General features: G+C 39.4%; 4 protein-coding genes across 10 annotated transcripts; 2 read left to right on the plus strand and 2 right to left on the minus strand.

The window, feature by feature from the left end:
* The first annotated feature begins 217 nt into the window (after positions 1-217).
* Positions 218-6,028, plus strand: LOC103999949 (probable adenylate kinase 7, mitochondrial). 3 transcript variants are annotated; one of them, XM_009421856.3, is made up of 4 exons: positions 224-668; positions 2,872-3,012; positions 3,440-3,691; positions 5,590-6,028. In XM_009421856.3, exons 1-4 carry the CDS (start codon positions 321-323, stop codon positions 5,737-5,739), a joined length of 891 nt encoding a protein of 296 aa, XP_009420131.2. In that variant the 5' UTR covers positions 224-320; the 3' UTR covers positions 5,740-6,028. The 3 variants fall into 3 exon arrangements, with proteins under 3 accessions (XP_064984101.1, XP_009420131.2, XP_064984100.1); XM_065128028.1 differs by lacking the exon at positions 224-668 and adding an exon at positions 705-1,262; XM_065128029.1 differs by lacking the exon at positions 2,872-3,012 and having other exon boundaries at positions 218-668.
* Positions 6,029-38,006: 31,978 nt separating this feature from the next.
* Positions 38,007-38,336, plus strand: LOC135626039 (protein ELF4-LIKE 3-like). The gene has a single exon (XM_065131229.1). The coding sequence runs from the start codon at positions 38,007-38,009 to the stop codon at positions 38,334-38,336; it is 330 nt and encodes a 109-aa protein (XP_064987301.1).
* A 976-nt stretch (positions 38,337-39,312) lies between these two features.
* Positions 39,313-42,242, minus strand: LOC135624431 (BTB/POZ and TAZ domain-containing protein 1-like). Of its 2 annotated transcripts, none has more exons than XM_065128035.1 (5): positions 40,802-42,242; positions 40,564-40,697; positions 40,141-40,456; positions 39,708-40,039; positions 39,313-39,604 (listed from the first exon to the last, which is right to left on the minus strand). In XM_065128035.1, the coding sequence occupies exons 1-5, from the start codon at positions 41,102-41,104 to the stop codon at positions 39,463-39,465; spliced, it is 1,227 nt and encodes a 408-aa protein (XP_064984107.1). In that variant the 5' UTR covers positions 41,105-42,242; the 3' UTR covers positions 39,313-39,462. The 2 variants fall into 2 exon arrangements, with proteins under 2 accessions (XP_064984107.1, XP_064984106.1); XM_065128034.1 differs by having other exon boundaries at positions 40,141-40,471.
* A 178-nt stretch (positions 42,243-42,420) lies between these two features.
* On the minus strand, positions 42,421-55,924 carry LOC135624430 (lysine-specific demethylase REF6-like). Of its 4 annotated transcripts, none has more exons than XM_065128031.1 (7): positions 54,058-55,924; positions 53,363-53,477; positions 53,197-53,264; positions 51,617-51,767; positions 49,129-49,841; positions 46,756-47,583; positions 42,421-43,976 (listed from the first exon to the last, which is right to left on the minus strand). In XM_065128031.1, the coding sequence occupies exons 1-7, from the start codon at positions 54,959-54,961 to the stop codon at positions 42,715-42,717; spliced, it is 4,041 nt and encodes a 1,346-aa protein (XP_064984103.1). In that variant the 5' UTR covers positions 54,962-55,924; the 3' UTR covers positions 42,421-42,714. The 4 variants fall into 4 exon arrangements, with proteins under 4 accessions (XP_064984103.1, XP_064984102.1, XP_064984105.1 ...); XM_065128030.1 differs by having other exon boundaries at positions 53,197-53,267; XM_065128033.1 differs by having other exon boundaries at positions 53,363-53,441; positions 54,058-55,923.
* Positions 55,925-72,089: the final 16,165 nt, after the last annotated feature.

Here is a 72,089-nt window from a genome sequence, read left to right on the forward strand (position 1 = left end):
GCATTTTTTTATTATTTTAAACACTCAGTTCAATCACAAGGCCTAGAAAATTATTGCAATTTGTTAGTCAAAATTATTCTTGATAAATAAACAAATTTATGTACATGGGCAGTGGCTTTCAAGTAATTGGCATTATTGTGATTAATTGTTAGGAGAAGGGCTTTTGTGCATTTCTATTGAGGAATAGAGTGCCCTAGCCACGTCTACAGGGGGAGAGAGAGAGAGAGAGAGAGAGAGAGAGACGGGGGAGGGGAGATTTAAACCCTGCCTCACGCTCGACGACATCGAAGAGGAGGAGAGCGAAGCCCCGGTCAGCCGCCATGTCCGGGATCCACCGCTTGGGCGCCCTCGCAGCACGATCCCTCGCCGGGCGGGCGTTCTCTCCGCCTCCTATGCATCGCCGGTCCTTCGGCGCCGCGGCGCTGGCGGAGGTGGAGTACTGGACGGAGTGGGAGGAGGAGGAGCATGGCAGGTACGCGGCCGCAGCGGCCACGGACGCTTGCGGGGAGAGGGAGCCGAGAAGGGTGCAGTGGGTGTTCATGGGGAGCCCCGGGGTGCAGAGGCATGTGTACGCCACGCGCGTGGCGGAGCTCCTCGACGTTCCCTACATCTCGATGGGCTCCCTCGTTCGCCAGGAGCTGAACCCCAACTCCTCCCTCTACAAGAAAGTATCTCTCTCTCTCTCTAATTCATTCTTGACGCCATCATTTTTTCCCCATCTTGGATCCAAATCTTAATTCCTTGCTCCTATTTTGGGTGCCGATCAATTTCCAATGTTGTGTAACCTTAGACAAATGTCGTTCTTGGATTTTTTTGTTTGATCTGTGGTCTCAATTTGGTGATTGTGTCGCCGGATTCGTCCCGGATTGGGAACATCTTTTCCGTGTAAGAGAGGGGGCTATTTGCGTAGTGGCGGCCATGATTTGTCCTATAGTATGGCTCGGCCTCGTAACCTTAGAGGGGTGATTTCGTCATTTAGCGGCAATTCCTGCCATTGTGCTACGTTAGGGTTTCTGAAACTTAACGTGACTAAGCATTCCCGTACTGACGGCGTCGAAGAGGAGGAGATCGAAGTCCGGGTCAGCCGCCATTGCCGGGATCCACCGCTTAGGCGCCCTCGCAGCACGATCCCTCGCCCGACGGGTGTTCGCGCCGCCGCCTATGCACCGCCGGTCCTTCGGCGCCACGGCGCTGGCGGAGGTGGAGTACTGGACGGAGTGGGAGGAGCGTCGCCGCGGCTGCAGTGGCCACAGATGCTTGTGGTAAGAGAAGCGAGGAGGGTGCAGTGGGTGTTCATGAGGAGTCCTTAGGTGCAGAGGCATGTGTATGCCATGCGTTTGGCGGAGCTCCTCGACGTCCCCTACATCTGATGGGATCCCTCGTCTGCCAGGAGCTGAACCCCAGTTCCTCCCTCTACAAGAAAATATCTCTCTCCCTCTCTCCGTCTTAATTCATTCTTCACGCCATCATTTTTGCCCCTTCTTGGATTCAGTTCTTGATTCCTTTCTCCAATTTTGGGTGCAGATCAATTTCCTATGTTGTGTAACTTTAGACAAATGTCGTTCTTGGAATTTTTGTTCGATCTGTGGCCTCAATTTGGTGATTGTGCCGTCGGATTCATTCCTGAATTGGAACATCTTTTCTGTGCGAGAGAGGGCTATTTGCGTCATGGATCATCTTACCGGTCCGTACTGGTGTACCGTACCGACCGACCGTTGGTATAGTATGTATCGAACTGTACTGATGTACCAACAAATGGTACAATGGGACATATTGGTAGATCGGCATATACCACTCATACCAGTTCCCTATTGGATTGGTATGTATCGTTCATATCAGATAGCACATTGTGGTACGATGAACCTTGATTTGCGTAGTGACGATCATGATTTGTTCTATTATATGGCTTGGCCTCATAACCTTAGAGGGGTGATTTCGTCATTTAGTGGCAATTCCTGTGTTAGGGTTTCTGGAACTTAGCATCACTAAGCATTTGTTTTGGCGGCATGAAATTTCTACTTTTTGTATCTGCTCATTGTTTCGTTGGAGATTAAATCTTTGAGGGACAATAATAGTAAAATTCATAATAACAATAATAGAAAAAAGCAAGGGCAAATTTTCAGAAAACGCTAATACTTTTTGAAAATTTTCACATAGCACCCCTACTTTGAAAAATTTTAAAACAGCGCCCTTGGTCATAAGAAAAGATCATTTTGCCCATTCTTTCATTGGACTCGCCTCCGCCATCCTGTAGCCCTCGCATGAGGGTCAGTTGTTGGTCGTAGCTCTCGTATAAGGGTTGGCCGCCCCCCTCCGTTGCGTGCGGGGTTGCCCCCCTCCACCTGCAGCCCTTGCACGATGGTTGGTTGCCTCCCTTCGCCGTGCGTGAGGGCTGGTCGCCCCCTCCACCTGTAGCTCTCATGCGAGGGTTGGCCGGCCCCCTCTGTTGCGCTCGAGGCTGCCTCCTTTGCTGCAGCCTTCACGCGAGGTCTGGCTGCCCCCCTACAACGTGTGTGGGGTCACCCCCCACCTGCTCTGGGCAAGCATCATTGTTGTAGGTTGTTGGGGTCCAGCAAGGGTGACAGCGGAAGTGGTGGCCGACGGGCTAGAGGTGGGGTGGAGGGGATGGCTGGTGAAAGGCTAGAATGGTCATTTTGAACAAAAGGGTGCTTTGTCGGAATTTTTTAAAGTTGGGCACTATCTGGGAAATTCTCAAAGTTTAGGGCTTTTTTCAGGAATTCGCTCAAAAAGCAAAGGAATTTGTTGTTATTGGATGTGAAATTTTGACCCGAATATTGAATTCGGTGTACTGTTAAAATTGGTTATCTTTGATTGTTTTGGGTGTTAATTATTTGTTTTGGTTCTTTGAAGATTGCGAATGTTGTGAACGAAGGGAGGTTGGTGCCAGAGGAAATCATATTTGGGTTGTTGTCGAAAAGGCTCGAGGAAGGATATCAGAGAGGTGAAATTGGATTCATTCTTGATGGAATCCCACGTACGAGGATCCAAGCTGTAAGCCCTGTGCTGTTCCTGGTCCTGCATTGCCTTTTTTTAGTTTTGGTTGACTTAAGTCTAATATTTCAAAGGTTTTAATCGAAACTGACCTTGTTTCTTTTATGGATAGATCAGCTGTGTGTTTTGTGTTCACATAGAAGGTGTTATGAAAGAAAGCAGAATTAGCCTACGCTTGTCTTGTATTTTTATCTCATCACATGTTTTCTTGCAAAGATTAAATATGTTATCATTGTCTAATGATGCCTAATTTCTTATTTCTGATCATTTTGTGTGTTTGGGATTTTCACAGGAGTGCTGTTAAACCGGTTGTTCTTGCCAGGAATGGCTGTTATATTTCTAGTGGAATCTAAGATCAAATATATGAATGCATATACGTTTTGAGAATGCATGCTCTTATTTCTATCTTCCTTTTTTTTATTCTCAGGAGATCCTTGATCAAATAGCAAATATAGATTTGGTAGTGAACTTACAATGCCGAGATGACTGCTTGGTGAAGAAACACTTTGGTGCTGATATTTGTTCACACTGTGGGAAGACATTTGATTCTAGCAATTCAGAGTCAACAAGCCTTAATCTCTGTTTGGCTACACGAACACGACATGCACAACTAAAATCATCTGCTGCAGTGGATATGAAGGATTCCTGCATGGAGAAATTCCGTGTCTATTCTGAGCAGGTATTTCTAAAATTTTATAAGAAGTGCGAATCTCTAGTAAGAGGCAGCATTGATCTTCTTGATATTTGGAAATTGGAAAGTTTTGAAATATCTAGGAACTTGTTGAGCATTATCACTTTGTTTTAATCTGATCTGAGTGTTTTTTCCCCTATTCTAACACTTGCTAACTAGTATGCTATTTTAGCTCTGGTTTGTGCTGGAATTTGGAATCCATTTTTCGTGATATAATCTATGGGCTATGCAAAGAATAAGTTTGGGAAACCAGCTGAGTTTCTCCTAGATACCTATTTTTCTGATTCAGTTAAATAAACCTAAAATTTTCCAAGAGATGGACGTAATGGTGCACCTTATCACTCCATTTGACTCCACTAATATATATATATATATATTTTCATATGTGGAGAGTCACCATCATACCTTTGATTATAGCCATGGCAAATTTTTTCTACTTCTGCATATCTTTCAAACTAAATATCTTTTGAGTCGTCAAATAAGAACAAGGGCAAGAAACCCATTTGTGTTGCAAACCCTCTTGCAAGGGAGATGTACTCACGAGTGTTTATATCATTTTGTCATCCTTTTATTAGAGGAATAGGGTACCCTAAGAACAAGGGCAAGAAACCCATTTGTGTTTCAAACCCTCTTGCGAGGGAGATGCACGCACTAGTGTTTATATCATTTTGTCATCCTTTTATTAGAGGAATAGGGTACCCTAATTTGATTGTCTTAGTTCTTCTAATGTATAACTTTAGTAGACGTGAGTTGCTAGTTAAATAATTCATGCGATGCTTACCCACCGCACAACATTTCTTTAATTGCTAGTGAGTCCATAAAATTATTAGACATTACTTTATTTTCCTGAAATATATGGGCCTCAAGTGACACGAAAATGATTTCTGATATTGGACCCACTTCTGTTCCTTGTTACAATCAAAACTAGTTCTGCTTTATGGAAGTTTTAAAAAATTACCAAAATGATTGGTACATGCAGAGATACATACCTTGAATGGATTGAAAAAATAGGCATCGCCATTATCAACTGAATAAATCTTTGAATGATAAATCAAGGGATGAGAAAATTTTTGTTTTATACATGAAGCTGAATTATATAGGAAAAACAATTCTTAAGGTTTTAGATGATTTCTTTGTGTTTCTTCTGTGGCCATTTCAGTTTTGATATTGTTGCATAAGTAATTTACAGAATTCTGATTCCTTTTTTGTCTGTATTTGCATTTTTATAAGTAATATCAGTTGAATTCTGATATTAACCACATGGTGGCATCAACCTTCATGGTATATTGTATCACTTGTGGACTTCTGATAGTCGTGGGTATAGCTCATCCAAAGTTACCAATTTGACTTTAGCCCTTAACTGGATCTTACCCAAGCTTGAGTTGAGGATGCTCAACCATGCTTTTCCTCCAGCAAATTGGACCAAGCTAAGGCGAAGGTTGCACTTTCTGTGCAATCGTGATATGAATCTTACTAACCATGGATTCAAATATCCATTAGTAAATGTGGACAGACCGGTATTATTATGTTTATTTTTAAAGGGTGATATCAGATGGTACAGGTCAGTATATATTAGTACTGGTATGGTAGATTATTGAATAGAACTGTTATTTCTACGTCAGCCAACTTGATCGGACTGATTCCACCTCTGCCTTCTAACCAGTTATAGTGAAAATTATGAATCCATTCCCAACTTAGCTCATATGGTGACCCATTCACAACTAAACATGCAAATTTGCTTCCATCATGTTGTGCATGTATCTGTTTATTAAATGTTGCAGCAAATGCTTTTTTGTGAACCAGTTTTTTGCATTCTTCTGACAAGATATGATATATGCAAATTTATATGTCCAGTAGACTCTTAACAACCATAATGTTTTCTACAGATCAAGCAGTTGGAGGAATACTATATGAAGCAGAAGAAGCTTTTGGATGTCCAAGTGACCGGTGGCCCAGGTGAAACCTGGCAGGGGCTTTTAGCGGCGCTACATCTCCAGCACATGGACACTGCTACTTCACAGAAGCTCACAGTGTAGGTTTTTTTTGGCCATTCTGGAATTCATTGGTACAAACGAAAAGATCTGAGCGATTCCCTCTGCCAGCCCAAACAAACTCTCTAGTTTTCCTTATTACCTACCATATACCTAATCAGTTTTGTAGATGCATGTTTGTAATGTGAGACCTCTTAAGAGGAATATGTAGTCTCCCTTTCGAGCAGTTGCTGCTGCTTATGTTTTGTTGATGGATGCGGAATCATCCAAATCGGTGTTATACTGCGGCTGTGACCAGATTATTTGAGAGCTAATAAGCTGTTCCTTTCTGTCCCGTGCCAGTTTTATGGATTCCACATTGCTCTTTATAGACTTAACGAGCAAAATGTGTTTTTGATCAAAAGAGGCCTGCAGGCTGATTTGAGATTGTGTCTACAATTTTGGTTTAAAATGGACCATTTATTTACCTCATTGGAAAATAAATAAAATAAAAAATATATATTTTTGTCTAGAAGTTCCAAGACTAAGTTTGGAACAATTCATTTTCTTTTGGATAAATCTGCCAAAATGTCTAAAGGAAGTTTCTTTTAGACTCATTTAGAAAAATGAAAGACGAATTGTCACAGAAAGCTTCCTTTTGAATTTTGTAACGCAGTATAAAAATATTATAATACAGTATTTTTTTGTATAAACTTACATTGCGTTACAGTGTTTTTAGTACCATCGGAAAAACATTATAATACAGTACAAAACATTATAACGCAGCACAAAACATAATATTTTTGTCTTCCAGTAGTATTAAAACACTATAACGTAGTATACAAAAACTGTAATACAATGTTCTTGGTATTATTAAAAATATTATAATGCAGTGCAAAAAATTTGGTTAGGAAGGGAAAGTAATAGGAAAAAAAATATGCTGTTTAAGACTTCGGAAAATTGAAGGCGTTTCTCGAGAAAAACCTTCAAAAAGAGTGTTTTTTTTTTAAATTCACCCAAAAATGAAAACCAAAAAACAAATCGTTGATGATTGGGTTACGTTTCCAAACATACAGGAGCAGTTTTCTACGAATTTTTTATTGCAACCAAATACGCAACACCACTCCAACTTCTCCATCACCACTGAAGTCTTCACTCACAACATGTATAGTTTAACTGATCATTCGAACAAATGAGGGCCAAAAAGGAAACAGAGAAAGAACTAAGAAATGTCAGGCATCCTTCAAAGCAGCATTGATAGAGAGGTCCTATAACGGCGAAGGAGATGACGTGACTTTACGGCGCACGGCAGCGAGAGACACGCCGACTCGGTTCAGCTTCAGCGGGCACTTGCGCGCCCCGCGGCGAGCGGTGCTGTGCGTGCAGGTCGACGGCCCCGACCGAGCAACGGGTCCTTTCGGCAAAGCCTGCAGCAGCTCCATCTTGTCGATCCTCTCGGGGGAGGCCACCGACTCATGAAACATCGTCGAGCGCCGGGCTGCGGCAAGCTGCAGCAGCAGCAGCAGAAGCAAAGATGTGCTCCGAAGAGAAGCAAACATGGTCGCAGACGAGAGAGAAAGAGAGATAGATGTATCTATAGCTAGATTCGGGCCCCTTTTCCTCCTCTTCCTCGTTTGGTTAATATATGTAGAATGGACGTGCAGGCCTAATCTTTGAAAGCGGCCGGCGGTCGAGGAAATGTGGTGGCAAAACCGGAAGACGAAGACGCAGGCGCAGCCGAAGTCAGCGGACGTACAACGTAGTATGACAACACACGATCGAGTGCTACGCAGAGAGAGAGATCCATATATAGCTCTTGTGAACAAGTGAGAAGGGCTCGCTCCTCAATTCTCATCACCCATCGCAGAGTTGTGCGCTCTCTCCTCACGTTGCGCCGTTTGACTATGGATTTTGCCGCTACTAGTACCACTACTACGGTCCGAAGTACGACTTTTGGTTCCGCCGTTGACTCTTCACGCTGTCACGCGGGCAGCTTCTCGTGTTATTATAGATTGTTAGGACCAATGGAGGAGCTATCACATTCACACGCTTTGATTAGGAATGGTCAGCGTTTCCTTGTCAAATGCATACCGATAAGGCTTTGTGAAAGGTTATAAAGTGCTACTGATGTGCTGTCAATCGATATATGATGGTAGGGGGATTGGATCGCCCAAAAAGCAAACCTGTGCTTGGATTTCTTTTGCCTTCTTTTTGTCATGTTGTTGACTTTTAGAGAGAATAATATAACTTCAAATTGCAGCCAAAGATGAATTCTCGGAGTCAAACGTAGCCGCAAATTTTTATTAAGCATAATTAAGTTAGATACGTAATGAGGACATAAACACAGTACTTGCATTTATTCAAGAACTAATACATCAGATTTGAGATCCACGGAGGACGCCAACTCAACAAAGACCAAATTAAAACTATAAAAATCTATATAAAATTAATCCATTGTGAGAACAGTTTCTAAGTAATATTTTATTGATTAGCATAAGTGAGACCCAAGTGTATCTCTGATTTGTAACCATTGTACAACATGACCCCTTGTTCCATGCTCAATTAATCCATTCTAAACCCTAAATCCAAAACTCAAGTGTATCCCTGATAACCATAAGCTAGATAGTAAAATTCAAAACCCATCCTAAACCCTAGATCCATGCTCAATGAACTATGCAGGAGCTATCATATCATCCAAAAATGTCATAAAATATCATGTATGATGGTAGCTTTCGATCAACATGCGCATTCTAACTTGTTAGAGCATAACAAAACAAACCAACGAGGCTTGTTATATCAGCATAAATCTCATGAAGACATTTTTCGAATCATTTCTGATTTTGAGAATATTATTTTAACAACAAAACAAGATAAGTTTTTGTATATGTCATCCTAAAAGCAAAACTATGTGTTCTATGTATTATAAAGAATATGATGCTTACTGTTTGCTCGTTCCTGATCAGCTGAAGACCATCTCGGTGCTCATCATTCTGTCAGTACCTAAAAGACATAGTTCGTCATGAGAAACATCGATATACCCATACGCATTTGAGCACTCTAAAGCAGCCTCAAAAACACTATGATGAATCTCATGGGAATTGATTTTGTAACCACCTTTGTGGTCTTGACCAGCAAAGCAAGCCTTTACTGCATCCAATACCTCTTCATAGTTCCACAAGAGTGCCTCAGGTGATGCTGCTTCGGGGTGCAAAGGAAGATGACAGTATATAATTATTACCTTATGTTCATTCTTGGTGGAAGATGACAGCATATAAAGCAACTGTTTCTTGCCAACAGCTGCATTGAACATTAAGAATCTTTTTTTTAAGGCTTATCATGCCATCTGAGCTGTTCTTATCGGCATATTAGGGTTCTTCACCTTCAAGATACGCTTAGCTACCAATCAATGTGGTTGGGTGACCCTGTGCATATTATGACTTTCTATACAGTGCTCATTGACTTGTCCAATATCCCCAAAGTTCATTAAGAATTGGAGATCCTTGTGATCGTTTCAGTTACTTACTGCTCTCTGTAAAACCAGGATGCTATGACGATGGTATCGGGGAACACCAAGAAATGAGTGACCATCAGGAATATTAGCATACTGGACATCTGATATAACCCCAAATGAGAATTGATGAAAAGGCTGACTACTTTAAGTGACTTTAGTACATATGACAAACTCAAAAATAGATATCATCCATAATAATGTTGGGTTCTAGGTTGACTACTTCTACTACATTCATCTCGATAGTAGTAATGAGGATATAGAAATGTAACATCCTACCTTAGTCATGCCTATAAGGTATGGATGAAACTAAGAGTAGGTTATCATAAGTCCTATTTTTGGGAGTTCTACTTAATGCATTAGTACGAGTTATTAGCTAAGTCCTGTTTTTGGGAGTTTCTATAATAAAAGAAATCCATGCATTGCAATTTGATCTTCTGCACTCTCAATCTGGCGTGAAAGCTTTATTTGCCCTAACTTCTTCAACGCTGTATACATTAGACGAGTATCTTTTTGTTCTTGTTTCATTGTAAAAAGCATAAGATGCAGGATCAGGAGCTAAATCTGAAGCAGGATTAGAATCAGTATCTGGTGAGGAAGTAGTGCCAAAGGAAGCCGTTAGAGCAGTCGAAAGATCACCAGCTGGAGAAGAAGATGGAGCAGGCGAGGAAGCGGGATCAGAAGCAATTTCAAGTAGAGTTCCTGTTCGAGCAGTAGGATCAAAAGCAGTTCAAGAATCCGTAGTTAGGTTAGGTAGAGCAGAGCCAGAGATCCAACTGTAGATGAAAAGAAAGGAAAGTGAGTAGTAATAGGTAGATCAGCATTAGCAGCATCAACAGTAGAGGTTGGCACTAAGAAAACAGGTTGATCTGGATCAGATGAAGCAGAAGCTGGAGAAGAAGCAGAAGAAAGAGAATCAATTGGATTAGAAGCACTAGAATCTGTAGTTCAAGAATCAACAGGAGCTCCATTAACGCAAGGCTTTAGTGCGTAAAGCGTTAGTGAGTTTGAGTCTTGCATAGAATCTGGTAACCAGAGTAAGAGAGAGATAGATGATTAAATTCAATTATGTCTTCGTAAGATCAGGATTAGAAGCTGTTCAAAAATTAATAGCTAGTTCAATTAAATCAACCACAAAAGATGTAGTTGATAGAGTGAAGTGTAGAAGCAAAGCACACATCAACTAGTTTGATACAATATTTATTTATACATATTGGAAGAGAGGATTTCCCTCACTGGAGCAGTAAGTTTTCCTTGTGTAGTTGGAAAAATCTCATATGCTATCATGCTCTCGTAAGATTGAGCTCCTGTGAAGAATGTTGATCTTGGACCAATGCAACGAAAATAGTTTACGAGCGAGAGGCTTCATAAGTGAGTCTGCTAGTTGATCAGCTATATGTATGTGAGAGACACGTAGTTGATGTCTGACAACTTGATCTCATATGAAGTGGAAGTCGATAGCAATGTGTTTCATACTTGAGTGGAATACTGGATTGACACATAAGTAGGTAGCTCCAACATTATCATAATATATTGCAGGAGTAAGGGTAGAGTTGATGTTGAGTTTCTTGAGGAGATTTATGACTCAATTAAGTTCAGCAGCAGCGATAGCGATGACACAGTATTCAGCTTCAGTTGTAGACCGTGTGATTATATTTTGTTTCTTAGAACTCCAACCGATTGGATTAGCTCCAAGGATGATATGGATGTCCTATCATCAAAGGTCCCTGCCCAATCAGCATCAACAAAGGCATGGAGATGAAGTGAGAGGTATTTGCGGAGAAAGAGGCCATGATTAATAGTCCCTTTAAGATACCACAAAATTTTTTTGACCATAGACCAATGCATAGTAGATGGCTGGTATATGAATTGGGATAATTTATTGATTGCAAATGAGATATATGGATGGGTAAGAGCCAAGTATTTGTCTGTATTGAGTAGAGTCCGTAGCAGGGCTTCCAACAAGTGATTCACTAGTAGAGAGGAGAGTTGTAATCTCTTTTGCATCTTGCATGTTTGACTTTGATAATATGTCTTGAATATACTTTTTTTTATAGGAGGAGACATGAAGATATAAATGTTGCTTTCACTCCAAAAAAGTAACACAAGAGTCATAGATCTTTGAGGAAGAATCGATCGGCCAATTGCTTTAGGAATGTTTGAATCGCCAAGGGATTATTGTCTGTGACAATAATATCATCAACATATACTAGAAAATATATTGTGTTTCTATTTTATTGTCATAGGACTAATGAGATATTAGATTTGGAATTGATAAAACTAGTTGTTGTCAGAAATGAGCCAAGTTCAGTATACTAGGTTCGTGGAGCTTGACGAAGTCTATAAATAGCTTTATATAGTTTGTAGATATGTCTTGAATACTAATGATGAACGAAGCCAAGGGGTTACTACATAAAAACATCTTCAGTTAAAGTCCCTTGTAGAAAGATATTGTTAATATCCAATTATCATAGGTGTGAGTCTTTTGAAATGAATAAACTTAGGATAAGCTGAATTATTGTGGAATTAATAACGGGACTAAAAGCCTATGTGAAGTCAACTCCAGGTCATTGATGAAACCCTTTGGCTACTAGACATGCTTTCTATCTAGCAACGGTTCTGTCTAGGTTCTGCTTAATTCGAAAGACCCATTTACACCTGATGATGTTTTGTGTAGGATGAAGGGTACAAGGGTCCATGTAGAGTTATAGAGGAGGGCATCGTATTCTTCACATATGGCTGTACGTCAATGTGAAAATTTTTGGGATTGAGTCATTGTGGTAGATTCACTAGTCTCAGGAGAGGATTTTGTGATAACATGCAGGTCGAGGATTTGACGTGGTTTGAAGATACTACTTTTGGAGTGTGTTGTTATTGGATGTCCAGGAGCTGTAGGTTGTGTTATTGATATAAGTGGTGGAGAGGCAATGACATGGGTCAGAGTAGGCTGAGGTACTTCAATGTCACTGGGTCTAGAAGAGAATAAAGAAAGTGATTGTGTTTTGAGGGCATTATTTCAGTAGTTGGGGAAGCTTATGAAGAAGGGAGAAGAGAAGCAATGGAGGGAGTGAGGAGCTGTTGAATTGGGAGAACAAGAGAGTGCAGATCCTTAGGAAAATGACTAGATGATATTGTGAGAGGCTCGTTTGAGGCGATCAATAGTATATTCCAGTGATGTATATTTGTTGGAGTAGCCTGCATGGCAGGAGACTCATGATTTTAAAATGGAAAGGTAGACTCTATAAAAATAATATGACGTGATATAAAGACTTTTTGAGTTTGGGATTCGTAGCATTGAAAAACATTATGCTCAAGAGAGTATCCTATGAAAATGTAAGGCTTAGATCTTGATATTATTTTGTGTGAGGCATAGGGACGTAGCCATGGATAACACAAATAGCCAAATACTTTGAGTTTTTGAAGGTTTAAGGATTTGTGAAATAATTTTTCAAATGGTGATTGGAGTGAGCATATGATTAATAAGGTAGACGATAGTTTGAAAAGCTATGTACCAAAAGGTTGCTGACATGGAGGCTTAACGTAGAAGTGTGAGACTAGTTTCAACTATATGTCAATGTTTGCGTTTAGTAGAGCCAACTAGTTGAGGAGTATGTGGGGGTGACTTAAGGTGTTATATATCACAAGTTGAGAGGTAAGATGTGAGAGTTTGATATTCACCTCCGCCATCAGAGTAAACTGTTATAATTATAGATTGAAAGAAGTTCTCGACCAACTTTTTAAGGTTGATGAAGATTATTGAAAATTTAAATTTATGATGGAGAGGGTATAACTATGTGTACTTGGTGAAATAGTCTACAAAAATGACATAAAATCTGAACTTATCAAAAGAAGTGATTGGGATAGGGCCCCAAATATCAGTATAAATAATTTTAAATAGTTTAGAATAGGATACAGAGGATATTCCAAAAGGGAGTCTATAATTTTTATTATTGAGACAATCATTACAATGAGTTATAATGCTACTATTTTTAAAAGTAGGAAAAGAATAACGAGAAAGTAATTTATGTTAGATAGAGGATGAGGGATGACCAAGATGATGATGGACCATGATGTCATACATCAATTGGAGCTGTAATTGAAGAGTAAATAGTGGGCTGAGTTATTTGTAGAACTAATGACCATTCATAAACAATGTCCTTACTCTGGCCTTGGACCAAGGATGCTCCCATGCTCAAATCCTTGACAAGAAAAGAGTTAGGAAATAATTCAATTGAGGTATTATTTTGTTTGCAGAATTGAGAAACAGAAATGAGATTTTGTTTAATGTGAGGTGCACATAGAATATCATCGAGTGTAAAAGTTATGGCATGTAAATTAAGCGTTGTGGAACCGGTATAAGTAATATGGATTCCTTTACTATCACTGATGATGATATCATCATTTTCGCCATAGTTATTATAGATGGACAAGTTCTGTAAATTAGAGGTGATGTGGTGAGATGCACTAGAGTCCATAATCCAATTATATTGACTAGTATTCGGAGTAGTCGTGAGATTTACTTGAGGCCAATGTGATTGAGCAGGAAGTCTGGGTCAAGATTAACAGACCTTTATAGAGTAGCTGACTTTATTATATAGCTGACAAACAATTCTTTGTTGGTTTGTGTGGTTAGGGCACTAAGACTGATGATGATTGAAGTAGCCACCTTAGTAGTTATGATTTAAATGTTGATGATATAGAGGAGGAATGGTTTGTTTAGAGCTTATAAGTTTAGGAGGTATCTTGGTCAAACCATTATTGACAGTCTTGTTATACTGGTTGCCCCTCCTCTTAGATTTTTGACTGACTTGAGCTGTGATGGATGGTCCGTCCTCGCACTTGAGATATATCTTAAAGTCAATCAACTTATCATAGAGTTCTTCAAATGACATCGGTGAGTCATATGCCTGTATTATTGTTGTCAGATCCTTATACTCATCCCCTAGGCCATTAAGAGTGTAGACAATGAATTCTTCATCACTGACGGAATGATCTATCAAGGCCAAGTTATGATGCTTTTATATTTTGTAGATAATCGATAATAATATTTCCCTCTTATTTTGTTGTCATGAGGTTGGATAGGAGACTAAGCATACGACTATGTGAATGATTTTCCAAGGTAGTTTGCAACTTACACTAGGCTTCGACAGCATTGTTACATGAAGATATGAGTAGGGCAAGGGATCCAGCGACTAAGGCTTGAATTGTTTGAAGGATGAGACGGTCTTGATGTAACCATTGTTTGTGGTCCGGATTTGGTACTTGATTGGGTGCTCCTAGGATGTTGAGAATCATTGGTGGACAACGGAGAGAGCCATCGACATAGCATAGTAGATCATAGCCAAATAAGAGATTAGAAAATTGAGCATGCCAGGATGCATAGTTATCACCTTTGGATAACTTGAAGGTGATCATAGTTGTAGCATTGATGAAGATAAGGCCTGTATGTGGGAAAATACTATGGTTTCCTACGGGGACAGTAGTTGGAGCGTCAAAGGTAGATGATAAGGATATGTTGAGGATATGCACCAATATGAGGGAGCAAAGTGGGAGTCTACAGTGATAAAAGTGGGTGTTTATAAGTGGGAGTCTACACCAATCTCTCATTGAACCTTATTTACAAGATCCAATAATTCAAGGACTTACTGGATATCCAATAAGATAGGAACTCTAGCAAATATCTCATATTCAAACCTCTACTTGTTGCAATACCTACATATGTATGTGACCTTCTAGGCCTAATATCGAGCTGACTACGAGTCATAACTATTAGAACTCTTTCTGACTTAGTGAATTATTATCTCTTATAATAATTCACTTGTCTCATCGATTACGAATATACTAGGCTACTACGCCATAGTCCCTAGATGATATAGAAAAATTTAATCCATTAGACCTCTCTATCCTCAGTTATTATGTATCTATAGTCCTACATACATTTAATATCTTAGAGAAAGTATACTAGGCATGGTGTTGTCAGGCCTATACAGTCCTACATCTATTTAATATCTATAGTCCTACTCGAGTCTCGCTTTAATCGGATTCTCTCGAAGAACTCTTTCTCTCTCGATCCGAATAACCTTGACTAGGGAGTTACCTGAGTAAGAACATAAAATATTCCTCTCATGACACCGAAAGTAGATAATTCTCTATCGACACTCAATTGCCCTCCTAAGGTTGACTACCACTCTCGATGATCGGTTATGTTAGATTTGAAACTTACAGACCTATAAGTCTAGTATTAAAGAATGGAATACTCATAAAGGTCATCCTTGGTGTCTCAAGTCTAAGGACCAAATATACAACTAGGACCATAGAATCGCTATCTAACAATGAGGTATCATCAATCATTCAGCATTTCGTGAGCGGGTCAATCAGTGTACTCATTCTTTAATGAGCACCTATACTATACCCCTATTGTCCCCATATGAGCAGCTATGAGACTAGTCACCTCCATCATATGGACAAGTATATAGCACACTCATCACGATCCAATCCTATTGCATAAATCCATAAACATCACAATATATGCAATAGGTAATATAAAGTGAGAAAATATTAATAAATAATAATAAGTAAAAAGATTGCAAAACGTGTTATACGTCCCATCACTCACGTGATTGGCTTGTAGGGCATCTATGATTGGCAATCTCCCACTTGACTTAAATCTAATCACTTATATGTTTGATCATCATCAGACCCATGTGATACTTAAAGATAATATAAGATAATAGCTTCGTTAGTGGATCTACGATGTTATCTTCAAATGAAACTCTTTCCACTACTACATCACCATGGGCCACAATCTCTCTAATTAAATGGAATCTCCTCAGAATGTGCTTCAACTTTTGATGAGACCTAAGTTCCTTTGCTTGAGCAACCGCCTTGTTATTATCGAAATATAAAGGAATCAGCTCCTCGCTGCCTGGTATGACTCCTAGATCTGTGATGAACTTCTTCATCCAAACTCCCTCATTTACTACTTATGTCATTGTAATGTACTTCGTTTCTATAGTCGAGTCAATAGCACTATCTTGCTTGGAACTCTTCCAGCATACTGCTCCTTCATTCTGAGTAAACACATACCTTGAGTTAGACTTGCTATCATTAATATCGGACTGAAAACTTGAGTCCGTATAGCCCTCAACACCGAGGCCACTTTCTTTATACACCAGTAAAAGATTTGTAGTCCTTCTTAAGTACTTAAGGATATACTTTACTACCTTCTAGTATTCCAAACATGGATCCGCTTAATATTTGCTCATAACACTTAGATCATGTGCTTTATCAAGCCTGGTACAAAGCATAACATGTATGATAGATCCTATCATTGAGGCATAGGGTATCCTATCCATGTCTGCCCTTTCTTCAGGATTCTTTGAGGATATACTCCTAGAAAGTAATATTTTGTCTCATCGGTATGAGACCTCTATTGGAATTTTTTTTATCAAACCTTTTGATAATGATGTCGATGTACTTGGACTAGGACAAGCCAAGCATTCTCTTAGATATATCTCTATGGATCCGAATCCCTAAGATATATGATACTTCCCCTAAGTCTTTCATTGAGAAATCTCTAGATAGCGAAGCCTTTACTATTGAGAGCATCCCTATATCATTCCCAATGATCATGATATCATCTATATACAATACTAAGAAGGTGATAGTACTCTCACTTACCTTCATATACATATAAGACTCATCTTCATTCTTAATGAAGTCATAAGATCTGACCACCCCATCAAATCTTATATTCCAACTTTAAGAAGCTTACTTTTGTCTATAGATGGACCTAAGCAATTTGCATATCTTATCTGGACTCTTATTGGACACGAATGCCTCAGGTTGTATCATATACACCTCCTCTTTGAGGTTGCCATTAAGGAACACGGTTTTCACATTAATTTGTTAAATCTCATAGTCATAGTATGCTGCAATAGCCAATAGAATTCAGATAGATTTTAACATGACTATAGGGGATAAGTTTCATCATAGTCAACACCTTCCCTTTGACGATACCACTTAGTCACTAGCCTTGCTTTGTATGTTTCTACCTTTCCAACTACTCTTATCTTCTTCTTAAAGATTCACTTGCAACCAATGAGTATGATACCCTTAGGTGCATCAACTAGGTTCCAAACTTTGTTGAAGTACATAGAATCTATTTCGGAATTCGTGGCTTTATACTACTTCCCGAAGTCTATACTCATAATTATTGAATTTTAGATTTTGATAGTCTCTTATCCATATAATATCACATAGAATGTATATTGAGTATGGTGCCGTCAGACCCATATGGTTTCTACTCGAGCCTCGCTCTAATCGGATTCTCCCGGAGAACTCTTTCTCTCTCAATCCGAATGACCGTAGCCAGGGATTTGTTTGAGTAAGAATACATGGGATATTCCTCTGATGACATCGAGAGTGGATGATCCTCTATCGATACTCAATAGTCTCCGTAAGGTTGGCTGCCACTCCCGATAACTAGCTGTGCTAGATCTAGAACTTCCAAACTATAAGTCCAATATCAAAGAATGGAGTACTCATAGAGGACATCCTTAGTGTCTCAAGTCTAAGGACCAGGTACACCATTGGGATAACGAAATCGTTATCTGACAATGAAGTATCATTAACCATATAGCATTCTATGAGTAGATCAATTATTGAACTTATTCTATAATGAGCACCTGCACTATATCCCTAGTGTCCCCACACATGCAGCTATGAGACCAACCACCTCCGTCATATGTACATATATGCAATACACCAGTCTATCTGATTATCTCGATATTCCTCTCGAGTAACTTATGATCGGGATTATTTAGGATGTGTTTAAAGGCGAATCTATCTCATTATCATGATCTCATCATAATCTGATTCTCATTGCACAGATCCATAGACATCACAATATATTCATGTAATATAAAGTGATAAAATATCAAATAATAATAAGAAGCAAAAAGATTGTATGTCAAGTTACATTTGCCATCACTCACGTGATTATAGGGCACCTATGGCTAGCATGGACTTTCTGCCATGAGATCGGGCATCGGACCAGAAGGATCGAGCATTGTGCTAAGAAGATCGAATGTTGTGGGAGGTCAATATGCCGATAGATTGAGCAATACGTCGAAGGAAAGGATGATGCTATTAGGATCGGAGCGGCACTAAGAGGGGGGGGGGGGGGGGGGGGTGAATTAGTGCAGCAGATTAAAACTTCGGTTTTGATAAATCTTTCGTACGATGAAAAGCAATATCAATGGAAACCGATTTTAGAAGCTTGATAACTTAGAAACGTATGGAAGCGTAGTAACTAAGTAGAGAAGTTTGCAGTATGTAAATGGCAAGAGTAGGATGCAAACCAGATAACGCAGCAGTTTTTAAAGTGGTTCGGTCAAAATGACCTACATCCACTTGCGAAGTCTTCTTCGAAGAGGGTTCCAACTTCCACTAGCAAATTTCTTGTAAGGGAAGGACTAATACCCCTCTTACAACCTTTACAAGTGGTTTACACTCTTACAATTCTTTTCAACAAGATGGGAAGAGGTGAACACTTAAGCAATATGAAAAACAAGGCTTGCAAAGACTATTCTAAGGCTCTTAACTCAAACTATTGCTTTTCAAAAGGTTGTCATCTTAGCTGAGATTTGAGGGGTATTTATAGGCCTCAAGAGGATTCAAATTTGGGCTCCAAAATTTGAATTCTCTTTGGTTCCCGATGCTGGCGGTGCCACCGTCTAGCCAAGCGGTGCCACCGCCCAGCTCTCGGGTGCTGGGCGTTGCCACTGCCCAGCCCAGGCGGTGCCACCGCTTGGCTCTCAGGTGCTAGGCGGTGCCACCGCCTACACTATTTCAGCTCATTGGTTGGGCTCCAAAATTGGCCCAAACCAGTTTGAACTAGAGCCCAATTGGCCCCTACTTGGTTTATAAGATTAACACATAATCCTAACCCTAAGTAACATGCTAACTATGAATTTAAAGACATTTTCTAAGCTATTACAAAGTCCGTAAGTCAAGACTTCTTCCGGCGAACTTCCGACGGTTTTCCGATAAACTCTCGGAAACCATTCTACGGACTCCCGGCAAGCTCCTAGACTTCACGATTTGATCTTGACGAGTTCTAAAGAGCTTCTTCGGCAAGCTCCGATCTTTCTCGGTGAGCTCCGCGAACTTCCAACGAACCTTCCGGCGAGCTTCCGAAAAACCCTTCGGCAAGCTCCCTACTCATTCTTGGCTAGTTCCGGCAACATTCCCGACGAACCTTCGGACTTCCGTCGAACTCTCGAACTCACAATGAATCCTTCATGCTTGACTCCGACACTTTGTTTTGCTTTATGTCTTCATCATTATCGTAGTTAATCCTGCACACACAAGCTAAAACTCTACTCAGATCTAGACAAATATTACAACGCAAATTGACATTCTGTTGCCCGGCACATCATTGGATGGCGCTTCGTCCGATTCTTCGGTGCATCGTCCTCTCTTGCGGCTTGTTGCCCAATCGGCGGTTGACCTCCACAACCCCAATATCCTTGGCGCAATTTCGCTCTCCTTGGCCTGATGCCCGACGTCCAAAGCCTTCTGCCGTCCAATATCTTGATGTGATCTCCTCCGGCGCAACGTCAATTCCTCCTGCGTTAACTGTCTAATCCTGATCGAGTAGACCTGCATCACTCAAAATGCAATTTAAATTATAAACACATATCAAGTAGTTTCATCATCAAAATACGAGATTCAACAATCTCCCCCTTTTTGATGATGACAACCACTTGATGATGGAGTTAACCTTAACTCCCGGAGTTTAAACAAACTCCCCCATCAATATGCCATATTGATAGAACCTTGAATTCAAACTGAATTCAAGTCATTGCAATATTCATCATGAATACTTGCAACACATCATCATGAACATATGCATAAACTTATGCATCTAATGTCATGTCATCAACATACTTCTCCCCCTTTGTCATCAACATAAAAGAGAAGTACCACAATCAAGTGTTTGTTATATGGGTTCAACTCATTGCATGAAAAATATAATATTAAATTTTTATCATCATGTAATCTAGTAATTTTATAACATTTTAGAACTTGCAAGCTTGCAATTTAAAGATGTTCAAGAAAGCAACTCTTGCTTCTTGAAATATGCAAGTTTTATAAGCTAGCAAATTCAAATATATGCAAGTTGGCATATTTGCTTTTCTTGAGATAGGCACGATAGCACATTTTTTCATTTTCTTGATGTTTCAAGCTAGCAATTCTCGGTGATGTTCAAGATAGCAATTTCTTCTCTTTTGAGAAGTGCAATTTTTGCTTTCTTCTTGAATTGTGCAAGCTAGCTATCTCCCCCTTAGTCATTGTCAAAAAGAAGGGAAGACCCTTTATGTCAATTTCTAAATCATGACAAAGGTGAGTATTCATTCTTATTTAAAAATTTCATAATTGAGATAAACCTTGAATTCAAATTAAGGCAATATTAATCATGATTCACATCATATGTAATACATCACATAAAAAGCATAAGTATTGCATGCATCATTTTAGCAACAAATCGTAGCATTTCATCACATGACAAGATATCAGCAAGTAAAATTACAATGCAAGTTCTTGATATCTTAACATGGCATATGGAAATCATAGCATTTCGATTATCAATTTACCATATATTTCGATGCAAGCTTCTTTTGATATCTTAACATAATTCAAATTCAAATATGACACTTATAGCATTAATTCATATATTTATCATTCAAATATGGCACTCATAGTATCAATTCATATATTTCTCCCCCTTTGTCATTACCGAAAAGAAGGGAGAAATCAATGGCCAAAAGATTTTAATCATTATACAAGCCAACTTACAAAATCATGTCATGATATCAAGAAAATTCAAGAAGGATATGATTCATTCAATAAATCCTTTTAATAGAGCAAAAGAATTATACAACCAATATATCAATATCATAGATCAAGTCATGATTCGTGATTCATCATAAAGCAAATTAATCTTCAGTCATCTCATAAGGCTTTTAAAGAATTTTTGAAACATAGGAGAATGATTAATTTAAGCATGCAATGTTTCAATCAAATTCAAGTCATGAATACCAATACTTTCATATTGTGAGTATCAATTCATGAATACCAAAAGATATTATTTATGATTCCAATTTTGCAAGATCAAGATTATAATTTAAATAAAACTTATTCAAATCAAATCGGTAACTTGAAACTCATAATCAAGTCATCAAAATCAATTTCGAGATTCACAAAATATCATGAAATCATTAATCTCGATCAGATGGGAAAAGCATTTTTTAAGTGATTCTTTTTTATCTAAGCATGCCTTAGTCTTTATATGCCAAATCAATATAAGCATGAAAGTTCAAGACGTAAAGGCAAAATCTTATAAGACAACTCATTTATAAAATATTCATCATGTTTATTTTCATGAGATTCACAAGATTGGTAAAATAAATTCATTAATCTCAATAGGATAGAAAATTATTTCCATTTCATACAATTGATTTCATGTGAGGGTATTCAAGTCTTTTTGTGAAAACAAGTATCATCATTTAAAATTGAAACATAAGTTTCGTCATGAAGCCGTTAAGACCAAACACATCATGATATCACGTCTATCATCAAAAGACTATCAAGAAATTCATACATGGATGTACATGCACTATGTCATCTTAATATGTCATGAGAATGTAATCTTAATTCATCATAAAAACGATTAGACCAAAAGCATATTAATCTAAAATGAGAGGTTCAAATCAACATTTACTTCAAAAACTCATGCATGACGTATACATATGTATGGATTAATCCTAAGCATTATCACATATCATATTATCATCCCTAATATTGCATCGAATTGATCATGGTTCCTTTAGGAACCCAAATTAGTTTATTCGGACTCATTTTCTTGAATGGACATTTATAAGTTTTATGTCCATATTTGCAACAAAAGTTGCAATTGCTTTGGTGCTGAATATGTAAGACGGGGCCTTTAATGAAAGTGGTTGGATTTTGGTAAGGACTTCTCACAAATCCGATTCCACTTCTTTTAGGAACGTGACCCTTATTTGTAAGGATCATGTTCAAAGATTTGCTACCAACCTTGAATTTCTTCAAGGTGTCCTTAAGTAGCAAGTTCTCCTTTTAGAGAGATTCTAGATCATGGCATTTTATACATGGAGCTAAACTATCATGATATTCAGTTTTTAATTTATCGATATCACAAGTGAGACTATCATGCTCCTTTTTTAGCAATTTATATTTTTTACTAATTGTCTTACATTCATCAAATAACTCATGGAAAGCATTTAATAATTCATGATAAGGTAAATCTACATTAATTAAATCCATTACCTCTTCTCCGATGGCCATTAGGGCGTAATGAGCAACTTGCTCGGTGTTGGACTCCTCTTCTTCGGACGCGCTTGAATCATCCCACGTTGCCTTGAGCGCCTTCTTCTTTGATGTTCACTTTTTAGCTTGAGGACAATCGTTCTTGCAGTGTCCCGGTTTTTTACACTCATAGCAAATCACTTGGTGCTTCTTGTGTTCAAATTTATTTTTTGTATTATTTTTAAATTTGTTCTTTCTTAAATATTTTTTAAATTTTTGAGTCAAAAGTACAATGTCATTGTCACTGTCCTCATCACTTGATGTTCCTTTCAAGTGGTCTTCTTGTGATATGAGTGTCATATCCTTCCTGTTCTTTGGAAGGGGGTTCTCGAGCTCATCATGAGCTTGACATATCATTTCGTAGGTTATTAGAGACCCAATAAGTTCTTCAAGAGGGAATGTTTTAAGGTCTTTAGCCTCTTGAATTACTATAACTTTTGGATCCCAACTTTTAGGGAGGGATCTTAAGATTTTAGTTACTAGTTCAAAGTTAGTAAAATCTTTACCAAGAGCTTTTAGTCCATTGATGACATCCGTAAACCGGGTGTACATGTCTCTGATGGACTCACTTGGTTTCATTCGGAAAAGTTCGTAAAAGTGCACAATGATGTTGATTTTGGACTCTTTCACTCGGCTAGTGCCTTCATGAGTGACCTCAAGAGTTCTCCAAATATCAAAAGCCAAATCACAAATTGAAATACGATTAAATTCATTTTTGTCTAGTGCACAAAACAAGGCATTCATAGCCTTTGCGTTTAAAGCAAAAACCTTCTTCTCCGATTCATTCCATTTGCTCATCGGAAGAGAAGATTTTTGAAATCCGTTTCAACAATAGTCCAAAGCTCGAAATCCATGAAAATGAGGAAGATCCTCATACGAGTCTTCCAATAAGTATAATCCGACCCATTAAACAAGGGTGGACGTGTGATAGAATGACCCTCATGTATGCTGGAGTAAGCCATCTCTCTTGGGTATCAAACCAAATATGAGAGTGAGCCTAGCTCTGATACCAATTGTTAGGATCGGAGCGGCACTAAGAGGGGGGGGGTGAATTAGTGCAGCGGATTAAAACTTCGGTTTTGATAAATCTTTCGTACGATGAAAAGCAATATCAATGGAAACCGATTTTAAAAGCTTGATAACTTAGAAACATATGGAAGCGTAGTAACTAAGTAGAGAAGTTTGCAGTATGTAAATGGCAAGAGTAGGATGCAAACCAGATAACGCAGTAGTTTTTAAAGTGGTTCGGTCAAAATGACCTACATCCACTTGCGAAGCCTTCTTCGAAGAGGCTTCCAACTTCCACTAGCAAATTTCTTATAGGGGAAGGACTAATACCCCTCTTACAACCTTTACAAGTGGTTCACACTCTTACAATTCTTTTCAATAAGATGGGAGGAGGTGAACACTTAAGCAATATGAAAAACAAGGCTTGCAAAGACTATTATAAGGCTCTTAACTCAAACTATTGCTTTTCAAAAGGTTGTCATCTTAGCTGAGATTTGAGGGGTATTTATAGGCCTCAAGAGGATTCAAATTTGGGCTCCAAAATTTGAATTCTCTTTGGTTCCCGATGCTGGCGGTGCCACCGCCTAGCCAAGCGGTGCCACCGCCCAGCCCAGGCGGTGCCATCGCCTGGCTCTCGGGTGCTAGGCGGTGCCACCGCCTACACTATTTCAGCTCATTGGTTGGGCTCCAAAATTGGCCCAAACTAGTCCGAACTAGAGCCCAATTGGCCCCTACTTGGTTTATAGGATTAACACCTAATCCTAACCCTAAGTAACGTGCTAACTACGAATTTAAAGACATTTTCTAAGCTATTACAAAGTCTGTAAGTCAAGACTTCTTCCGGCGAACTTCCGACGGTTTTCCGATAAACTCACGGAAACCATTCTACGGACTCCCGACAAGCTCCTAGACTTCACGATTTGATCTTGACGAGTTCCAATGAGCTTCTTCGGCAAGCTCCGATCTTTCTCGGCGAGCTCCGCGAACTTCCAACGAACCTTCCGGCGACCTTCCGAAAAACCATTCGGCAAGCTCCCTACTCATTCTCGGCTAGTTCCGACAACATTCCCGACAAACCTTCGGACTTCCGTCGAACTCTCGAACTCGCAATGAATCTTTCGTGCTTGACTCCGACACTTTATTTTGCTTTATGTCTTCGTCATTATCGTAGTTAATCCTGCACATACAAGTTAAAACTCTACTCCGATCTAGACAATTATTACAACGCGAATTGACATTCTGTTGCCCGGCACGTCATTGGATGGCGCTTCATCCGATTCTTCGGTGCATCATCCTCTCTTGCGGCTTGTTTCCCAATCGACGGTTGACCTCCGCAACCCCGATATCCTTGGCGCAATTTCGCTCTCCTTGGCTCGATGCCTGACGTCCGAAGCCTTCTGCCGTCCAATATCTTGATGTGATCTCCTCCGGCGCAACGTCAATTCCTCCTGCGTTAACTGTCTAATCCTGATCGAGTAGACCTGCATCACTCAAAATGCAGTTTAAATTATAAACACATATCAAGTGGTTTCATCATCAAAATACGAGATTCAACAGATGCATCGGAAGTTTGAATGAAGTGCTTGATGAACTAATAGCATACCGGACAACGTAAGCTTCATGATTATAGTTGTTGAGTCTTGATCGAAGTAGTTTAAGTGTCTAATTAAGTTGGTTTTAAGCGTAACCATACCAACTTGATTAGGAGCCCATCAGGCCTGAATCATGGTTGAATTGAGCTTATTAGAAGGCTAATTCACTGATTTGAGGTTGGGCCAAGCGATGGTACCACCTATGAGTTGAAAGTATGAATTATACTTTTCTAAAAAACCCGACAATGGTATCGCTAGGGTTAGTAGTGGTATTGCCAATACCTTGAAAACCCAGAGATTTAAATTTTTGACTCTATTTCTAAAGTCATTTGGGGCCTATAAATATCACTCTCATGCTTGCTTGACATAACAACAAAAACTTATGATTTTAAATATATAATCTCTCTTAAAGTATTGAGTCTCTTCTTCCTTGAGTTTAGAAGTCTTTCTAAGGGAGGTGTGAGGTTTTGTTGTAAAAGAGAGGTACAAAGGTTCTCTCCTAAAGGAGAAAAGAGTTGTAACAAGGATAGTTGATCTTCACCCATTGAAAAGAAGATCGATAGTGGTAGCCTCGAGGGATGACGGACTGGGAGTGGACGTAGGTCGAGATGACCGAACCACTATAAATTAGATTTGCATTTCTCTTTATGCTTTTCCTTCCTATTGATAACTGATTTAGTTACTCACTATCTTTCTCACATTCTAAGTTAAACACATTTCCAAAACAAGTTTCATCGATCGAAACTTTCAAACTAAAATTTTTCGAAAGCTCTATTTCACCCACCTCCCCCCGTATTAATACCTTTACGATCCTAACAGAAGCAACCACCAATAGTAGCACCAAGCCGCTAGTGCCTAGCAGGGCATCGAAAGCTCTTGAGCTCATCATCAATGCGAGAGAGACTATGTATGTACAATGCCCTACTAAGCAACAATGACTCAGTGCTGCTATTGGTAGTCACTTTCACGATGATGCCTCCTCCTACCATTAATGTAGGTCATAATTTTTTTTAAACTTAAATTACATGTGTCATTATATTAATGGTTTATTATGAGTCAGCATGTCATATAATCAAACTCTAACATTTGTTAATTCAGACTTGATGAGAGGTGCTTATATGCTATGTTTTTAAAAATATAAAGGTTATTTTAGACACGATTAAACTATAAGGGCTTAAGAGGTCCATAACCAATAACACTACATAGGCTAAAATAGACCTTAATCCTAAATTACATGTGTCATTGTGTTAATGATTTAGTATAAGTCAACATGTCACGTAAGCAGAGTTTGATATTTGTTAACTTAGACTTAGACGAGAGGGGCCTATATGCTACGTTTTTTAAAATATATAGTTTATTTTAGACATGAGTAAATCATAAGGGCTTAAGAGGTCTATAACCAAAACCACAATGACTAAAATGGACCTTAACTCTATTATAACATTCTATAGCATACGATAATGTAACACTATTATAACTATATAGTATATTATAGTGTAACACTATACTAGTTATATTATACTATAGTATACTATAGTGTAATTATAATATAGTATACTATAGTTATAGTATATTATACTATATTATATAGTTAACTATAGTATACAATAATTATAGTATACTATAGTAATAATATTATACCATACTATAGTAAGTATAGTTATTATAACTATAATTATAATATACTACAGTTATAATTATACTACAGTACAATATACTATAGTTACAATATAGTTACTATAGTTACTATAATTATAACTATAGTAATTGTAAACTAGAACTGGCCAACATGGAGCTCCTACAAATAGGAATTGTAATAACTCATAATAACTCCTCACTTGCATTATAGCACTTAATTATATATTACTTATTCAGGATTAGAAGTTTACCTTAATTATGGCCTTCTGAAGTGCCTAGTAGCTATTCCTATAACTTAGCTTGCTCCTTACGCATGATCCTAAATACGAGTTCCTGTTATTTATCCTTTGATGGAAATATAATATAAGTTCCCTTTTATTACTGTGTAGTGGGCTAGCAGTAGTGTTAGTTCCTATTCTTTACCCTTAAACAGAAGCATAGTTCGAATTCCAATTCTTTATTCTTAACCAGAATACAAGTTCCTATTCTTTAGCCTTAGCCAGATTATGAATTGAACATAGGTTATATGACTTGACGAAATTAGCTATTCAAGCCTTGTTGCCTTGCTATTTGATTTTTCTGAGACTTATTGAATGGAGTGTGATATATATGGATAATAATAGAAAAATAACATTGCTAGCTAATCGGGGCTTAGCGCTCTAAGAATAAAATCTAGTGTGCAACTCATATAAATTAGTTACTCCACTACTATCTCAACAAGCGATAGAGTTACAGTATTGGAACTCTTCTTTAGCACAATACTCGCACCCTAAGAGACTGACTCGTATTCAGTGTCACCATGCTTTAATCAATGATGTGGACCACACCGTTCTTCAAAACTATTACTTACATTGAAAGAGACCCAACATAGTTCAAACGCTTTGATTCCTATAGTAATCCTTATAATAGTCTGTTGTACTAACCATCCTTTATTGTTTTCCTTGGAGGAGCACCACTGTCTTCTTATTCTTGCCTCATATATTTATTCATGATGACAATGGTCATACCATTGCTTGTTTATGCTTCACCTCTCCTAACATTACAATATATATTCTAGTGAAGTACTTCTTTACAGTTTGAAGATTTTTCTAATACTAAGTTTGGTTCTTAACTATGCTACCTTTACACGTAAGAAATTTGGGTTTCCAGAATGACTATGGCTTGCATTGATATATACCTGTTTCAATAATCGATTAGGGAATAAAAACTCAGAACTGATTGCATTTTTCTATACTGATATATAAGCAATTTGGGTTTCCACAAGAACGAAACTTGACTTTTGAACAAAAACAATATTTCCTAGCACTACTTCTCCTGATCTTATTGTAACCGGTGACTCTATTGATTCTCTTGTCGACTTTACTTTTTCTATTTCTAATCTTGTCACCTTAATTGGCTTTCATTCGGCTTCTTCAATTCCATTCTCAAGGTGAACTCAACTTGATACTACTTTCAATCTTGGGGTGCTAATGGGAGCTTTAGAGGACCAAACAAATAGTATACCACTTCTTCTACATCAAGCCAATATACTCTATTCACTAAACAAAAAAGGCTATCTCAATAAGCCTTTCCCTAACATGAGTCTTTATAGGAGTGTGTCGATATTCATTCTTAATGCAAGCCTCTGGGATGTGGCATTGATATTCATTCTCAATACAAGCCTAAGTATGCTAATAGTGTTTTAGTTTGTTTATTAAATTCTATACTTAAAGGAAACGTTTAATCATTAGCAAGCCCTTGTGCATTAGGGCAGAGTTTATCATTAGTGCTCATATTCTCTTCTTTGAAATAGGGATAATAGTGCCTCAACTCGTTCACTTAAAGTTTAGTGCCTAGCTCTAAGTGAGAAAAGTAAGAAGTCAAGAGTTGGATATTGAGTTTTTAAAGTATGGAGAGTCAAGAGTGAGAGAGATCCATATAAAACAAATCATAGTTAAGAGTTAGGTGTTGAGTGATAAAAGTAAGGAGTTAAGAGTTAGTTTACCCTATTATTGACTTTGTACTTGAACTTCTTTTGATGAATAGAGAGGTGTGCTTATAGGAGTTACTTAAGTTGCACATTAGAAAGTCCTGAGCCCTATAGTTGATTATTCTATTACTCTTTATTTTACTTACTTTTACTCACTTATATAAGTCGATACTCTATTTGTTATATTGCTTAGTTACACTTTCTTCTATAAGCCTATACTCTATTGTTTATATTACTTACTTGCACTTGCTTCCATAAGCTTATACTATACTTGTACTTACAAGCTTACCTTACTTACACTTACTTCCATAAGCCTATACTTACTTCCCTTGCATTTATTTCCAAAAGCCTATACTCTACTTGAACTTATGCTTACCTTACCTACACTTATGCTTAATGTATTTGGGATGTTTACGCTTAAGGGAGTTTCATGGTGCCTCAATTTAATGATTAGGTGGGTTTTTAAGTAATAGTAGTCAAATGTCAACTCTTATAGAAATAGCGAGCGAGATTTTCTTCTTTGATTACTTCATACTCCGCCTACTATAGCATAGTGCCAGAGGTTGTCTTGGAGAGTGCTTTTAATCACTCTTCTTTTTAACCTATTATTTATAAGGTGTATATTCCTTAGTCAATTATATTATATGCAAGAGATATTCAACAAGTGTTACGAACAAGCTAACGAACAAATGTAGGGTGATAATATTGTACTTGAGTAATAGTCATGAGCATGTGTTTTGTACTTGAGTAATAGCATAGCCATGAGCAAGTATTCTATACTCGAGTAATAGCCATGAACAAGTGTTTGAGAGAAAGGTAAAGTCAATAATAAATAAATCAAATGTATTGATCGGTGCCTCCACCTCTATCCTATAGTTTAGAGTTTAACTATCGATCTCATATATTTAAGAACTAGTAGCAACCCAACAAGTAATGGTGACTAAGTGCGGAAAGAACTCATCGTTAACACAAATAAGCAAGAAAGTAAAGAACTTGGATTAGAAGAGTTAAAAGCATTAGAAATTTAAGCGCTAATGTGAGCGGAAACCTTTGCTTAAATAATTGAATGGAAATATATTTTTCTTTCATCTTTGTTATAGTTCATTTTATGATAGGTTCTTTTTTAAGGGCTCTTGTCATCTTAATTTTTTCTTTTGAATTCAATGGCCATTACTAATAAAGGTCTAGGTAGGGGATTTAATGGGATTTTAGGATAAAATCTACCCTCGAGTCTTGCCTTGGAGTGAAGTTGGCTATAGACTCTATTCCAAAGTAATCATATAATTCAATTCTTTTGGTCGGACACAAGTGTGATATGAATTATGACGATGAGGAAGGGTTCCTACAAAAAAGCTTTCCCAGTAGGATTCCTACTTTCCTGGGTTATCTTGGAGGTGTCTAATATCAATCACTTAGAAAAGAGACAGACATGCTATTATCTTAGATAAAAAGGGGAGCCTATGACTGAGTGTGAGACCTCCTCTCCATTGACATAAGATATGACATTTATAGTCTTTCTATTAATTTATCTATATCTTAGAAAGTGAATGAATTATATAAGAGAGGCAATAGAAAAGCAAAAAAGGAGGTTTTATGATGGTTTTGAAAGATTTTCTAGAAATCCAGGCTAGAGACTCCCGTCGAGATATTTATATAATCAGCAGTTCGTTCTATTGCACCCCAATGAAGCACTTTTCTTTCCTATACTCAATACAATACCCTTTTTATGTCATACTCTTTATTATATCATAAAAAAAAATTTGATATTCAGTACCTTTTGAAAAAGGGAAGAGAATGTGAAATCAATCTATATTCTTTATTCTCTTTATTTTTTTAAGAATACTCATCAGCCTTGGGGTAATTGAATTCACTTTCAATAGCTCAAATTGCTTATAGGAAAAGGATTAATTTAATAAAGAAATAGAGAATGTGAGTTATTATGCACGAGCATAGCATAGAATTCCTTTTAATTTAGTGGAATTCAATTTTCCCTGCTTAAAGTGATTGGAAATGCTACTTTCAAGCTTAAAGGAGATTAGCAGTATGATTCATACTGGTGTTTTCGAACTCATAAGTAGTGATTCATACTAGTGTTTTTGAATGCTTCGATAGTCATACGTGCATGACATTCTAACAATTGATTGAATATTGAAACATCCATAGAGATAAAGAAGCCATTGATCGAGCCAACAAGGAATAAGGTGATTCAGCCTAGGCTTAAGTTGATATTGCTTTAGTATGAAAGAGTGAAAATAAAAGATAAAAAAGCAAGGTCAAATAATGAAGAAAGGCTAAAGAGTTCCCTCCCATCATCTCATCAATAGGTTGATTGATTCGTTAGGGCTTTCTATTTCTAGCTAATGGAAGACTATGGAAGAGTAGTTTATAGGGCTAAAGTATCTTTAGGGAAGAAGTGATATTTGAGGTGGTTGGAGATTAACATCATAGTTCACAGGTCAAACTATCTATCTTCTTTCTCATTCCTGGTGCGTGAGTCATGCACCTCTTTATAGTCAATTTTCAAGACAAATTTGTAATCAAGCTCATTTTCCTCGATCACATTCTTTCTTACCTAATATAGAGGGAGACTCTAATATACCTTGGCTATATACTTGAATACTTTACTTAATTCTCAAAAAAAGATATCTATGTCTTTTCATGAGCTAAGATATATCAAATTTAAAACGAACACTACCTTATACTTACTATACTTAGGAGTATACCAAGCGTAATGATCCCCTTGATATCCAATCCCTTTGGAAAATGTATGTAAATTCACTTTTACAAATAGTCTATCATGTCCCATTTGATTCTTTTGGCACAAAAGCCTAGAAATATGGGCTGAATCTATTTTCATTCCAATGGTAAGCCCAACCCTAAGCATATGTAGGTCTCGAACACTAACAAACCCACTTTTACAAGGCTACCTATTTCTATGTAAGTTCTTAGTGATCTCCTTTCAATATCTCTTACAATATGAGTAGCAATTAAGTAAAGTTCTCTTATAAACAATAGGAGATAGATCTAGTTTGAGTCTCTAGCCTTGTAACTTATAGCCATTTTCTAGCCTAGCTTATTACAACAGTTTACTTTGCTCTGATTAAGTCATTTCTATGTTTATCCCTAGCGATTATTTAAAAGAGTCCAATCCGCTTCAAAAAAGGCCTTAGTGTTATTGAAATAGCACTATCAGTAATTGTAGTTCTCTCAATAGACCCCACCCCCACCCCCCCCTTTTGGAGTAATATAAACCTGATCACATTATAGCATAAGAGGAGATACCTTACGTTGGACTTTTTATAAGCTTATCTAGGGTTGATATCTTATGTTGAGCACTTTCTATAAAATTTTCCTTCTTTCTCTCGTAAACAAACAATCATGATATTGTAAAATTTACTAATACTACCAATGCCTAATAAGCATCACCTTAAGTGTATAGACATTTTTCAAATCATAAGAGCATATACAATATATTCTAAAACGTATTAATAATAAACCTTGATACTAGTCTAACTTAGCGTTAGAAAGTAAGAAACCCTAAGTATTAAACAACTTTAATTGCAAAGGATACTGCATCAGCTGTCTCATTCCTTCTCATGCATGGAAAACTAGTGATAATATCACCAATAGCAAGATTTTATATATACCAAAAATAAAATAAAAAATTCTTAATCTTTGCTTCTTAAGGCTCGTTTTATTATTCCTTCACATGTCTGTATAACTAGAAAAAAAAATTTATAAGAAGATCAACTCTAAGAAAACAGGAACACATTCAAGAATCAAGAATGAAATAAATTTAGTCGTGACATTTTCTTTCTAGATTCCATCATGGTTTTTGTTTTTTGATAATGGCCAATTCCTTAACTGTTTTTTAATTAAACTACCATATAGACTGGCCTATTTTTCATCTATACAATTAGAAGACACACCCTTAGAATATCAACTCCAAAAATAAATAGGAACACCTTCAAGAATTGGAAACAAGATGGAATGCACCTCGAGAGGTACCTAAAGGGTCTTGTCATCATAGGCATCGATCCACTTTCCATCGACAAGCCCCTAGATCCTCAATAGTCCTTATTTCATCAATCAATCAACAACAACCTATGGTTCCACACTCATCTGGCCATCAACCAAACCCCTAAGACTTATATCAAGTCAAGAATCGACACTACAGGACAAGATCAAGGAAAGATTGGATTGATGGAAACCAAACAAAAACCAGTCAGGAATTGAAACAACAGAATAAGATTGAAGAATGAGAAGAGACCAAGATATGTTAGTTTGCAATAAGAAAAGGTGAGTTCACTTGCTTGATGGTAGAGAGGGCAGATGATAGGGGGAAGGTTACAGTCAAGGACACCCACACGGAGCATCGCCATTGGGGTCGGACGGAGTCATCGAGCGCAAAGTAAGACAAAGACACTCTCACCCCTTCTTTCTTGATTCAAGAGTCGATGGGGGTGGTTTGAAATTATCACTCCTTTGACATTGCTACATCGCACGTGTACAAATTTAGTGACGTCTCTCCCTGATGACATGGATATAACCATTGAATCTTGGATTATGATAAAATCAATTATAAATTATTTGATCTAATCTATATATTAAGAAAAGTATGTAGGATTAACTATGATAGTAGTAAGATATAAAGCAGGTATTGTGCCGGAGTTAAGATCGAGACTTCGTCGAGAGTTCGAGAGTTCGTCGGAAGTCTAGACGTTCGTCGGAAGTTCTGCCAAAACTAACCGAGAAGTCCAAGAGCTTGTCAAAGAAGCTCATCGAAACTTGCCAAGAAGTTCATCGTAAAGTCCAGGAGCTTACCGGGAGTCCGCCAGAACATTACCGAGAGATCGTCGGAAATTCGCCGAAAGATCACCGGAGGCTCGCTGGAAGAACAATTGGCGTACCGGAATAAAAATACTTTATTAAATATCTTAATAATTATAGTTAGTCCTTAAGTTGAATTAGGATTGAGAGATAATCTCACTAACTCAGTCAGGGGTCAATTGGACCCTTAACAAGACTGAATTGGACCGGTTGAAATAGCTCATTCAGCACCTGAAGTCACAGTCGGCGATGGCACCGTGACCCAGTCTCACAGCAGCACCTGAAGTGGTCTGGGCGATGATACCACCAACAGTTAATGTTGCTAGTGGTGGTACTGCCCCTATCAAGTAGTGGTGGTACTGCCCCTATCAAGTAGTGGTACTCCTAGAGCTCAATCTTTGATAGTTCTGTCAGACGATGGTACCGCCTAGTGTCAGGTGTCATGAAATGGTACTATTAGTACCCCATAAATCTGAGATATGACACTTTTAGGCTTCAATTCTAAAGTCATTGTGCCTATAAATACCCCACCCCTTTCTGCATAGAAGAGTAATAAAGTGCAATCAAAAAGTGTGGAAAAATCTTTAAGTGTTGGAGTATTAAAAGTGTTTTAAAAGTGAGAAGAGTCCTCCTCCTCCCTCTCTTAGCTTTGTAATCATCCAAGAAATAGGAGTGAGGCTTGTAAGGATTATCTCCTAAATCCATGAAAAGGAGAAAGCACTGTAAAGAGGTGGTTGGTCTTCGCTTATTGAAGGAGGACCATTAGTGGACACCGATGACCTCGACGGAGGAGGAATCGAAAGTGGATGTAGGTCACAACGACCGAACCACTATAAATTTCGGTGTATTCTTTCCTTACTGTAAATTCTCTTTACTGCATTCAACTTTATTACATCGTAAACTACTCAACCTTCTCTTCTCTACTTATTTAAAGTGAAATAAATAATTTGAGTCAAAACCGTTTTTATCATACGAAGGATTTTGAATCGACGTAATTTTTCCGTTATACTAATTCACCCCACCCCCCACCCCCCCTCTTAGTGCCACTCTTGATCCTAACAATTGGTATCAGGGCAAGGTCACTCTCATTTGGTTTGAAACCCAAGAGAGATGGCATTTGCTGACAATTAAGAGGGTCATTCAATCACACATCCTCTAATGTTCAATGGGACATATTACACATAATTGAAGACTAAAATGAGGATCTTTCTGATTTCTATGGATTTTGAGCTATGAAACATTATCAAAAATGGTTTTCAAAAGTCTTTATCTTCCAATAAACAATTGGAATGAGTTGGAGGAGAAGACTTTTGCTTTAAATGCCAAGGCTATGAATGTCTTGTTCTGTGCTTTAGATAAAAACGAGTTCAATCGAGTGTCTATTTGTGAAACGACCTTTGATATTTGACACACTATCGAAATAACTCACAAAGGAAGTAGTAGAGTAAAGGAGTCAAAGATAAATCTTTTAGTTCATACTTATGAATTGTTTTGGATGAAGCCAAACGAGACAATTATCAACATGTACACCCATTTTACGGATATCGTCAATAGTCTAAAAGCTTTTGACAAATATTTTTTAAATTTTAAACTTTTAATAAAATATTGAGATCTCTTCCAAAGAGTTGGGACCCTAAAGTAACAGTCATTCAAAAGGTCAATGATTTAAATAACTTCCCTCTTGAAGAACTAATCGAGTCACTAATGACCTATGATATGACTTGCAATGCTCATGAAGAGCTTGAGAATAATCTTCCAATGAATAGGAAGGATATGATACTAAGAACTCATGAAGATCATTTGAAAGAAATTTAAGTGATGAGGACTATAATGATGACTTGGCACTCTTGACAAGAAAGTTTAAAAAATTTATAAAAAGAAATAAATTTAAAAATGACACTAAAAACAAAATTGAATCCAAGAAAGAACAAGTTATATGCTATGAATGCAAGAAGCCGGGACATTTTAAAAGCAAATGTCCCCAAGAAAAGAAGAAGCAACCAAAGAAGAAGAAGATTGTTAAAGCAACTTGGGACGATTTAAGTGCATCTAAAGAAGAGGAGCCAACCAACATAGAGCAAGTTGCTCACTATGCACTAATAGCTATTGGAGATGAGGTAAGCAGTTCATTAGATGCAAATTTATCTTTTGATGAACTACTAAGTGCTTTTCATGATTTATTTGATGAATGTAAATTAGTTAGTAAAAAATATAAATTATTGAAAAAGGAGCATGCTTCTCTCATTAGCGAGTTTAATAGACTAAAAATTGAACATGATGATAGTTTAGCTCCTTGCACAAAATGTAATAAATTAGAAACACTTAAAAAGGAAAACTTGCTACTTAAAGAAACCTTAGAAAATTTTGAGGTTGGTAGTAAGTCCTTGAATATGATCCTTGCCAATAAGGGTCACGTTCATAGAAGAGGTGGAATCGGATTTGTGAGTAGCTCTCACCAAAATTCAACTACCTTTGTTAAAGGCCCTACCTTGCATGTATCACCCCATACCAAATGTAACTTTTGTTACTTGGACATGTTGCCTATAAATATCCACTTAAAATATATAATCCACACAAATTGATTTAAGTTCCTAAGGAACCTCAAATGACTAAATGCAATATGATAAGTTGTGTAGATCGATTTTTGAGGCACCCAAGGTCAAATAGGTATCTAAAAATCACCCTTTTTTATAGAAATATTTATGAGCAAGAGATGATACCTTGATAGTGGATACTCAAGGTATATTACTAGAGATCCATCTCAATTATCTAAGCTCACTAACCTAGCCGAATGGTAAGCCACCTTTGGAGATAACAACAAGGGTAAAATTATTGGCAAAGGAACTATAGGTAATAAATCTAACTTTTTGGTTGATGGCTTAAAGCATAATCTTTGGAGCATTAGTCAATTGTGTGATAAAGGATATATCATTAGATTTGAATATAATGCTTGCATCATTGAAAAATCACACAAAAACACATCCATGATTGTCCTAAAATAAAATAATATATACACTATTGATATTGATGATCTTTGTAATGAAATATGTTTTTCGATTTTGAATGATGATGCTTGGCTTTGGCATAGAAGATTAGGCCATGCTAGCATGAAACTAATCTCTCAAATCTCATCCAAAGAACTCGTAAGAGGAATTTGTAACATTAAGTTTGTTAAAGATAATGTGTGTGATGCATGTGAATTAGGAAAATAAATAAAAGACAGTTTCAAACCAAAGAATCAAATAAGCACATTTAGATCATTGCAATTGATTCATATAGATTGTTTGATAAATTGATATATTAAGCCTAGGAGATAGCAAATACGCTTTTGTCATTGTAAACGATTATAGTAGATATACTTGGACATACTTCTTGACACATAAAATTGATTGCTTTAGATATTTTTTAAATCAAAAATCATAATTAAATTATTCTAAGTTCAATTCTAATTTAATTTAGACCGAATAGATTATCGGGCTGGTTGCATTTTGATTTGATTTGGATTGAAATAAAGATGTGATCTTCTCATGGACGTACGTACAGTATCAATTAGATACATGCACTATGCTTCGGTATTTTGTACTCCATGTCCCCCACAACCTAACCCATAAACTAATGGCAATTGAAAAGGATTTGAGGTGTACTCATCAATTTGTGTTTATATGCTCATCCATCACTATGTTCCATCAATACAAGTTTGGGCAGACTCAATAAAATCTAACCTCCATTATTATTATTATTATTATTATTATTATTATTATTATTATTATTATATATATATATATATATATGTGCCTGTATTCGGCAACTTTAAGAATCGCCCTCTATCTTTGTGTCTTTGGTTTGCGGACCGCTGAGATATGTATCCTCGCATAAATGTAGATTCTTCTGCACCGAATCCTCAACACACACACCCTCTTTCCGGATTTCTTTCCCCTTCTCCGTAAGCTCGAATTGGAGTTTCCAACTTCTGCAAGGTATGCATGCTTGATGCAAATCCTTCCCTCTCTGTTCTTGTCGTATTTGTTGTCATTGTTGTTTGCTCGCATCAAAATTGTATCTTTCTTGCTGGAAGTCTTGATGATGTTCCAGACTATTTTTCTCGATCATCCCTCGTTTTCGAGGAGGATCGATTAGAATTTCTGATCAAAATATGATCTTTGGATGCCATTCAGTATCAGTTCTTTACCCTCCAGTTTAAGTTTCATCTTAGCTGCCGATTCGTCTTCTCTTGGCATAAAATGATTCGGCTTTGAGCTAAAACTTGTATCCATCTGTCCTCCCTTTTGTAGTAATTGGCCGTTGTGCCAAGTGGTTGTCTCCGTCCAGGATTTCTCCTGTTCTTTGCACTGTCTTGGTGGGCGAGAAGGGTGCAATGGAAGGAGGAGAGACGTTCCCAGTCTTGGGAAATGGCAGCCAAGGGGACGACAAGGTGATGCAGACCTTCCACAAGAGCTTTGGGCAAGTGCAGAGCCGGTTGGACCAGAACAGGAAACTGATCAACGAGATCAACCAGAACCAGGCGTCGAGGATCCCCGGACGCCTCAACCGCAACGTCCGCCTCATCGAGGTCAACAGCAATATCCGCCGCGTCGTCGACGTGTACGTCGAGCTTTCCCTCTCCTTCACCGGGTCAATGGAGGCATCACCTGAAGCTGGAGCTGCTTCCCAAGGGAAGCCTGGCCACAAGAGAGTCAGGGCATGAAGCAGAGACCTCTCAACCCTCGAGGTCCGTCTCAAGTGCTATATTCTTTCAGATGCTTTAATGCATCCGCAAGAAAGCAACTTCGAATCTGAACGTAGAGTGGATGAGTTTGCTTCCCCGTCTTCTCTTTTGCGGCAATCTCTCAAGCACGAGCGTATAAAGATGTTGTGGGAGACAGAGATCCCTACAGAGCGGTGCCATAGAAGAGGACAAGCGGCATAAAGCTTCCTTCAGATGGTGGAAGGCAAAGCAGAGCAGAGCAGAGCATTGGTCTTCTATTTTCAATTGGGATAATTAATCCATTAATTTAATAAATTTCGATAATATCATTTCAGGATGCGTAGTGTCTATCTAATTTTTATAAATCAATTTAACTCGTCTTTCACTTTTGGGATTAACTCGTTTCTCATTTAGGACATCGATTAAATAAATTTTAGGAAATTGATATTACGTGATTTTTAGAAAAACACTCAATTTTTATTTTTATTTTTTAATAAAAATAAGTTCATAATTTTATAATAAACTGTCAATGTCTTTGCCAACTAAACTAGCTAACTGACACTCTCAATTTTTTTTTTTTTTTTTCTCTTACTCAAAGGTAACGAGACCTCGTGATAAGAAAGAGACTATGGATAGACGATGTTATCTTAGGACAGATATTACGCAAGACTATGGATAGACGATGTTAGGATGAAAATTGAATGACGTCATCATGATGGGACGGGAGGAAATGAGTGTATATATAAAATTATTAAAAATGAGAGACACTCTGAAAAAAAAAAAAAACATCATGTAGGAAAAAATGAAAATTAAATTCAACATATGCTAAATTTTAGGGTTTGAATCATATTAAAGTGTAAAATAATTCTTGTTTCTTTTACTAACTAGAGTTGATGAGAATTGGATTCCTTAACCTAATATAAACAAGTCGGCACAGCATCATATATCGAACACACAATTTCTACGTCGGTTGATATATCTGCTAAGATCGACAGACCAAATCTCTTATTGCATTACTAGATTAGGACAGAAATTTACAACACGATGTGGAAGGCAATAATTAACAGAAATTTAAATTCAGAACTCGATCAGACCATTAATGTAATTTAGCCGACAAAATATATCATTAAACTAATATTTGACTCTGCCTCTTGGCCAAGTGCGACGTAACTCTAGCGGAGGCCACCTTCTTCACCAGTAGCCTCCATCTCTCGTCCTCGTCCTCCTCCAATTCCCCTTCCTTCTCCTGCATCCTCCGCTTGAATTGTCTATGGATTCGCAATGATACGAAGGCAAGTGAGTTACTTTCTCGGCTATTTAACTCACAGCAAGACCGAAAACGAGAGAATGCAACAAGAATAGATAACTTACATGCAGAGGGGAACCTTGCAGGAGGCGTCGTCGACCTCGTCGCAGATGGAGGCGTGGAGGCGGAGCAGCTGCCACAGGCGCTTGCAGCGTCGGCACCCGTGCTGCTGCCGCTTCTGCCGGTCGCACGCCGCGAAGTGGCGGATGAGCTGCCGGAGGCCGCGGCAACTGACGGCGTTGGGGCAGGGGGGACGGGCGTCGGCTGGGAGGAGCCGGCCTGAGGGCCCCACCTCCCCGCACCCGTCGGCGCAGATGTGGCGCAAGCAGTCCATGGCCTCGTGCAGCTCCGCGTACAGCCTCTGCTCCGCCTTCCTCCTCGCCTGCCGCCGCCGCCGCTGTTCGCACCACAAGCAAAGCCACGACCCCATCAATCTATCTGTGTCTCTCGGCCGCCATGGCGAAGTTGGGTGCGTCGAGGGAGTTGATGCGTACGTACCAGGTGGGCGTGGTGGAGGAACTGGAGGATGTGGAGCTCGAGCCAGGGGTCGTGGTCCTGGAGGAACCGCCAGGCCTCGGTCTGCTCTACCGCGGCGAAGTCCTTCGACAGCAGCTGCATGCACCGCAGGTGGAGGCGCGGCGCGTCGCACCGCTGCGACAGCACCAGCACGTCCACCACGCCCTCGGCGGTCAGCCGCAACGAGAGCGCCCGCTCGGCAGCGCGCTTCAACCACCCGACGCGGTACGCGTGCGACAGCGCCAACAGGTGCATTCCGTGCTCCCCGATCATCTCCTCCTCTGTGGCTGACACGCACCTGTCGTACGGCCGCCTATAAAACTCGTCATGGATGACTACAGGGAAGAAGAAGAGGAGGAGCATGACAGAGAACTAACAGAACAGAAGGAAGAAGAGATGCAAGACCTGGCAAAGTAGAGTGAGTGAACGAAGGCTTGGACAGCGTCGCATGGGACGCCAAGAATGGGGATCTCCCTTCCTCGACTCCTGCCCTTATGCGGTCCACCCAGTATGCTCTCCAGCACAGGCGACGCAGAAGCCTTAGATTCAAGACGAAACAAAAGAAGAATAAGCGAAACGAGAAGGTCGCAAGCGAGACATTATGTCAGGCAGGTGAGCGACGCGGAAGGCCGCGGTCGGTTACCAGAACGGTGGAGTGAACAGGTATTCGCCGCCCGCCGGACGTCACGATCCGGACATCGGCCGGCGGGATCTCGACACTCCCGACCTCAAGCCACCGCTGGATCTCCGCCTCGCCGCGTTTCTTCTCTTCTTCGGTCATGTTTCCGAGCCAACGACGGATGTTTTGTGCTTCAACAACCCACCGATCCCTCGATATATATAGTGTGGGGAAGAGGACACGAAATGGATCGGAAGAAAAAGCCAAATGACAAATATGCCCCAACAGCACCTTACGATTCATCCCCATCAGAGCCATTAAAAACATCTTCCGGATGTCAATTATATCAAGCAAGTATGGAAAAGAAATAAGCCATTGTTGGATAATGAAGAATCATATAACTTTATTTTTCGGGACTTACTCCATCAACCATGATGGAAGAGGCGGGGAATGAAGACGGGTCCCAAGTCAAAGGACATGATAGAAGGGGTCACGGCTGTTACTTACACGTCCCTTGGAGACCAGAAGAGGCGTCCTTCCCGTCTCCAAGGCTCGAGGATTGGTGACGATGACTTGCAAGGATCCGACTCATCCTCATCCTTAACAGCTCAGTTCCAACTTCTTCTGTGTAGTCGACTTGGCACTTCCCTTTTTGCCTATTCTTGAGGATAATTGACACTTTCATTAGTTCTTTTGGGTCAACAGTTCTTTTCGAGGACCACAAGAAAATATTTGGACAATGGTTCCTCTCTGAGTACATAGCAACTTCAGATTTATAAACGTGTCAGAAGCAAATTAAGTTTCCTTCTTCATCTTCATTTTGTTCCTCATTTATGACAATGTCCTGATTCTTTTTTTCTCCTTTTTTTTATTTTTATTTGTATAAAACTCTTCACTGTAGCTGCATGAAAGATAAACAAAATAATTTAAACCTCTACTAATAGTTTTCTAGCAATTCTTTTCCTTAATCTGCAAGAATCTCTTCTTTCACCACTGCATACTATCTTAAATTATTCTTATTTAATCCTCCAACAATCAAATTATTCATGCATAAATATTTTTTTTTATTGTTTAATAACTTAACGTATCCAACACATCAAATCTCCTTGCAACAATACAAAAATAGAGTTTCCGAACTCATCTAATAGCCTACAAACATCTTCTAATTATCCCATCCAACTCATCAAATATAAACGTCCAAATCATCAGAACTCAACTCTCAAGCTGAATACAATTTATGTGTCTACTCCGAGGAACAACTTTTGAGTCATCTACATGCATAACCATATGTTACCTGAACAATTAGCTAAAGAGAAGGTAATAGAAAGCGCAGACATATTGGGAAAACATGTTCATAGCCTTAACTATATTTAAAAGATGTATTCAAAGCAGCAGTATACTAAGCAATGAGTCAGCAATATGCTCACCTTCCAGTTGACGACATGTTGTGGGTCACCTATCTGTTTGCGCCAGCTGTGATAAAGATGTGCTCTCCTGCTGTCATTAAATGCTTTTGCAGGCCTTTAATTGAAACCTGAATGGAATAGAACTCAAGGAAATACCATTTAGCATATCAGTGAAAAACCAGAAAAGTAGATATGTGCCTATAAAAACAATTAATGCAACCCAATATAAGAGTGTGATTGCATAGGGACAAATATCACAATCAAATATATTAGGCCTGTTTTTTTACGTCTGCTAATGGTAAAAGCATCCACCTCTGTCTACATCTACACCAGTCCCCATCTGATTGAAATGTCAAGTTGATTGGACTAATGGTAGAAAGATTAGTCTTCCTAATGAAGGAAAAAGAATATATGCACTGAGGCTCCTACCTACCCTACCCTGATCAACTAGTGATGGCACTTTTAATCCAGAACATTAGTTTACAATCACCCAATTTTCCTACATCGAATGAAACTTCATCAAATTAGTTGTTACAAGCCTGGTCGTCTACGGCCCTTTTTTGCCGAGTGGCCTGTTTTGCGCTTGTGACGGCTAAAATCTGATACAAACCGGAATGTCTGACCACACCCTGATTCCCAGCAGACGTATGGACGATCACCAGTATGCACCCTAATATGTTCGGTCCGTGCCCATGGCCACTTGAATGTCATCTTGCACCCCTTCCATGGACAAACCAATGGTCGGTCATCCATGTGTACTTTCCGATGCTGCACGAGGTACTTGTGTGAGAAGAACTTCTTCCCACACCCTTTGACAGGACAAATGTCACGCTTGTGTAGTGCCAAATCTTGCTTTGTGCTGAAGCTCATAGAGCACCCCTCGATATCACATGTATATTCTTCCTCCTTGCCCTTAACTGCAAGACTTGCAGTTTGAGTATTTTTAGCCTTTCTCTTTGTAGATTGCTTCTTACTGGCCAACTTATTCTTTAGCTCTACAGACTTGGATGATCGTTTCTTGAGATGTGTGCCAGGTCCTCCTGATTCATTTTTCAAACTCGATTTACCCTGGCTACTGCTGTCATTGTGCCTGAGATGACTGCTTCTTAAAGTCCTTCCAAGTGGAGATGCAGGAATTGCAGATACATCGTCAGTTTTTGAATTTCTGTCTGCCATGGTGCTGCTGTATAGGGGTTTCTTAGACTTTGCCATCTTCGAAGGCCTCTTCCTCTTCTTCCCAGAATTATTTGCTGCCAGATTGCTACCTGACGAGTTCCTTTTGGAAGACAATCCGCTGGAATGACCAATATCTATCTCAATCAAAGGATTTTGATCAGTATCAAATGAATAAAGCCCTTCTGTCTGTTCTTGCTCCTGTGTTTCCTTTTTATGGGCTAAATATGGGTGAACCTGGTTCGACATCCAAACCTTACCACACCACCTACCAGCGGCAACTACCTTCTTCTGCCTGCCTGGACACCTCCTAGTAGCCTTTGGCTTCATAGGGGAGTTGCCTGTGGAATCACGACCAAAAGCCTTGTATATAACTGGATTATATGGCATCTGCTTACTGTATAGGGGAGATTTGCTAAGGTTGGCAGTATAACACAGGTTGATTCCCAATTTCACTGTCCAATCACTATTCATAGGCATGACTTGTTCATCCTCTATGGCTGCTCTGATTCTTTCTTGGTCTTCTTCATTGGCCTCCCTGAATTTGACATTCTTCCAGATATAACCAATTCCCTGTTCTTTTGCCAACAACTTTGCTTCTGACTCTATTTTAGGATAGTCTGCATATGTCATTATGGGCAAGTCACATACAACATCCAGAAAGAAATCACAAACTTTACATCAGAAAGAAATTAAAAACACACTGCCAATTGATTAAAAGAACCATCAGATAATTATGCAGCTCAAACAATTTTCTTTACTTCATGGCAAACATATGTTTCAGGTGTACAATTTTAATTGCAATGCCACTTCCACTAATCTTTCAATGCTCTTGATACAAAAGTACACTCTTGTTCCACAAAATCAAAAGAAAATTCCATTTGGCATCAGTACTGGTTATCTCAATATACTTAGCAATGTACATTTTAGGATACATTGTATGCCTAAGTCAAAAGACGACTTCAACTTTAATTTTAGGATTTGACAGTGTATGTTTATAGTTTATAGCGCATTTCATATCATAGTCGTGTACGTTTTAGTGCAATAGAGATTCTAGGTACTGCAACTGCAACAAGCAATTGTTTCTACTTCTGCAAATTGGACTTGCATTTTGCAGATGATGCATGACTTCCACTGGAATGGAAAAATATAAATGGGCCAGCATGGTGCATGAGACTTCCACCGATACAGAATCTGGGAAAAACAAATTTACAAAGCTTTACCCCTGCAAGTAGAGATACTATTCCTGACCTAATACCTAGTCACCTAGACCATTAAGACGCAACTTTGCTGTGACACAAAATCATCCTCAAATGGTCAAATTAAAAATATATAAACTACATCCCAGCTGCAACCAGCCAAGCTGAATAAATGTCTCCAATATACAATTTTGCACAACCTAGATCCATTTTATTATTTTGGCAAGGCAATGAGAAATCAGGTACCAAACAACACGAGCTACTGATCAAAGCCTTTCTCAAATGACAACCTGAATAAGAATATCTTCTGAACATGAGCATCAATTAAAAATTGATCCGTCAGGAATTGCACAGATCATACAGTGCAAAACTAAAGCGCAGCAGCAAAAGGACACCCCAATATCTCAGTGCAAACGTACAGATGTTTCTAGGACAAAAACAAACTTGATGGTGGAAAATCAACTTCACTACTAAATCGTATTAGATTACTACAGAGGAAGATGGATGAAGCATGTCGCACAAGCCACTAAGAATAAAGTTTATCCACTTAATGCTGAAAACCATCAACCCAACAGCTTCACAAGTAAATAAACAAGAGAGCCAGATCCAAACTATGAGCAGTCTAGTTGATTTAGGGTTAATATCCTACTTTCACAAGATAACAATCTGGTTGATTCCTCTATGCTACCTGTCTAGTTACAGCAAATTATGAACAGTCACAGCAGTTAGTTATACCTAAAGATATTTGTTAAAGTGCTAAGAAAAGGAGGGAAGGCATACTGCACCAAGCTCCTGCAATGCATTTTACAGAGAGTCAAGTTCACAACCTCATCCTTGTGGACAAAGAGGCTGGTCCCATAATTCAAACCTTCCTAACGTGGATTGCAAAGGAAAAACCTTGTGATGACACCTAGGGTAGCCTGGTTAGAGAGCTAAGAACTAAGTTTAATAAAAAAAATGTAGCTAACAGATTCCAGTCACCACAAGTCCCTTGGATATAAAAATAATCCTTGGAATTAATTTGGCTCTGACACTTGACATTTTGATCGCAAGTTCAATACATGTTCCCCATATTCATGAGAGGCCTCTAGCCTCGATATTCCAAACTTTAACGATATTTTAGTGGCTCCCTTCATCTCATACTTCTAGACTTCTCCCTTTCTAGAACAAGGGAAACAGGTTGTCTTTTTCAAAGGCCTCCTTATCCTGATGACAAAAGTGGACAAGGCTCCTCTCTCAGACCCTCTCTGTTATCCACCTGGATAAAAGGTACTTACCAATTTGTCATGAGTTAGATCGTCCATCATCTCAGACATGAATCTTCTTTGCAAAAGGATACATGTAATTATAACGCCAACTCTAAAATCTTCTTTAAGTTTTTGCATTGATGTCGAATAATATGTCTTAAGTTAACCACATCATGCTCGGATCAGCACATGAAAGGCTAAAGCTTGGTCCTAGTTATAAGCAACCTAATCATAGAAACAAATTTCACGAATATCACTTGGACATTGAGATACATAAGTAAGACCTGCTCAAATAAGACTATGAGATGCATTGGAATTGTCTTTGCACATTACTTAGGCATGACATTCTAACAACTTCCATTAATACCGTACAAAGAAAAAGAAAGCCTAGAAAATCAAGTGTTGTATGTTACATTGTTAATCACAACCTTTTTCAGTCACCTCAGTAGATCCTGTCAAGAAGCATCTAGTTCTGCAAATTTGATGAAGAAAATGAAGCTCTATCTTTTACATTCGTTAGCAATGACAACCAATGTTCAAACACTTCAATAGATTATATCTTGAATCACATGTCGACATACTTTGTAAAACAAGAAATAATGTTCAACTGGTGAGCCAATAGACTCTTCCACTCCTAAACGATTGGTTACACCAAAAAGAAATATGTAACTGATAGATATCAAACATGATATGAAAAGGTGTCGTTTGCAGTTTAGTCAATCATGGTATGTCCAACAGTCCAATCATATCAAAACCAACCATTACCAAGTTATGCAATCAAAAAACAACAATCTAAGGGATAAGGAGTAACCAAAAAAACACACAGGCAAAAACATGTGGCATGGAAACATAAAAGATAAAGAACAGAAAATATATATATATATATATATATATATATATATATATATACAATTTTCTATGGCAATGCACATTTAAATGATTCAAGAAATCACCTGGATGACACAGAACCATCATATGCACCCCACCTATCGGTTGAAGTTGTTTTTCTATCTCTGCAGCATGCTCGAGACAGAATACATGCAGTCGGGAAGAATCTTTGTCGGATCCTTGCATAACTAATGCTGTGGAGCTCATCAATTTTAGATCAACATTTCTTAATTCTGGGTGTATCAAAGCAGTTTTCACTGGCACAATTCGGTTGCCACAGATGTCACGGTTGACAGGGAGATCTTTGAAAACAGAAGTTAAATTTCCCATCTTTAAGTTACTGTAATGATCTTCAGCATTTTGACCATCTAGTTCCCTACATTGCGCACCTCTGGGTTCCCCCACAAATTTTGTGGAAGTGCCAGAATTTGCCACTGTTCTATTATCTTCTAAATAAGATGCACTGACTAATTTCCCATTTTCTGGCTGATCTGGGCTACAGAACTCTGATTCCATTTGACATATGTCATCAGCAGCAGCACTGATATGTCCATTTAAATTATCTGAAATATCAGCAGACTGAGAACTTTGAATAGACATATCAGTTTGGTTGTCTGCATCAGCCAAATGCCAGTATGTTTTGTCATGTTCAACCTCCCTTGAATAAATGATTTGGGGTTCTACTGCAGTTACAAAGGGTTGATTGGCATTACATGATGATGAGTCTTTTTCCGGATCGTTTTTATCAGAGCATCTAGACTTCTCATGTGGAACATCTTCATCCTCAACATCTGAAGAATCCTCATAAATAGAAGCCAAAAGATCAAGTGCAGAAGCACCACTTGGACATGTAACATCAGAAATCATTTCAACACTCTGGTCTGAAACCTGAACTGGATATGCAGTACAATAAACTATGTTATCATCCATTTATCCTCAATATCTGTTACTGAATAAAACATGTAGCTAATATAGGAAAAATAGAATAATTGTACCGAAAGAAATTATTAGCAATTTTCAACCTAAAATAAAAATAAAATGAAGAAATAAATCAGATCAAAATCCAGAGACAAAAAAGAAAAATACAACCTGATTTTACCAGAGACATCAATAACAATTTCTTCGGACTTGCTAGTCAGATTTAACTAAAGGTTCAATATTATAGTTTTATCCCAAAGGGACATATATTTTCAAAGTTGTTCTATTTCTCTTTGACTAATAAACTTATCATAGATTTTCCACACATCATTCTCCAACAACATTCACAAAACAAAAAAAACAGCCATTATAAACTACTTATTAGTAGTGGACTGCACCTGATAAATTGGCTTCCATTTTTTATCAAAGAGTTCAGTATTAAGAAGGTTAAATATTGAACAAAGACAGGGACACAAAAAGAGAAGTCATCATATGTAAAAGCCTGTGAACAAGTAGGCCAAATTGACTTGTAGACCAATTTTTTACGCATGTACCATAATTTTCTGACCTTGTCATTCATTAGTTCCTTCATATATGAACAAACATTTCTTGAATTTATAAATTGAAGGTTCAAAAGTTTCAAGGTAACTAAAAGCTTAAAGGCATCAGGTATAAAAGTCTTAGAATAGCTAGGATACATGATGTATCCTATAGGTAGAACCTTGTACGAATGGAAAAAATAACCAGTGTGCATCACTTCATTCTGTGACCTATAGCTGCTTCTAAATAGCTCCACAATAATGTAAATTCTCCTCTTTGTCTAAACTCTCAAGGGCTGGAAAGTTTCTTGAAAGATGCTACATGTTAGCATAAGGTTACACATTACCAATAAAGTAAATTTCCAAGATAAACAATGAGGCTTCCATGTTTCATGTCAATACACTCTCACCTAGACTTTCTTGGATAGGTATTCAGCGCTAATATTATAATATTAGTAGCTGGCTGTGAATCTAATAGGAAGGCCTCTTATTTGTAGGAACCTCGGGTTATAGTGAAAAGTTCATCACCATTGATAAAAAATATACTCTATGTCAGATTAAGAATGTTGCAAGTAGTTCTAAACAATTTCTAGAACCATTAATAATGTATGCTCATATGCCACAAGCAATACAAGTTTTAATGTCCCAAAGGCATGCACAATTTAATAAATATTCAAATATTCTAAACTTAACTAAGCATATGACTTTTTACGGATCTCAATAGTGGCAAGAGATCCATATAGCTGACCCCAAATAGTTGAGACTTACGATTTTATTGTTGTTATTGTTATTCTTGAATGCTATTCATGCTTGACAAGAAAAATAGAAAAGATTCCAGGTATATGGTTAACCAAATATGGATGATATCCACATACGGATACATTATCTGAAATATGATGTTAAGACTTACAAGTCAATCAGAAAGCTTTTGATGATGAATGATTAAAAAAATGACAACATAAACTTAAGGCTATTGTGTACCAGTGTCAGCAACCAGGCTGTTGTTGTTGGTCCTCTGATTTGTATCTCTGCTGATGCCACTAGCTTCTCCTGAACCAAAAACATGATCATCAAGAAAACTACAATCTGCAGACATGAAGTGCTTGGCTGTTGTCTCTCTTGGTTGTACGACAGCCACACATGCAAAGCTCAAAATTCCACATGTAACACATGACAATAGTCCTTGCTCTAGCAATCCATCACATATTGTTGTCCCCTCTTTTGCACCTTCCAAATTTTGTGAATCAGACGAGGTAGAGTAGTGATCAGCATTAACAAATTTGTTGTCTGTGCCTAATGAAACTGTTTTATCATTTCCTGTTGATGTAAAATTTCCTTTAAATGAAAACAACCCATTAAAGTCTCTAATCCTCGCATTCCAGCCTGAATCATCATCAGAGGAATGTAAAAGTTGTGATGCTTCCAACGCTTCCTGATGACTGCATATGCCAAGTGATTTTCTTGGCTTGACCTTGACTTGAGATCTGACAAGTGAAGTTGAACATAAAGGACTTTCAGGTGCATTTTGAGGAAGAACTACACAGGAATTTCCCGAATCAAGCAACACACTGAGTAGGTGATTATTTTGAATCACACTCTGAACAAATGCATTTTTGACCATCTCTTCCCCTTCTCCTTTTATCTTATCTTTTAGTCTAGAACTTCGTGGCTCACTTCCTTCACACATGGGCATCCTGTAAAGGGAAAAACAATATCCATTCTGCAAGGTTAGTGTAGCTCATTATAAATAAACTTAACATCCTTGGACTGTCTTGACAAAAACAAGGATATCCCTGACATTCATAAAAACGCATCACAAGGAAACTACATGCAGGACATTGCATTTATCAAACTGAAACAAAACCAACAAGCATGGCATTTCATGACCAGAGCAAAACTTGTAAATTATACATCCATTCATGGAAAAAGTAGAATGTAGAAGAAATACATAAGACTTGGAGAGAGTAATAACATGTCAAGCAAGAAGATCAGCACACTTTCTCACACATGTGAAAACAAATGGGCCGAATTAAATTCGACAAATATATAAAGTTACTAAATCAGGAAGCTAAACAGGCTTCCAAGTTCCAACATCACCAAGAAAGAACATAAAATAGTTAATAGTCAATGAACTAGAACAAATATGAGATAAAAGGTGAATAAATGAGAAAATTGTACTGAACTCTTGTTTGTCATCAATGATTTAAATATTGTGAAAATTCAGAATCAACAACAAGAAATATTTTTAAGCATAATTCTTTAAATATCAAGCCCCTTTTCATCCTCAAAAGTCCATTTTGTCGAAACAACTAACTGGTTCAGTAGAAAATCACTTGATCTTGTGAAAATGATTTTAAAATAAGATAATAATGCAGTTTCAAGATCTGCATATATAAGTTCCCCCATAAATAATAATCATTCAATTCACAAAAAATTCTAATGGATGTAGATTGTACAGATCGATGACTGCTTTTCAGAACAGTGATTGATGATTAAAGTTCAACAGTATTACTGTGCTTTATATTTTCTGGCATCCTTCTTGTTTGTCTTATTTTTAAATAATAGAATTTATGTGGTCTTTTAGAAAGTAATTCTCCAATCAACAAGCCAACGTATTTACATAATCAGCAATTATTTTAGATCCTGAGAAACAGGAATATGTGATATATGTAAAAAAAAGACACTAAAACCAGGAACTGATCAATTAATCATTGTTCAGATTAGATTAGCACTTTAGTTGAATATAACATAGATAGGATAGTCATCATCCTCTTAGCACCAAGTTAGGCAGATAAATTGCCGATGGATGATTTAAAGTTGAACATGAACGATGTCAGGAGAAAGATCTTAAAGGAAACAAGCACAAAATAAGAATTACACTGTACTTCACAGTTCGCACTTTCTAGTAATATTCAGTTCTCCACCAGCCAATCTATAGTAGTGACATGGATGCATATTTTCTCTAGTGCAACAAGTGATCTTTGTCTAGAAGTGTATTGATGTTTGTCCAGTCCCTCTGAATACAACATAGATAGGATAGTCATCATCCTCTTAGCACCAAGTTACGCAGATAAATTGCCGATGGATGATTTAAAGTTGAACATGAAGGATGTAAGGAGAAAGATCTTAAAGGAAAACAGCACAAAATAAGAATCACACTATACTTCACAGTTCACACTTTATAGTAATATTCAGTTCTCCACCAGCCAATCCACAGCAGTAACATGGATGCATATTTTCTCTAGTGCAACAAGTGATCTTCGTCTAGAAGTGTATTGATGTTCGTCCAGTCCCTCTGTTCCTTCTTACTTCTACAACCAACAATTAATGACAAAGAAAAGCATATACAAAAAAAGGGTAAATGGTAACAAGAAATAGAAACAGAAAGAAAAGAATAGCATACAAAGTGATAGTCGAACTAACTCATATAAAAAGCCATCATAAATATAATCAAGCAGCCAGAGCAAACCTTGTGCACAATGACAATGCAAGGGCATATAGCAACTGAAAATGAGACACCAGAGGAGGGCAGTCTATTGAAGCCCTTCGCACTGCAGCCCCTTTGGCAAATTTCAACCATTCAGGAGTAGCAATATTTGCTGCCTCCCCACAATTAAATCCTATAATAGCAAAATGAACTGGTTCTGGTAAATGCAAATAATAAACTCTTCATATGAGATCTAATAAATCATACTATCAAAAACATTCATAACAATGTGAGTTAAATGAGTTATTGGATCTTATTTTTAGAGGCGAAACATCTCAGTGAGTATATAAAGGCTAGCATCATTAGCAAGGTGAAGGTGATGGAACAAGTAGGTAAAAGATCACTTATTTACTAAAAGATTATCACTTCATATGCTTACTATGTTCAATCATTACGCTAAAAACCAAATAAGTTCTTTTGCTTATCAACATCATGTTGAATATCCAAAGTCAATCAACTAATAAAATAAGTTTTAATCACATTTTGGCAACTGTATTAGTACAAGAAAAGAATTTCAAATCCAAGTATAAATACACATATCATCTACCATTGTCAGTTTTCCTTTTAACTGTTTCTATCTTCCTTCCCATTTGAATAAAATCTGCTGATCAACTGTAACAGGAGAAACTTGTGGCATAAAGAATGCTAAAAAAGTTTTTTTTTGTGAATTTATATAAAAGCTTTATAATTTTGTAAATTAGCAATTATCATTCTTTTGCTGGACTTCAATAAACATCCCTTCATCCAAAGTATTTTCAAATTTCAATCACCATTTTCTCTAGGAACAAACAATTATATAATCTAAAGAAGAGAAGACAGCATTTAGAGGCTTGAAATTTTTTAAGCTTGCAAACTAAGCAAAAAGAAAAAGGAACTCATTTAAGTTAGGCTTCTCATAAAATGTACATGGAACATAGTTCAATAAAATGTCTATTTGATACTGAAATTGGAAACATCTATTTTTGCAGAATTTGCATGATTTCAGGTTCTATGGATTTTGTTGGAGTCCCACCAAAGTTTTCCTTATAACTGCAATAGACCTTTTTCCTCCACTGGACCCAAACTGCTCATCATGTATCCTCATTGAAAGGGAAAAAGAAAAGCAAAGAAAAAGAAATCCAAATCTCTTCTGAAAGAAGATGCCTTTTTCTAGAAGAAGAAGAAGAAGAAGAATACAAATCCAGATATAAATCAAGGGAAGTTGTAATTTACCATAGTTGTGCCTGCTTCAGTTTATTACATTAACTTCATGATCAAGATCAGTTTCTTGTTAGAAAATCAGTTTCAGATATAATAAAGCAAGCTTCTTATCCCATGCTCTCTAACAACGTTGGTTCACATTTTGGTTGAGCTTCAAACTAAAAGTTTGAACCACTGTCAATTTAGTTTTTATTACATTAACTCTAATGTAAATCTAGCTCCTCAAATTTCTAGTTTAGGACTGTCCATCTCAACTTTCGCAACCAAATTCCAACTTCCTACATATGTTAGCTAACAGAAAAGAATAATATGTTATATTATTATTCCTCACAAAAGAAAAAGCCATGGAAAAAAAGACCTACCATGACTGAATCCCAAATGATAAGACCCAGGAAACGTGACAACAAAATCTCCAGCATTTTGAACCAACCTGCTTTAAGAAAACAAAAAATTACATAAAAAATAGTTATAAAGCATAAAAAGAAAAAGCTAGTGAATATTCCAAAATCATCGTCTGGCAGAATTCACCTGCAGCATGGGATTCCTGCTCCAACAAAGACTTCAGGAGACATAACAGTGGTTTTCTCACCAAGGATTGCAAAAGTCACTGACATGATCTCACTAATATTAGCAGATGATTTACCTAATCACATACACATAATAAGGTCTATTGAGTAGATAAAAAGAATAACGCAAAAAACATAATGTCCTTGGTCAAAAAACCATCTCAAGGCCCCATCTCATGCCATCCACATTCTGCAGTCTGCACATGATAGTGCAACCCTGTTAAATGCATGCTGCACATGAGCACATATCAATGTAACCCCCCAACCAGCAGCTCAATATGGCTCAGACTTGAAACAGCTTTAAAGCATATGATGTAACCTTGGTCATGGACCTTTAATTTCTATACCATAAAGCCTTCCTATCCATAAGTTGGTTATCTCATAGGCTTCCCGTCATATGACTTTAACAGTTCTTGCTTTTGGATTATCAGTTAATGTTTCTTCAAAGTCATATCAAGCTAAGGCACAATGCATCTAACTCAGCCACATTTCTTTTTTCTGCTTCTAATTCGTAAGTATCCAGCAACAGCAGCATTGCAGCTCTACTTACGTTTAGTGATGATCATCAAGAAACGCATTATAGGACGAGGAAGCAGAACTAGAAGATAGAAATAATGAACGCAGCGTAAACAAGCGTGTTGAGGCAACCAGACTTACTGAGAGGATTCCCATCCCCGCCATAGCCGTGCACCCCGACCACCTCCTCGAACGCAAGTCCCGCATCCCTCGGAACCCCGTACCACGTCTTCCCCGCTCCCATATGCAGGTAATTCAAGCTGTGTAGCTCGTGGTCTTCGACATGCCACGCGAACCAGCTGAACAACATGGCGACGTACACCATGGGGGACGTAACCCCGGGGATCTCCTCCTTCATGAACCGGAGCAACGAGCCCTTGGCCCGCGACACGCCCCGCATGTTCCACGCGGACTCCCCGACATTGGCCGGCACCTCCTCGCGACAGCGTCGGCCCGCGGCGGCGGCCAGCGGCGCAAACCCCGATCCAGGCATGTCGTTGGCGTACTCGACAGAGAAGGGCTTGTCGGCGGCAGCCCGCCAGAAGAGGGTCTCCATCTCGAGTGGAGAAAGGGCAGGAGCGGTGGCGGCCTTGCGCCCGCCACCTCCGGCGGTCCGGCGAAGGTAGGAGCGCTCGAACTGGCGGGCCTTGGCCTCGAACTGCTGAAGGGTGTAGCGCTCGCCGCTCTGCCAGACGGGCTTCTGGACGGGTCGGGGGCGGCGGGGGCAGAAGCCGATCTGTTGCTGCCGGGTGGTGAATGTGGGGGGCTTCCCGCCGCCGGGGTCGCGGGCGGCGAAGGAGCGGTTGAAGTTTGCGACGGCGGTCTTCTTGGGGGCGGAGGGGAGGGGGGGAACAATCTTGCAGATGCCGTAGTCGGCGGCCTCCTTCTCGATCTTTAGGATGTAGGCGATGGGGTCCTGGAACTCCTGCAGCGTCGGGTGGAACTCCGGCGCCAATGGCAACGACTTTAGCCACGGCGGCACCTCCATGGGCGGCGGCTCCGAGGCCACCACCCCCTGCGCCGACGACGACACCGCCGAGGCCATCAACGGAGGGCGCCCCTCCTCATCCTCTCAGAGAGAGAGCGAGAGAAGGAACGAGTGAGTGCGGTTTCCCCCTTTTTTCTGGTTGGGGAGAGAGATGGTGGTGTGGTCTCGCCCTCTTGCAGTCGCTCCTCCTCGGGTAAGGAAGAGGTACTACGGACAGAAAGAAGACAGCGAGACCGAGTAGAGAGAGAGAGAGGAGAGGGGGATTTTTTTATTTTATATCTATTTATTATTTAATGGGGGTGTGGACGGTAGGGTTGGGGAGGGAGAACGGAGGAACCGGGAATCACATTTATGCCACTGCTTGTGCTTCTTGTTAGGGGGAATAGGAATCACCTTTTCCTTCCTTTGCTTTCTCTCCTCTAAAGTTGCGCTTTCCTCTTTCCCGTTACAAGATTCCGTTTCCGTCATGTTAAAGATATCTTACGCGAACGGAGACCTGTATCGGGTAATGGGCTGAGCTTTGAGATTCGTTATGGCCATTCTTTCATGACTTTCCCTGCATACGCAGCCTCGTAACCGTCCATCTCATTTTCTCTCTTAATCTCGACCGTCTAAGTCTTCCTCTCTTCGCATTCTCAAGGCCGCCAAATTCCGCGAAGCCTTCGCTGAAGCACTTCCTCGCGTGGGCCGGGGAGGCCGTGAGCTCTGAGGAGAGCGAGAGGGTGGTCGCCGACGTGGATAACGATGGCGACTGGGCTGGTGGACTATACGCTGACTTCGCGGGGCCGATGGAGGGCGGCGGCCGCTGTGGCGGAGACGGAAGGGACGACGACGACCTGAACTACCACCATTCCTCAGACGGGTCCGGTGCGGGACGGGGCGGAGGAAGACGGCCTGGAAGCGGCAGGTGGGAAGGCGGAGGAGTCGGATCGGAGACGATGAGAGATGGCGTCGGCGACCGGTAGATCTCCGCGGAGAGAAGGGTTAGGATTCTAGGTGAGGAAGGAGAGGACGGAAAGCGTGAGAAGAATACGATTGCGACCGGGCAGGGTGGGCCGCCGCTTGGAGGAGGAGAGCCATACGAGATAGATCTGAGTTCGTGGGCTTTGTTTGGGCTGTAGAATCATGGCCAGCTCATTCTGAAAATTAGAGTATCAGGATTCTCTGTCACCGATGAGTTATTAATAAGTATTTTTCAGACAAGTTATGCAATAGTCAATGTGGTTCTTATTTTTGTACTATGTTTATACCATAATTTGGATGTAAAAATATCTGGTATACATTCAATATATACTCAAATTTTGTTGGATGAAATCCATCAAATTTGAATATAAGTCTAATTTTGCTCATTAAAAAATTAATGGCAAATTTATCGGGAAGAAAACAAGATAACTAGAGTAAGTACATTATACTTTTTGAATCAATTGATAGGATGAATCTATGATCAGTATATTATGGATCAATCTATAATATCCTGCTTCTAATTTTATCTATGCCCTACATGATTAAACTAGGATGTTATATTTTAAATTTTTATTACTACTAGTAATAAAAGTGTAACGGAAGGTAGACAATCTTAAAATTAAAATATGCTAACTTATGAAACAAACTAACAAGGTTTTCCTAATACATAGTATTTTTTACACATGTACATAATTATAATATCTAATAAAAAAAAACTCAAACATAATATGTCTAAAATTTATATACATAAAATATCTATAAGTCATCATCCATACTCACTTCCCTATCCGATCACTTTGGTAGTATACTCATATCCTTACATACAAAATATGATTTATAGTAAATAATCACTCGGTAAATATAAACTTTTATAATTTTATTCAGGTGAGAATGTGTCATATCATGAATATAACATTTTAAAATTACTAGCACAAGATATTTAATGATAAATATCTTATCTTATGACATCTTTAGCAAGTATAACCCTACAACACAGTATATGCAAAATAAAGAGGCAAAACTCTACATCAAAATAATTCAAAATATTTATATACACATATAGAAAATATAACAAATTCATATAGTTTTATACCTCATATCATAATATATATGTGCACTCTCACACCGTATGTCATAATATATACATACACTCCTATATTGTGCACTCTTACACTACACGTCATAATATATATGTGTACTCTTACATTGTACGTCATAATATATACGTTTAATCTCACATCATACGTCATAATACATATGTACACTCACACACTATAAGTCATAGCATATACATGCATTGCACGTCATAAAAAATCCCTGCACTCTCACACCGCACGTCATAGTATATATATGTATTACACGTCATAACATATTCATGCAGTACTATATGTCATACAAAATATGTGCACTCTTACATTATACATAATCATCATACAATACATTTTTCATCGTACTTCGTAGATTTTTATGCTTACAAATATATATATTCATATTTAGTTCACGCCTAGCTAATGATGAATATATCATTCAAAACATACTTTCCAAAATATAGTATGCATATAATAATTTGTACGACTACTATTTTACAATAAATTAAACTTATTATTATATGATTGAACTTAAAAATGAAGATGTCAAGGAAATATTATGTTTCTTAATAATCGAGTATACGAGAGAGCGATACACCTATCAAAAATGAAATGCCTTTATGAGAGCATAGGGTCAACGACTTCTCCTCCCATATAGTTATCCCAATTTGATGGATAGTATTAGGATATTAGGATTCTCTATCGTTGACGAGTCATTAATATTTTTTTTTTTACAAGTTATGTAAAAGTCGATGTGGTTGTAATAGTCAATGTGGTTATCATACTATCCATCTAATTCTTATTTTGTACTATATTTATACCATAATATTAATGTAAAAAATATCTGGTATATATCCAATATATACTCTAATTTTGCTCATTAAAAACTTAAGGGCGAATTTATTGGGAAAAAAACTTCTCAAGTTTTTTCAAGTTTCATATTTCTAAAATGCACTCTTTATTTATTATAATCTTGAAATAATCGTGCCAAAAATAACTAAAGCAAGTATGTTATATCATGTGAATTAATCAATAGGATGAATATATTATTATAATATTATGGATCAATCTATAATATCTTGCATCTAGTTCTATCTATTGAATCATGGATTTTGATGATGAAATTAATTGATAAGTTTATGGACTAATATGCCTTTAAGATAAGTGATGTAAGAAATACATTGATAAAGACTCGAACTATCAAGGGCAAACTATCGAAGTAGGAGAATCAAACATTATGTCGAGAAAAGTATTCTATCAAAAATTGGACGTTGAGTCGGAGGATTAGTCGATGAGGTGAAGATTGTACTTCATGCTCTAAGTTCGGGTATCATGCCAGAAGGATCAAGTATTGCACCAAAAGATCGGATGTCATGGGAAAGTCGATATGCCGAAGGTTGGAACGAAATATTGAACGATCGGATGACATACTAGAATGGCGTACAATGTGTTGAAAGCTTCATAATTGTGTCGGATATGTAGTTAAAATATTATTTGAGAATTTTTTGGGTCAAATTGAGTTGGTATTGGGTCCAAACTATGCCAACTTATCGAGAAAGCCAATGGGCTTGGACCTAGGTGGAATTGAGCTTATTAGAAGGCCAAAACAATGGCTTTGAGTTGGCTTGGTCGATGGTACCGTCTAAGTTAACTGATAAATTACTATTGTAGCATAGCCTGAAAGTTTAAAATTATGGTGTTAAAAGTTATGATGGTAGTACCTGTTAGGATCAAGAAAAGCACTAAGAGGGGGGGGGGGGGGGGTAGTGTGAGGGTGAATTAGTGGAACAGATTAAAAACAACCAATTTAAGTAATTTTAAAAACTTCGTAAAAAAAAAAACTTTAGTTTGACGAGAATTGTTTTGAAAAGTCGTTTGGCTCCTGTAAGTGAGTAGAGAAGAGGTGAAGTAAAATAGAGTTCAGCACAAATAAAAAAATAAGCAGTAAGGAAAGAACACACCGGAATTTATAGTGGTTCGGTCATTGTGACCTACATCCACTTCTGATTCCTCCTCTGTTGAGGTCACCAGCATCCACTAATGATCTTCTTTCAATAGGCGAAGACCAACCACCTCTTTACAATGCTTTCTCCTTTTCACAGGTTTAAGAGATAACCCTTATAAGCCTCACACCTCTTCTTGGATAATTGCAAAACTAAAAAGAGGGAGGATGACTCTTTGCACTTTTACAATACTTTTACACCCCAACACTTAAAAATTTTTTACACTATGATTGTACTTTGTTATCCTTTCATGCAGAAAAAGAAAAGGATGAGGTATTTATAGGCCCCAATAACTTTAAAATTAGAGCCAAAAAGTGTCTTATCCTGGGTTTCCAGAGTACTAGTGGTACCACCACCTATGCTGGGCGGTACCACTGCCTGCAACACTAACACTAGGTGGTACCATCGCCTAGTCTGGTGGTACTTCAACTTGACAGAGCCTCGGATACTGGGCTCTAACGGTACCATTGCCAGGCAGTAATAATTGCCGGTGGTACCACCGCCTAGTCTAGGCGGTACCATCGCTTAGTCTAGGCGGTACCACCGCCTAGACCACTTGGGAGGCTGAGCCTCAGGCGGTTCCACCGCCCACCCTAGGCGGTGCTACCGCCTAACAAGGTTCAACAACCTATTTGGGCTTTGAATCCAGCCTAAACCAATCCAATTACGAGCCCAGTTGGCCCTTAACAAGTTAATAAGATTACCTCCCAAACCTAACCCTAATCATGTACTAACTTTGATTTTTAAGGCATACACTAAACAAAACAAGCCTGATAAGTCTAGCTTTCTTCTGGCGAGCTTCTAGTGATCTTCCGATGGACTTCCAACGATCTCTTGGCAATCACCTAGCGGACTCCCGGCAAGCTCCTAGACTTCACGATGATCTTCTTGACGAGTTCAGACGAGCTTCTTCTCGATCAATTCCGGCAGCATTTCCGACGAAACTTCGGACTTCCGACGAACCTCCAGACTTCCGACGAACCTCCGAACTCCCAACGAAATCTCGATCTAGACTCGGCACTTTGTTTTGCTTTATGCCTTAATCATTATCGTAGTTAATCTTGGACACTTTTCTCAACATATAGATTGGATCAAATAATTTACCAATTGACTTCATTATCAAAATCTGAGATTCAATAGTACCGTCATGTGTTAGTGATAATATCGCTCATACCCCAAAATTTTTAGACATTTAAAATGTTTAGCTCTATTTTGAAGCTTCTTGGGGTTTATAAATACCTCATTGAGGCTTGGTTGATAAAGTATCAAATTCTGAGTTTGTGAAGGGTTGTAACTCTCTCTTTAAGCATTATTTGAGTTTCTTCTTCATTCTTGAGTTTAGAGGTGATTCTAAGTTGTAGGAGATGAGAGATCTTATAAAAGAGTGAATGCAAAGGCTCACTCCTAAGCCTATTAAAAGGAGAAAAGTTGTAATATGGGTAGTTGATCTTTTTTCGTTAGAAAGAAGATCGATAGTGAAAGTCGATGGCCTCGACAGAAGAGGAATCGAGAATGAACGTAGATCGGGAAGACTGAACCACTATAAATCAGTTTATATTGCTTCTCTTATTTTTGATTTGTTATTGCTTACTCATTTACTTTACTCACAACCCTTACTCACTTTTTTGTTAATCGTGTTTCTGATACAAATTTATCGATCGAACTTTTAAATCGATTAAGATTTTCTTTAGCACTAATTCACCCCACCCACCCAGTTCCATTATGATTCTAACAATTGATAAGAGATCTAATAGCTTTTTCATGCAATTAAGAGAGTCACTCCATCACTTGTCCTCATATGTTCAATGAGACGAATGACACCTATTGGAAAATATGAATATAGATTTGGATTTCAAAAATCTTTTAAATCGATGGATGAATGTGATACCAGGGAGGGTAAAAAGTAGAATGGAGTTTAAAAGAAAATTCGATAGTATAGCTATGTTTGCTGGAAGAAGTATTTTGGATAGAAAAGTCACAGTAGATAAGGAACGAACTCTCGAAGAAAAGTCACAGTACAGTTGCATTTGCTGAAATGAGAGCTTTGAATTGAAAAAGGTACAAACTCACGATAAAACTTAAATACGATCGAAAAATAGCTCACCACCAAGTTAAAATCACAGAGGGATACAAAAAGTTCACCACCCAAAGGATTATAAACAAGGATACAGAACTGAAAACAAAGACTCACCACTCAAGGACACATCCAACAGATACAGAGTTTATGGGAGTACTCTAAGAGAGTTTCTGCCAAAATATCATCAGTTTCTAAAGTCCTTTCTAAGCCCTAAACACCAAAATAAGTACTAGTAGATGAAACAACCCTTTATGCATAGGGAATTTCAAAATTAAGTGTTCACAGCTGCTAACCGACTCCTTTAATGCATTCCTTGGTCATGAAGAAAAGTACCTTGAAACGGCTTTAACTTTGTGTAGGGAATATGTTGATGAGTTGTCATATTTGAGGGGGCTAAGTTGAAGATTATGTGACATCATTGTTGGTTGAAAAAATATCATATCATAATCAAGGTTCATATGATCAGATTGTAGTAAATTAGACACTCCCGTGTCAATGTCCCTTAGTTGAAAAAGACTTATCCTCAAGTCCTTGTTTGATTCGTGAATATGATTATAAAAAAGACTTAAATCAGCTACATTAAATTATTAGAAACAGGGTCGGCACTAAGAGGGAGGGTGAATTAGTGCAGCAGTAAAATAACGTCGGTTTAAAACTTTGTTTCGATTAAATTTGTTTCCGACGAAAAATCATTTCGTAAAGATAATAACTTTGAAAGTATACATAAGAGAGTAGTGGATTTAAAGAGCAAGTAAGGAGGTTTGCAGTTAAAGTAAATTGCTCAAAGAAATGCAAACCAGATTTTAGAGTGGTTCGATCGTCGTGACCTACATCCACTTCGCTGATTCCTCTTCCGTCGAGGCCACCAGCATCCACTATCAGTCTTCCTTCAATAGGAGAAGACCAACCACCTTTTACAACTCGATTCTCCTTTTATCGGGTTTAGAAGATAACCCTTATACCCCCACTTACTCCTCTCTCAAACTATTCTAACACTTAAAACTTTTGAGAGGAGTTCACACAAGATTGTGTTGGGAAATCATTGGGGGGGCGACATCATATGCGCAGCGGAAGAACAAGAAAACAAAATCCCCGATTCCCAAAAAGATGTTCGTCGTCGTGCGAAGATTGGTGCGCAAAAAATCCGCAAAACACAAAACTACGTATAGAGATTGTGTTACCTAGGGAGATCGTATATCCCTGTTTCCTTGCAGATCCTTAGGAGAGGGTGAAGGAGGTCAAGCGTCCTCCTCTCTAGCGGTGATCCACACAGCAGGGTTGCGACGACGCTTCTCAAAACTCCAGGCCTACTCTGAGGTGGAGAGGGAGAGGAGAATAGGAAAGGCAAGCAAAGACTCTAGCCTATGAGGCTGTGAATCCCTCCTATTTATAGAGATCCCGTGTCAAACCCTAATGGGTCCTTCCCTAGTGGGTATTGGATCTGCATCCAATAAGACAAGGGCTCCGTCGGATATCTCATATCCGAACCTCTACTCATCGCAATGCTTACCATATGTGTGTGACCCTCTAGGCCCAATATCGAGCTGGCCGTGAGTCATACATGTCAGAATTCCTTCTAACTCAGTGAATTATTATCTCTGTAATAATTCACTCGACTCATCGACTACGGACGTACTAGGCCACTACGCCGTAGTCCCCAGACGATACAGGGGAATCCAATCCATTGGACATGTCTGTCCTCAGTTACCATGTACCTATAGTCCCTCATCCATCTAATATCCCAGAGACCGTATATCGAGCATGGTGTTGTCAGACCCATACGGTTTCTACTCGAGTCTCGCTCTAATCAGATTCTCCCGGAGAACTCTTTCTCTCTCAACCCGAATGACCCTGGCCAGGGATTTGTCTGAGCAAGAACACATAGGATATTCCTCTCATGACGCCGAGAGTGGATGATCCTCTGTCGACACTCAATAGCCCTCGTAAGGTCGACTACCACTCCCAATGATCAGCTGTACTAGATCTGGGAACAGCCAAACCTATAAGTCTGGTATCAAAGAGTGGAGCACTCATACAGGACATCCTTGGTGTCTCAAGTCTAAGGACCAGATACACCACTAGGACTACGGAATCGCTGTCTGACAATAAGGTATCATCAACCATCTAGCATTCCGTAAGCGGATCAATCAGTGAACTCATTCTCCAATGAGCACCTGTACTGTATCCCTAGTGTCCCTACACGAGCAGCTATGAGACCAGCTTCATCCATCATATGGACGGGTATACAGCACACCAGTCTATCCGGTTATCACGATGTCCTTCTCGAGTAACCTATGACCGGGATTATTTAGGATATGTGTTTAAAGGTGAATCGATCTCATTATCGTGATCTCATCACGATCCGATTCCCATTGCACAAATCCAAGGACATCACAATATATATATGCATTTATGCAATAGTTATAAAGTGATATACGCCAAAATATAATAAGCAAAAAGATTATGTATCAAGTCACACGTGCCATCACTCGCGTGATTGGCTTGCTGGGCACCTATGACTAGCAATCTCCCACTTGACCTAAAGTCAATCACCTATGTGTCTGATCCCCATCAGACCCCTATGACGCTCAAAGACAATCTGAGACAACGGCTTTGTCAGTGGATCTGCAATGTTATCTTCGGATGGAACTCTTTCCACTACTACATCTCCTCGGGTTACGATCTCTCTTATAAGCTGGAACCTCCTCAGAACACTTCTGATGAGACCCGAGTTCCCTTATTTGAGTAATCACCCTATAGTTGTCGCAATATAAGGAAGTCGACTTGTCGCTATCTGTATCGACTCCTAAATCTGTGATGAACTTCTTCACCCAGACTCCCTCCTTTGCTGCATCTGATGTAGCAATGTACTCCGCCTCTATGGTCAAGTCAGCAGTGGTATCTTGCTTGGAACTCTTCCAGCACATTGCTCCTCCATTCAAGGTGTACACATACCCTGAATTCGACTTGCTATCATCGACATCAGACTGAAAACTTGAGTCAGTGAAGCCTTCAACCTTAAGGCTATTACCTCCATATACTAGTAAAAGATCCTTAGTCCTTCTCAAGTACTTAAGGATACACTTTACTGCTTTCCAGTGCTCCAAGCCTGGATCCGCCTGATACCTGCTCGTGACACTCAGAGCATGCGCTATATCAGGCCTAGTACATAGCATGGCATACATGATAGACCATATTGCTAAGGCATAAGGTATCATATTCATGTTTGCCCTTTGGAATTTTCTATGCCAAACCTTTTGACAATGGTTTCTATGTACCTGGACTGGGACAAGTCAAGCATCCTCTTGGATCTATCTCTATAGATTCTAATCCCCAAGATATAGGATGCTTCCCCTAAGTCCTTTATGGAGAAGTGTCTAGATAACCAAGTCTTTACTGTGGATAGCATTCCTACGTCATTCCCAATGATGAGGATATCATCCACATATAACACCAAAAAGGTGATAGCGCTCCCACTTACCTTTCTGTATACACAAGGCTCATCTTCGTTCTTAACGAAGTCATAAGATCTGATTGCCTCATCAAATCTTATGTTCCAACTTCGGGAAGCTTGCTTTAGTCCATAAATGGATCTAAGCAACCTACACACCTTATCTGGGCAGTTCTTGGACACGAATCCCTCAAGTTGCATCATATACACCTCCTCCTCGAGGTTCCCGTTGAGGAATGCGGTTTTCACATCCATCTGCCAGATCTCATAATCATAGTGTGCTGCAATAGCCAATAGAATTCTGATGGATTTTAGCATTGCTACGGGTGAGAAAGTTTCGTCGTAGTCAACACCTTGCCTTTGACGATACCCCTTAGCCACTAGCCTTACTTTATAGGTCTCTACCTTTCCATCTACTCCGATCTTTTTCTTAAAGATCCACTTGCAACCGATGGGTACAATACCTTCGGGCGCATCAACTAGGTTCCAAACCTTATTGGAGTACATAGAATCCATCTCAGAATTCATGGCTTCTTGCCACTTCCCGGAGTCTATACTCATAATAGCCTCCTCGTAGGTCTGAGGATCAATATCCTCTACATCATCTCCTCTAATATGTCCCACGTATCTCTCAGGAGGATGGGATACTCTATCAGACCTACGTAAAGTTGATACTTATGTATTAGGTACCTGAACAGACTCGGGTTGTAGAGTGGTGCTTGAGCTTGGTTCTCCAACCTCGCTCAATTCTATCATTCTCCCACTATCTCCGTCAAGAATGTGTTCCTTCTCAAGGAACACTGCTCTCTTAGCTACAAAGACCTTTTGGTCCTCGAGATGATAGAAGTAATACCCACAAGTTTCCTTGGGGTATCCCACAAATATGCATCGCTCTGTCCTTGATTCTAACTTATCGGGGTTGTGTCTTTTAACGTGGGCTGGGCAGCCCCAAATCTTAACAACCTTAAGATCAGGCTTCTTCCCTTTCCATATCTCATATAGTGTAGACACTACCGACTTAGTTGGAACTCTGTTCAGAAGGTAAGCTGCGGTTTCTAGGGCATATCCCCAGAATGAGATGGGTAGGTCAGCGAAACTCATCATGGATCGTACCATATCTAATAAAGTACGATTTCTCCTTTCAGAGACACCATTGAGCTGAGGTGTGTAAGGAGGTGTCCATTGGGATAATATCCCATGGTCCTTGAGGAACTGAGTAAACTCTGTACTTAAGTATTCACCTCCTCGATCTGATCGAAGAGTTTTGATACTCTTTCCAGTCTGGTTCTCCACCTCATTCTTATACTCTCTGAATTTCTCAAAGGCCTCGGACTTGTACTTCATTAAGTACACATATCCATACCTTGAGAAATCATCAGTAAATGTAATGAAGTAGGAGTAACCTCCAATGGCATGAGTTGACATGGGTCCACATACATCACTATGTATGAGTTCCAACAACTCAGTGGCTCTCTCTCTAGTTCTACTAAATGGAGATTTGGTCAGTTTTCCACGAATACAAGGCTCACAAGTTGCATATGACACATAGTCGAATGGATCTAGATATCCATCATTTAGCAACTTTTGAATCCTTCTTTCATGGATGTGACCTAGTCTACAATGCCACAGGTATCCACTGTTCAACTCATCTCGTTTCCTTTTGGACACATTTACATTCATGATATGTGGAGTGGTGTCTAACATAAATAAACCATTATGCAATGTTCCTTTCATGATGATCTTATCATCTAATAATATCGAACAACCATTGTTCTCAAAAACAAATTTATATCCACTAACTGTTAAACATGAAATGGAGATAATGTTTTTGATAATAGAAGGAACAAAATAACATGCATCTAATGCAATAAAAGCTCCACTAGGCAGATGTAGGGCAACCTCGCCAATAGCTAATACAGCAACTTTTGCTCCATTACCCATCTTGAGGTCCATCTCGCCTCTCTCTAGTCTCCTAGGCCTTGCTAGAACCTGCAACGAATTGCATATATGATAAGCACTACCGGTATCCAATACCCATGTGTTATCATAAGAGTCTGACAAATGGAGACTGATCATGAATGTACCTGAAGCTTCATCAAGCTTTTGTTTCGCCCTTTCTGCAAGGTACTCTTTGCAGTTTCTCTTCCAATGCCCATCTTTACCACAGTGGAAGCACTGGCCTTTGTCCTTTGCTGGGTCTTTCTTAGCAACCTTTGCTTTACCTTGTTTGCCCTTACCCTTTCCCTTCTTAAGGGACCTTTCTGCTTTCCTTTTCTTTCTGGTCTCACTAGTGTAGAGAACTGGCTTCTCTTTCTTAATAGTACTCTCTGCCTCCCTCAACATATTGAGGAGCTCTGGGAGAGTCACCTCAAGCTTGTTCATATTAAAATTCATTATGAACTGTGAAAAGGAATCTGGTAGGGATTGAAGCACAATGTCCACACACAAGTTATCCTCTAGGACCATTCCTAGACCTGTGAGTTTCTCTATCCACTCAATCATCTTTATGACATGGTTCTGAACCGGTGTCCCCTCAGTCATCCTAGCGCGGAAAAGGCTCTTGGATATCTCATATCGTTGAGTCCTTCCCTGTTCCTTAAACAATTTGCGGACATGTAGGAGAATGGATCTGCCATCCATCTTTTCATGTTGTCTCTGTAACTCTGGAGTCATAGAGCCCAACATATAGCACTGAGCAAGAGTGGAGTCATCAATGTACTTCACGTAGCGAGCGATCTCATCCTCGCTTGCCCCTTCTTCGGGCGTAGGCATCACTGTATCAAGGACGTACACGATTTTCTCCGCTGTGAGAACAATTCTCAAGTTACGGAGCCAATCCGTATAATTTGGACCAGTGAGGCGGTTGACATCAAGTATGCCATGTAAGGGATTTGAAAGCGACATTTTCTGAAAATAAAGATGTAGCAGAAATAAATAACATGCAGATTTTGCAAGAAATAAACTATCAAGATATGGACTTCTATCTTAATATGCTCCCACTATTTTACTATCGAGTCACGCGACACCCTCAGCATGTAAAACGGAAGTCTCCGGCAGACTTCTAGTGGGGATCAGGATCCAATCAGCGTCTTAGTGTAACCTCGAGGGACTCGACCAATCACACTAAGCCTAAAAGGTAGGCAACTCTTGCCGATCATAACTCCTTGTGATTCCCGTCCTGTTCGGCCTTCGAATCACCATGGCCTCGAGGGACTCGACCAACCATGATGCTCGGTTAAGTCAACACCTTCGTTACAAGATGAGTCTGATTTGATGATATACCCTCGAGGGACTCGACCAAGTATACCATGCCCTCAGGTCACCGGTGACATCTCTATGTCGTAAGCAAGATAGCGAATCGCGATATAGGTGAGTCTCGAGGGACTCGACCAACTCAACCTACACTGGGATTCGGTTCCTACTCATAACGATGGAAGGCCACGTGGGTCAATCTAATTGCCTCACGTTTACCGACTTAATATTATCGAGAGATGTTTCTATGATTTGGTCTCCTAATATGACATGTCACACATATACATATTTAATATATATCTACATCGTATGCAAATATATATACATATCTAGTATGTGTATAAGCAATCACACCAGATGATCATGGACCATAACCTAATATGATTAGGCCCGAGCCAATAGGCCTAATCACTCACATTAAGATCTATGTGTGCAACGGTGCATCTCCATGCCTTGTGATCGTCCATCTCGTCCTCGTCGGTTCCGTCGACATCTTGATGCATCTCCATGCATCACGATCGTCCGTCTCGTGGGTCCCGCTGTCGCATCCACGCTCCCGCTGCGCCTCCTCATGTGATTACAACTTAATCATAGGCACGCAGGCCCGACAATAAACGAGAAATATAATGGAGGTTCGCAGACCTCAATAATAATAATCACAAGTACACACATCACACGGTCCATGATCATCCGTCCACACATCATACATCACATGTATAAATAATCATCATCATGTAGGACTACTAGATAATAATAAAAATAATAATCAACTAAACCTTTTAATTAATTAATATTTTTCTGAAATCAGGGACATGTAGGGAATTTCTCAATTCCTAAGGGTATTTTCGTAATTTGGACAAAAGACAGAAACTGGAATTTCTCAAATTCCGAGGGGCAAAACTGTCTTTTTCCTAGAAAACCCTAATGCCCTTTCCCCATTTCGCTGCTGCCGCCGCCGCCACCCTGCCGGCGGTGGCCTGTGCGGCGGGGCGAGGGCACTGCCCTCGCCTGCAGGCGGCACGCCCGCTGGCGGCGATGCCGCTGCGGGTGGGCGCCCCCTTCGGGCGCCGCTGCCTCCGCAGGTAGTGCTGTACCGCCGGGCGGCCGCCCCTGTGGGGGGGTTTCGCCCGCGGGAGCAGCGGCGGCAGGCGTCGCGCGTCGCTGCCCTGCGGCGACAGGCGCCGCTTCCTTTCGGCGGCAGGCGCCTTTGCCCGTGGGTTGCCAGCCCCACCAGCAGCAAGCCTGCTGCAAGTAGGCCGCCGGCCGGCTGCTGCAGACGCAGCCCCTGCGCTGCCCGCCTTCGGCTGTGCTTCACGCACGCAGATCGAGGGCATCAACTATTGCTGCCCTTTCTCGCTAAACACAACACACGCAGTTCAAAACCAATCATTCGCACGGACAACCTGGCTCTGATACCACTGTTGGGAAATCATTGGGGGGGCGACATCATATGCGCAGCGGAAGAACAAGAAAACAAAATCCCCGATTCCCAAAAAGATGTTCGTCGTCGTACGAAGATTGGTGCGCAAAAAATCCGCAAAACACAAAACTGTGTATAGAGATTGTGTTACCTAGGGAGATCGTATATCCCTGTTTCCTTGCAGATCCTTAGGAGAGGGTGAAGGAGGTCAAGCGTCCTCCTCTCTAGCGGTGATCCACACAGCAGGGTTGCGACGACGCTCCTCAAAACTCCAGGCCTACTCTGAGGTGGAGAGGGAGAGGAGAATAGGAAAGGCAAGCAAAGACTCTGGCCTATGAGGCTGTGAATCCCTCCTATTTATAGAGATCCCGTGTCAAACCCTAATGGGTCCTTCCCTAGTGGGTATTGGATCTGCATCTAATAAGACAAGGGCTCCGTCGGATATCTCATATCCGAACCTCTACTCATCGCAATGCCTACCATAAGTGTGTGACCCTCTAGGCCCAATATCGAGCTGGCCGTGAGTCATACCTGTCAGAATTCCTTCTAACTCAATGAATTATTATCTCTGTAATAATTCACTCGACTAATCGACTACGGACGTACTAGGCCACTACGCCGTAGTCCCCAGACGATACAGGGGAATCCAATCCATTGGACCTGTCTGTCCTCAGTTACCATGTACCTATAGTCCCTCATCCATCTAATATCCCAGAGACCGTATATCGAGCATGGTGTTGTCAGACCCATACGGTTTCTACTCGAGTCTCGCTCTAATCGGATTCTCCCGGAGAACTCTTTCTCTCTCAACCCGAATGACCCTGGCCAGGGATTTGTCTGAGCAAGAACATATAGGATATTCCTCTCATGACGCCGAGAGTGGATGATCCTTTGTCGACACTCAATAGCCCTCGTAAGGTCGACTACGACTCCCAATGACCAGCTGTACTAGATCTGGGAACAGCCAAACCTATAAGTCTGGTATCAAAGAGTGGAGCACTCATACAGGACATCCTTGGTGTCACAAGTCTAAGGACCAGATACACCACTAGGACTACGGAATCGCTGTTTGACAATAAGGCATCATCAACCATCCAGCATTTCGTAAGCGGATCAATCAGTGAACTCATTCTCCAATGAGCACCTGTACTGTATCCCTAGTGTCCCTACACGAGCAGCTATGAGACCAGCTGCATCCATCATATGGACGGGTATACAGCACACCAGTCTATCCGGTTATCACGATGTCCTTCTCGAGTAACCTATGACCGGGATTATTTAGGATATGTGTTTAAAGGTGAATCGATCTCATTATCGTGATCTCATCACGATCCGATTCCCATTGCACAAATACAAGGACATCACAATATATATATACATTTATGCAATAGTTATAAAGTGATATACACCAAAATATAATAAGCAAAAAGATTCTGTATCAAGTCACACGTGCCATCACTCACGTGATTGGCTTGCTGGGCACCTATGACTAGCAGATTGCAGCAGCATTTCTTTCTATTTTTACTCTCAAGTCTTGTGTGTGTTAACCAGGGATGAGAGGGGTATTAATAGGCTTCAAGTTGATTCAAACTTGAAGCCTAAAAACATCTCATCCTGGGTTTCCTGGGTCCGGGTGGTACCACCGCCTGCGCTGGGCGGTACCACTTCCAGTGTTAGTTTGACACTGACATTGCACTAGGTGGTACCACTGCCCAGTCTAGCGGTACCACCACCTGACACTAGGCGGTACCACCACCCAGACTGGAGGTACCATCGCCTGCAACCTCTCGGAGGCTGTGTCTGGGCGGTACCACCGCCCAGATCGACGGTACCATCACCTGACACAGTCTCGGAGACTGTGCCATGACGGTGCCACTTCTTGGGACACTATTTGGGCCCCACCTAGACCGACGGTACCACCGCCTGACATAGTCTCGGAGACTATACCATGATGGTGCCACTTCTTAGGACACTGTTTGGGCCTCTCATTGGGCCCAACATAGTCCTTACATGGGCTAAACTGGCCCCTAATTGGGTTGGCCCAAATCCAATCCCAATTACGTGCTAACTATGAAATCTAAGGCATACTTAAGCTAAACAAGTCCCTAGGTCTTGGTTTCTTCTAGCGACCTTCCGGCGATCTTCCGACGATCTCTCGGCAATGTTCTAGCGAACTCCCGGCAAGCTCTTGGACTTCACGATGATCATCTTGGCGAGTTCCGACGAGCTTCTCTGGCAAGCTCCGGGGCTTCTCGGCAGAACTTCCGACGAATGTCCAGACTTCCGACAAACTCTTGAACTCCCAACGAAATCGCGTCCTTGACTCCGGGACTTCATTTTGCTTCATGCCTTGCTATTGTAGTTAATCCTACAAATGTAAAACACACTTCAATCTAGACAATTAATACTAAGCATTAATCATGTTGTCCGGCATGTCATTGGTCCCTCGACGCTTTGTCCGATTCTTCGGTGCATCATCCTCTTTTGCGGCCTATTGCCCAATCGGCCAGTTGACTCCACAACTCCGATATCCTTGGTGCAATATCCGCTCTTCTTGGCCCGATGCCCAAATCTATGGCCCGAAGCCTTCTATTGATACGTCGACCGATCCTCCGGCCCGACATCCAATCTTCTAACATGTTTTCCTCCAGCCCAACATGATTCTTCCTGCTTTAATTGTTTCATCCTGATCGAAGCATCCTACGTCACTCAAAACACAAATCAAATCATAAACACTTATCAATTGGTTTCATCATCAAAATATGAGATTCTACAATCTCCTCATTTTTTATAATGATAACCAATTGATGACGGAGTTAACCTTAACTCTCGGAGTTTAAACAAACTCCCCCCTATCAATATGTCATATTGATAGGACCTGAATTCAAGCTGAATTCAAGTCCTTACAAATATTCACCATGAATATTTGCA

Source organism: Musa acuminata, chromosome BXJ2-10, assembly GCF_036884655.1.
Source record: "Musa acuminata AAA Group cultivar baxijiao chromosome BXJ2-10, Cavendish_Baxijiao_AAA, whole genome shotgun sequence".
NCBI classification, from domain to species: domain Eukaryota; kingdom Viridiplantae; phylum Streptophyta; class Magnoliopsida; order Zingiberales; family Musaceae; genus Musa; species Musa acuminata.

What these genes read in the sequence shown, in the direction of transcription:
- LOC135624430 (XM_065128030.1), bottom strand. Translation starts at nt 54,961, where the DNA reads ATGGCCTCGGCGGTGTCGTCGTCGGCGCAGGGGGTGGTGGCCTCGGAG. An exon ending in CGGGGATGGGAATCCTCTCA is followed by an intron (nt 53,478 to 54,057) that starts GTAAGTCTGGTT and finishes GTATGTGATTAG; the next exon opens with GTAAATCATCTGCTAATATT. An exon ending in CAGCCTGGTTGCTGACACTG is followed by an intron (nt 47,584 to 49,128) that starts GTACACAATAGC and finishes CTGCATATCCAG; the next exon opens with TTCAGGTTTCAGACCAGAGT.
- LOC135624431 (XM_065128034.1), bottom strand. Translation starts at nt 41,104, where the DNA reads ATGTTTTTAATGGCTCTGATGGGGATGAATCGTAAGGTGCTGTTGGGG. An exon ending in CACTCACTCTACTTTGCCAG is followed by an intron (nt 40,472 to 40,563) that starts GTCTTGCATCTC and finishes CGAGTTTTATAG; the next exon opens with GCGGCCGTACGACAGGTGCG. An exon ending in TGCAAGGTTCCCCTCTGCAT is followed by an intron (nt 39,605 to 39,707) that starts GTAAGTTATCTA and finishes GCGAATCCATAG; the next exon opens with ACAATTCAAGCGGAGGATGC.
- LOC103999949 (XM_009421856.3), top strand. Translation starts at nt 321, where the DNA reads ATGTCCGGGATCCACCGCTTGGGCGCCCTCGCAGCACGATCCCTCGCC. An exon ending in CACGTACGAGGATCCAAGCT is followed by an intron (nt 3,013 to 3,439) that starts GTAAGCCCTGTG and finishes TTTTATTCTCAG; the next exon opens with GAGATCCTTGATCAAATAGC. An exon ending in TCCGTGTCTATTCTGAGCAG is followed by an intron (nt 3,692 to 5,589) that starts GTATTTCTAAAA and finishes TGTTTTCTACAG; the next exon opens with ATCAAGCAGTTGGAGGAATA.
- LOC135626039 (XM_065131229.1), top strand. Translation starts at nt 38,007, where the DNA reads ATGGAAGGAGGAGAGACGTTCCCAGTCTTGGGAAATGGCAGCCAAGGG.